This window comes from Staurois parvus, unplaced genomic scaffold (assembly GCF_062004578.1).
Source record: "Staurois parvus isolate SC_StPar_1 unplaced genomic scaffold, SC_StPar_1.0 ptg000105l, whole genome shotgun sequence".
NCBI lineage: Eukaryota > Metazoa > Chordata > Amphibia > Anura > Ranidae > Staurois > Staurois parvus.
This window is the reverse complement of record NW_028317901.1, coordinates 3769323-3841411: the sequence shown is the minus strand read 5'-3', so window position 1 is coordinate 3841411 and position 72089 is coordinate 3769323. Positions and strand designations below refer to the sequence as shown.

General features: G+C 41.7%; 1 protein-coding gene and 1 pseudogene across 1 annotated transcript; both read left to right on the top strand.

The window, feature by feature from the left end:
• Positions 1 to 15310: 15310 nt before the first annotated feature.
• BBS4 (Bardet-Biedl syndrome 4) lies at positions 15311 to 69398 on the top strand. Its single transcript, XM_089671402.1, has 16 exons — positions 15311 to 15392; positions 27612 to 27651; positions 32514 to 32593; positions 34158 to 34221; positions 40368 to 40479; positions 45704 to 45776; positions 46226 to 46279; positions 46496 to 46623; positions 47097 to 47151; positions 48029 to 48097; positions 53760 to 53912; positions 57765 to 57936; positions 58043 to 58112; positions 60661 to 60799; positions 66757 to 66961; positions 67042 to 69398. Exons 1-16 carry the CDS (start codon positions 15369 to 15371, stop codon positions 67140 to 67142), a joined length of 1539 nt encoding a protein of 512 aa, XP_089527528.1. The 5' UTR covers positions 15311 to 15368; the 3' UTR covers positions 67143 to 69398.
• LOC149467617 (uncharacterized) lies at positions 62509 to 66741 on the top strand (annotated as a pseudogene).
• Positions 69399 to 72089: the final 2691 nt, after the last annotated feature.

The following is a 72089-nucleotide window of genomic DNA, read 5'->3' as shown; positions in this document are numbered from 1 at the left end:
CTTTCTCCCCAGTGCTATCAGGGAGCACTCCCTTGCAGTTTTGCTCTGGTCTGCTCTTCTGAGCTGTCATCTTTGTATTCCACGTGGCTGCAGATCTGTTGTAAGTCTTTGGGGTGCATGGCCAGGGGGGACTTCTATACATGTGGCAATGATTTATGTTATCTGGACCATTGCTGATCCCTGCAGTGTATTTGTGCAAGTACACTGCAGGTCTCTTCCGGGAGCCAAAGACTTGTTGAAATCTGCCCACATGCAGAATTCTGCAGTGCACATGTGTTTCTTAAAAAAAAAAAAAAAACTGTGGTCACCCTTTTGTAATGAGACTGTCTACTAGGTGCCTAGATTTAGACATGTCAGCGATGTAACAAAGGTTAGGGTCTAAGGCAAGTCCTCAGCTGCTCACAAAAACGTAGACAGCGGTAGCTTACGGGCAAGAGCAATGGACCAGAGTTCCACATAGCTCTTTGCAAAGCAAGAGTAGCTGTGGGTGGGGGGAGATATGTCTTAATGCACTCAGTGATTCTGACAAAGTAGCACCTGCTGCTAAGCCCATTACTGTACTCTCTGAAAAAGGTTTCAGACACAGGGCAAGTGCAGGGGAAAGGCTAACAGCTCTGCACCTGTAATGTGTTTCCAACTAACTTTTTTAATAGAAGAGGGTCTGGAAAGCACCTTTTATGAATTCCAGTACCTGAATGTAAGTTTTTCAGGCTAGCTCCACAATGTCCAACCCAGTGGTGTTTGGTTATGGCACGCCAAAGCTATGATGAAAAGCCATGGCAAACTACTGTATATTATTATACAGGATTTATATAGCGCTTTACAAAATGAAGGTAGGCATAACAATTACAATACACTTTGGTACAAGAGGAAATAGCGTATAGACTTTAGCATGCAGATCTGAGAAACAGGTATGCTGGAAATGGCTGGGGTAGCCTACAGATTTTTTTTTTTGTGTTTGCTAGTGTCCAAACTTTCTGCAGGGGACATTATTACGTCACAGTATACAAATTCTTCTGTCCTTTAGAAATTCCTTGTGTCATTTAAATTGTGTAATTTTGTGTCTGGAGAAGAGGAGTGATGCAGACGCTGATCAGCATGGGGACAGCATGATGACTGATTGAAAAGTCTGAGCAGATGAACTTTCATTCAAGCAGACCCAGCAAGGAAAAATATGGGGTCAAGTAGGAGTCAAGAAACATACAAAAAATAAATACGTAAATAAAGGTGCACAATCATCTATTAAAGATGTACAATGCTCTAATAATAAAGTATAGCCCCAGTCTGCAATGCTGGCTGAGAGGAGCAGCCACTACTTGGACCTTACTGCCTGTTTCCTGTGTACAAAGCTGCTTTTACTTATCCTTGGGGGGGGGGGGGAGATTCAGAGACAGATTACAGGTATGGCAGTGGAACTGGCTGCTGTCACAGAACACAGTAGCTATTGTTAAGCCATTAAAACTCAGTAAAACATATCCAGTAAAACTGTTAGAGACTCTGAGGAGAGGTGTGAAGGACTATGGGAAATGCAGTGCAAAAAAAAAAAAAGATACTTGACCTGCAATATAGTTTGTTTTTGAAGTTTCCCCACACCACAGTGTAACTGGGAGTTGAAGTGGAGTGTTTCTAAGTATTTTCCTGGGCTGAAAAGAGGAAGAAGGGAAATTATGTAAGGAAACTGACCTGGCAAGAGAGGAGAGTCCGTGATAGGCACTGAAAGAGACACCTTTAAGTACCCAATCTGACACTCCAAAAAGACAACTGGAGATGCCAGTTTCTCTATCAAGTTACATTGTTCAAGTCAGAACCATAAATCTCCATAACCCAATCAAAAGCATCACTTTTGGCACTGGAAGAAGGAAACAAATCCAGTTTACTAGACCTGCTATATCAATTGATACTACCGGAGTCCCTGATGATTTGATAGACTCTTCACCCATACTGCCAGTGCTAGTGGAAGGAATTTAGATGAGCTCCCGAATCAGGAGCTCAAATGACTTTGCTGACTCAAAACTTCTACAACAAACACTTGAAATATACGCTTCAAATTGGGAGACTTACAGGTTTAAGGCATCAGAGCAGAGAAGCACCCCTATGATGGTTATTTACAAATCAAGTTGTCATTTAATCTGTTAGCTGTTGGACAGCCTGGGACCTTTGGCCAACATATGTCAGCCACTAGGATTCATGAGAAGTTTCTTGATCGTTTGGACGAACACAATTTTGGTGTGGCAACTGTTGGACCCTGTTGCCTCCAGAAATGATCCTTTGGCAGAGAGAATGCACACCTTTTTGTGGTCAGTGGACAAGTGTCTGATGCAAGAGACAGAAATATAGGAGGAGACTTCCATTCCATCAGGTAAGGGAGTCCCCTTAAAGAAGGTCCATCAGAATCCAAGGTGCAGAGAACCAAGAGATCAATACACCCTGCAAAACTACTAACCTATGATTCCCTAGGCCAAAGTGCAGAAGAGACTATGGCCAAAGCCAGAAGGTCTTGAGATGCCAGGACTTTTCACTACCTCTTTGGTGGAAAGTGACTCTAGCCCACTTCCTGAGATACCTTGGTAGGAGTTTTCAATGCTTGCTCCCTGTGCAAGGCAATGTCACAACATTAGCTTGACTTCCAGGTTCAATTGCACATAATGTAAATGTGTTAATTTAACGTCCTGTTTATTGTTCTCTGGTTATGTTATCCTTTACCATAATACTTTGCTTCTTTCACCAGGTCCTGCTGTTTCTTAGGAGACCAAAGACTTTTGGTAGGGAGAATGTGTAGCTCCAGTCTGTAATGCTGGCAGAGAGAGAAGCAGCTACTTGGACCTAACTTAGTTTTCCTGTGTACAGTGCTGCTTTTGCTTATCTGTGGGGGAAGAATTCAGAGACGTTTATAGCCATAGCTGCAGGACTGGAAGCTGTCACAGAACACAGAGCAGCTAGTGTTAAGCTGTCGTCCTTCCACTAGGAGGCAAACTGAGGACATGAACTGTTGGAGACTGAGGGGAGGGGAGAAGCTCGGTGGAACATATTGTGCAAGAAAGGAGACTTCACCCAAAAGGGGAAGTTCCGCTGTTCCTCCTCCTCCCCTGTTGTATTTGGCACATATTTTTTTGGGAGGGGAGCAGGTATCTGGTTTGACATCCTAGGTGATCCGAGCAGAAGTTCCCCCCTCCCTGCCAGCAGCTTTCTTGGACATTTCACAAGTCCCAGAAAGCTGTGGAACCATTCAGAAAGTGCAGTGCAGATTGCGCAGTGAGCAGCCGGCCCTGGGGACCGAAGACCAGTGAAGAAACCAGCTTGAGTGAGGATAGCATTGGATACTTGGACAGAGGAGGTGTTCATTAACACCCGGTCACAATGGGTGTGATTTGGCATGCAATTTGAATGCCATGCAACTTGCAAATCGTATGCCAATTTGCACCCTATTGTCCACAATTACGGCGGTCAAATCTGTGCGGTTCCAACTTGGTCGGAGCCGCACCAATTTCTAAAGTAGTACATGCACTAATTTTTGTGCGATTTGCATAGACATCTGTGTCAGATGTTTTGCAAATCGCACTTTAAATCAGCATATCCCCCAACTTTGAAATCTCAATTTCAAAGTCGGGCTTGATGTGCCTGGGGGGTAAAAGTCAATAGCTACAGTCTTTGTAGCTGCTGACTTATAATTTTTACACGGGTGACTGAAAAACCTCTTTAAGCTGTTATTCCAGCATGGTAGTTTACGTTTTTGGGGTTGTATTCGGTATGTTCAAATAAAGGTCACACAAATACTTGTAAGCATAACATTTAACTAAGCAATGAGAAATACAGCTAACAAATATTAGAAAATATAGCAGTAATAGCGAAAGATGCTGTTTCTGCCATGGGTCCCTCCATGATGACGTGGCCAGTAATAAGAACAGATACATGCATAATGCAGCTCTTCCATGATATCATTATTACAAGCTGTGTGTGTGTTATATAGAGAACTTGAAAGTAAGGAAATGGCCAACCCATCCCTCTTGGAGCAGTTCAACCTACTAAGGAAAATGTCACATTCCTGAAGGGAGATTAGTGGGCTGGCTTGTCCATATAGTCAGTTTACAATAACTTTCCTTTGGTATGAGTTGGCTAAGGTAACCAGACTAACCAGGATGTTAGAAGCTGTATTAGATATTTGTGAGGCCAACATTAATAAGGAAATATGTAATATGCAATTTCCCCATCAGCTGTATTATAGTTTGTTCTTGGACTTCAACTCTCAGTTACACTGTGATGTGGAGGATGGGGAGTATTTTGAAAGGATAACTCCACTTTTGTGGGGAAAATAAAAAATTGCAAATAAAAAAAATAATACAATTTACATTTGCAGTAACAATCCAGGCAGACATAATAAACTCCTTTCCTGTGGCCCACATTTAGAACTAGTCTTTGGATGTGAATAGGCACAAGGACCTGCTCAGTGCTCATAAGTGGCTGCATCCTGGTTGGGAGTCCTGCATCTGGGTTGCGTTATGTAGGAAAGACTCGAGAAAGAGGATATTTTCCTTGAAGCACCCAGATTATCAGGCTTACTGAGTGCATTATTTACCTTTATTATTTGGACACAGTGTGTCTTTAATGCAGAAGGGTGCTTTGCACCTTTTTTTTTTTTTCTCTATTGTTTCAGTTATGGAGCTGGAAGACCTTGTTGCCCTCACTGACTGGAATTGGACTTGTATAAATTACATTTTATTAGGTTGTGCTAAAGACTGTTTTTTTTTCTAAATTGGTGCCCATATACACTCACCAGCCACTTTATTAGGTACACCTTGCTAATGTCAAGAAACTATCCCCCTCCAATTACACCACCAGCCTGATGCATTGATACAAGGCAGAATGGATCCATGCTTTCATGCTGTTTACACCAATTTCTGACACTACCATTTGAATGTCATAGCAACCAGTCTGACCATTCTCCTCTGACATCAACAAGGTATTTTTGTTCAAACAACTGCCACTCACTGCATATTTTCTCGTTTTCAGACCATTCTCTGTAAACCATAGAGATGGTTGTTCATGAAAATCCCCATAGACCAGCCCATCTGGCATTAACAACCATGCCACGTTCAAAGTCACTTAAATCCCCTTTCATCCCCATTCTGATGCTCAAGTTGAACTTCAGCAAGTCGTCTTCATTGAGTTGCTGCCATGTGATTAGCAATTTGTGTTACCAAGCAATTGTACAGGTGTACCTAATAAAGTAGCAGGTGAGTGTATACCTTTTCTTGTTTGCCAACAATCATACATCTGCTCAATGTCCTTTAACTAATGCTAATTTAGACATGATAATAGTATGTTACTAAAAATAAAGTCCTTATTTTAGCGGGCCATTTTCTTTTTTTGCTCTGCAAAAAGACTGAAAAAAATGGATCCTCCATCCACACAAGCAAGGTAGATGGAGGTATAATGGAGTGGCATACAATAAATAAAAAAACAATGTGCGCTATCAAACTAGTGAATAAGCTAATAACATAGTGCCGCTGCAATAACACTTAAAAGGTGATCCCACACTTAAAACATACAGAAATATTGTTGCGCTAACTCATATAGACATTATAGTCCATAAACAGATTCAAATGTGATAGTTCAATCAAAATATGAAATATAAAATGCTTGAATGGTGAAAATCAAATAAGGTGCTTGAATGGTGAAGAATCACTACGATGTGCTCTGAATAAATAAAGTCTATTTGAAAAACACGGTGCTCCACCTTAATTCAATGTTCCTCCACCTAAAAATATATATGGATGGCCGCTCACCTCCTACTGTGGACCTATAAATTAATACAGGTCAACCAAGCATGGTAATTCCAAAACGATGCTCTAGATGGCAGCAGAGCGCTAATGACGGGCACCCCTTCAATGACAGTATACAAGGGACTCTTCTCAGCCTAACTCCACATATAGAAAGAACAGAGGACATCTCCCATAGCGTAATACTGCTTTAATTCCACATAAAATAATTCCAGAGTGTCACTCACAAGATAGAAGCAATAAAATAGCGATTTGCGATTCAAAACTCCCACTCTGTAATAAGCAGGCAATGACGTCACTAGGCTCCACCCCCATGTCTTACGCCACCAACTAACGTGGCTTTGTCGGGAAAAAAAAAGATGAAGCCACGTGGTTGGTTGTGTAATGTGTGGGGGCGGAGCCTAGTGACGTCATTGCTGGCTTTTTACAGAGCAGTAGTTTTGAATTGCAAATCGCTATTTTATTGCTTCTATCATGTGAGTGACACTCTGGAATTATTTTATGTGGAATTAAAACAGTATTACACTATGGGAGATGTCCTCTGTTCTTTCTATATGTGGAGTTAAGCTGAGAAGAGTCCCGTTTTATACTGTCATTGACCCCAGTCAATGTCAATGACTACTATGTGGATTCTGAAAGAGTGGAAAATTATACCAACGTGATGCTGATCTTCACATGATAGTTCAAGATTTTAAACAGCTCTGAAAAGATAAAGGTTTACGGGAAATTGTAATATCAATGAAACTGGTAGGACTGAATTATAAAGACACAAATGGAAAGTATGTATAGGGCATACAGTCAAATTTACAGAAGATAATATATGTACTGTACTGTTAAACTTCACGATAGAGAATGGCTGTGAACAGAGCTCTGATTAGATTACTCTGTTCACAGACACTGTGAAGTGAGCGACTCTGTACCATATGATCACTGTGATGGCTAATCACAGCAATAACAAGCACAAACACACTGCTGTTTACATTGGAGATCCCTCCCCTTCCTCTTAAAACAGAGGAAGGAGGAGAAGTAATAATTATCAATAAAGTTTTATGAATGATCAGTCCCATCACAATAATAATGAGGGATTTTCACTGATCATTTTTATTAACCCTTCCCCCTCCTCTCCTGTACATCAGATCCCCATTCTGTCTTTGTATGTGACCTGTATATTAACCATTCACCTTCTTTATCCTGCACATTAACCCCCTCATCTCCATCTGCCACCGTATGTCAGCATAAATTGACTCCTTCACCTCCTCCCTCTGTGTGTGACTTGTACATTAATGTATCTAGTGCACCATTACCAAGCTCCTTGGGGCGTCTACTTCCCAAAGAGGGATCATTTCGGGAGCGTCTATACTGTCCTGGCATTTTTATTCATTCTGTTTTATAACAAGGAAAATTTATTTTGTCTTTTTTCCTTTATGTAGTAAAAAAACCGATTATTAATATTGTGATTATTAATATCCCAAAAACTACTCTGTCTGAAAAAAATATGTTATAAAATTCATTTGCGTATAGTGTTGTGTGACTGAGTAATTGTCAGTCAAACTTTCACAGCACTGAAACCTGAAAAATAGCCTGGTAATGTAGAGGTGTTAATGGCAAGTACTCAAGTAGTCCAAGAGGAAATTCTTTCACCCCCCCCCCTTTAAAACACCTCCTACCTGTTCTGCTGGTATGTCTTTGATTCACATGCACACCTATCCGGCATTGTACTGCTGTGATCCACCAATCTGCCACACCCATTGTTGCCATCTTGGTTCTCCTCGGTCATCAACTTTTCAGGCAGTTGATGAAAAGTTCAAGCAGCCAGCCCTCCAATGATGCACACCAGTGCGGTTTAAAAAAGAGTCGTACGATTTCTGAGCAGTGTGGTCTGGTTCAGATGAGGATTACAAGCTATTGACTTCTAGGGGAACCATTTCCAAACCTGACATGTGTGAACAGGATAATATCCTGAGCTAATCCTGTCCTGAGCTTGATGTAAACCTGACCTGAATAAGTGAACCGCTATGTAACATGTTATGAAAGGCGAACTTATCCTTTCTTGTAGATTCCTACCTGTTTCTGCTCTGAAGTAATAGCAGTTTGTTTGTCCTGTGCAGAAGAATACTGTGTGGGAGGGTCTGGTTCATTATAATCAGCTAATGCACCCTCAGTATTCTGAAAAACAAAAAATTGCAGTGTCTTCAACCCTTTAGAAGTAATTAACCCTTAGGGAGTATATAATCAAAAATAACATTTTTGTTGCAGAGGGTGCCTAAAACCTGGCTTGTATCAGAGTTCTTGGAAAAACAGTCAGCCAATAACACAAGCAGGAAATGACGTTTTTGGAGGCATTCTGCTCCAGCTTGCCATAGTGCAGTGAATTTAACCACTTCCCTCCAGAGGATTTACCCCCCTTCCTGACCAGACCATTGTTTGTGTTACGGCGCTGCGTTACTTTAATGGACAATTGCGTGGTCATGCAACACTGCACCCAAATTAAATTTATGTCCTTTTTTCCCCATGAACAGAGCTTTCTTTTGGTGGTATTTGATCGCCTGTACGTTTTTAATTTTTTTGCACTATAAAAAAAAAAGACCTACAGTTTTGAGAAAGAAAACTGTATTTTTGACTTTTTGCTATTAAACATGTCCAGTCAAACAAATTAAAAAAACAAATTTCGTCATAAATTTACGCCAAAATGTATTCTGCTATATCTTTGCAAAAAAAAAAAAGATCCCAATACGTGCAAAATGACGGTATATATACTGGGCTTTTTTATTTTTTATTTTTACTAGTAATGGTGGCGATCAGCAAATTATAGCGGGACTGTGGCAGACATTCTGACACTGGGGGGAACTGACTTGGTGTTACTGACATCCCCAGTGACACCAATAAAGTGATCAGTGCTAATAAAAAGCAATGGCACTGGGCAGGAAGGGGTTAACATGTGGGGCGATCAAAAGGTTACCTGTGTGCTGTGTTAGTGCTTCACTGTAAGCACTCTGCTTTGCATGACTGTGCTATGCACAGCCATGAAAAGCAGTGTGCAGGAGCTGACAAAGGAGAGAACTGTTTTAATATACAAAATATGCAGCACAATATTGTATAAACAAATACTAATAATATGTACATATACCTTGCTATGTAAAGGGTAAAGGGAAAGGAGCGCTTTTTGACCCAATGGTTTGGGCCCACCTCTAAGTGATGCGTTGTGGAGTTTGGAGGTGCAGGAGGAGTTGGAGATTGTCATACCATTATACCCGCCCGGGTTAAAGGGAAAGGCGAGGTTTGACCTGACGGTTTGGGTCAAACCATAAGGTGAGCGCATAAGTGTGTCGGAGGTGGAGGATACACGAATGCACTGGATGGCTATATATATGGCGATTGCACATTAGATCGTGGCGCACAGAGCCTTAAAGGGACGGTTCACTAATAATTAATTTGTCATATTGGGACACTGTTTATATTTAAACGCACAGTGGATAAGATTTGTTAAACGCATGATTAATATGGGCATCAAAATTAAATAGAGTGCATTAGTGGTTATATAAGGTATTGGAAGCACGGAATATGCACTTTAAGGTATTTTAACATTGTCACATAGCAAGGTATACAGTCAGGTCCATAAATATTGGGACATCGACACAATTCTAACATTTTTGTCTCTATACACCACCACAATGGATTTGAAATGAAACGAACAATATATACTTTAACTGCAGACTGTCAGCTTTAATTTGAGGGTATTTACATCCAAATCAGGTGAACGGTGTAGGAATTACAACAGTTTGAATTTGTGCCTCCCACTTGTTAAGGGACCAAAAGTAATGGGACAGAATAATAATCATAAATCAAACTTTCACTTTTTAATACTTGGCTGCAAATCCTTTGCAGTCAATTACAGCCTGAAATATGAAAAGAAGGGGATGAAGACTCTGATGTGAAAAGGCGGAGAGGGGGAATGAAGACTCTGATGACAAGGTGAGGACTGAGGACTCTGATGCGAAAGGAGGGGATGGATGAGAATTCTAATATGAAAAAAGGGGAGCTAAGAACTGTAATGTGAAGGGGAAGGGGATTAAGGACTCTGATGTGACAGGGGAGCACTGAAGACTCTGATGTGATGGGGGGGAGCTGAGAACTGTAATATGAAGGGGAAGTGGATTGAGGACTCTGATGTGTCAGGGGAGCACTGAAGACTCTGATGTGATGGGGAGCTGAGGACTCTAATGTGAAGGGGATTGAGGACTCTGATGTGACAGGGGAGCACTGAAGACTCTGAAGAGATGGGGGGAGCTGAGAACTGTAATATGAAGGGGAAGGGGATTAAGGACTCTGATGTGAAAGGGGAGCACTGAAGACTGATGTGATGGGGGGGGAGCTGAGAACTGTAATATGAAGGGGAAGGGGATTGAGGACTCTGATGTGACAAGGGAGCACTGAAGACTCTGATGCTATGGGGGGAGCTGAGAACTGTAATATGAAGGGGAAGGGGATTGAGGACTCTGATGTGACAAGGGAGCACTGAAGACTCTGATGTGATGGGGAAAGCTGAGGACTCTAATGTGAAGGGGAAGGGAATTGAGGACTCTGATGTGATGGGGGAGCACTGAAGACTCTGTTGTGTTTGGGGGATCTGAGAACTGTAATATGAAGGGGACTGAGGACTCTGATGTGACAGGGGAGCACTGAAGACTCTGATGTGATGGGGAGCTGAGGACTCTAATGTGAAGGGGAAGGGGATTGAGGACTCTGATGTGACAGGGGAGCACTGAAGACTCTGATGTGATGGGGGGAGCTGAGAACTGTAATATGAAGGGGAAGGGGATTGAGGACTCTGATGTGACAAGGGAGCACTGAAGACTCTGATGTGATGGGGGGAGCTGAAGTGAATGAAGGGGAACTGGGGGCTCTTATGTGATATGGGACCCCATTTAGACTGGGCTGTCTCAAGATTTTGTTCTCAAAGGGTGCCAAGAATGAAATAAGGTTAAAAAAAACCCTGGTCTAGGGGAACAGAAAATGAAATGGGAAAATGTAATTACCCCGTCCTCCGCTCCTCTGGGCCGTGCAGCCTCTTCTCCCTTGCGCTCTAGCAGTCTAAGGTCCAGACGTCATAAAGACCAAGCCAGGGTTCAGAGCCCTGCATTGGACATGTTGACACCAAGGAACAGTCCACCATCAGAACATGGGGAAGCACCATCTGCCGGGGAGAGAAGGATTGGGTAAGTAAAACTGTTTCTCCTCTCACCTATACAGCGCCACTGCTAGAGATCCTTTTAGTTGCCATTTAATGTAGTCCTAGAGGCATAACTTGATTCACTTTGGATAGATGAAGGGAGGGTTATAACCCGTCAGATTTATTTTTGCCATGTTTCACTCAAAGTGGATATTTCCTTTCACTTCCTGTCCTATAGCCAAAAGTAAGAGGAAATCCCTCCAAAGTGAGGGGATCCCTGGTTGTCCCGAGGGTCAGTAACGCTAGTGTCCCCTTTGGAAGATTTCTCCTCTATTACTGTTCTGGGGACACCCCACAATTTGGGATATTCTTTCACTTTTCTTTTATTGATAACAGAAAACAGGACAAATGGAGAGGGCGAATCTCCCTAATGGGGGCACAGGCAATAAAAACTGACAGGGGATCTAATCCATCTCCATTCTATCCAAAACCAATAAAAAAAAGTGTTACCTTCAGTTATACTTTAACCACTTCCCATCTGGCCCATGTATATAAATGGCCGGACGGGAGCATTGCAGGAGCGGGTTGCCGTTTATAAACGTCCTCCCCTCTTCCCTGCCTTTGCACGCTCCTTAGGACACCAATCACTGTACGGGACCTCTATGTCTCAATCATGTGATCACTGATTGGCCAATCAGTGATCATATGAATAGTAGTAAGCAAGATGTCACTTCTGACATCATTGCTTACTACTTGTGAAATCTGTGAATTATCACAGAGATCACATGGTACAAGGCTATTCACAACAGCCTTGTACCATGTGACAAGCTGTGACCAATCAGAGCTCTCATAGTATTTCTCAATGGCTGCAAGTATGCAGCCAGAGGAGAAATGATTGTTGTTACAGCCTTTTTGGGTGTAAAAGCAGTCAGTGTAAAAAAAAAAAATCTTCATTACGCCACACAAGTATAAAACTCCTCAATAAATGCAGCGCTATAATTCTATACAAATATTAAATATGCAAGGTATGTAGTAAAAATTCTGAACATGTGCCGTAGAGCGCTCAAATACATAAATGTGAGGAAAACGTCTAAAGAATGACGTTTAAAGTGCAAAAGTGACATAAATGGTTAATAACCAGTAAATAATCTTTTATAAGTCCAAAATAAAGAATTCAGTGAATTCCATGACTCCAGTGATTATGAATAAGTATAACCAGACTAACCAGACAGCGCAATATGATGCACATTTGAGTAATCAGACCATTCCTGGTCATCTGGATCTGGAAAGTTGAGAATCAAGGGATCATCTGGCAAACCACCGAAAGACAGGTAATCTGCATGTCATCACTCTCCAGGTATCAGGGATACTCATCCATTCATCAGGAGGATCACACTCCAGGTATCAGAGATACACATCCATCCAGCAAGGGGATCACTCCCAATGGTAAGCACAGAGCACAAAGGAATCCACCTTGAAGGGGGATTAATGCACATCAAAGTAAAAAATTGCACGCACATCTGTTCTAAACAGTAGTAAAGATGGCCTCCTGGTTGGTGACGTCACGCCACACAGGCCATGAGGAAGGTTGGCGGCCATCTTTTCTACTGTCTAGAATAGATGTGAGCGCAATTTTTTACTTTGATGTGCATTATTCTCAATAAAAACACTACACTATCAGAGTTTTCTGCTTGGGCTCGGTTTATTGCGAGCCCCCCCCCCCCCTTCAAGGTGGATTCCTTTGTGCTCCGTGCTTACCATTGGGAGTGATCTCCCTGCTGGATGGATGTGTATCTCTGATACCTGGAGTGTGGTCTCCCTGCTGGATGGATGTGTATCTCTGATACCTGGAGTGGGATCCCCCTGCTGGATGGATGAGTATCTCTGATACCTGGAGTGGGATCCCCCTGCTGGATGGATGTGTATCTCTGATACCTGGAGTGGGATCCCCCTGCTGGATGGATGTGTATCTCTGATACCTGGAGTGTGATCCCCCTGCTGGATGGATGAGTATCCCTGATACCTGGAGTGTGATCCCCCTGCTGGATGGATGTGTATCCCTGATACCTGGAGTGTGATCCCCCTGCTGGATGGATGTGTATCTCTGATACCTGGAGTGTGATCCCCCTGCTGGATGGATGTGTATCTCTGATACCTGGAGAGTGATCCCCCTGCTGGATGGATGTGTATCTCTGATACCTGGAGTGAGATCCCCCTGCTGGATGGATGAGTATCTCTGATACCTGGAGTGTGATCCCCCTGCTGGATGGATGAGTAATACTGATACCTGGAGAGTGATGACATGCTGATTACCTGTCTTTCGGTGGTTTGCCAGACGATCCCTTGATTCTCACCTTTCCAGATGACCAGGAATGTGGTCTGATTACTCAAATGCGCATCATATTGCGCTGTCTGGTTAGTGCAATGTATACTCATTCATAATCACTGGAGTCACGGAATTCACTGAATTATTTATTTGGACTTATAAAAGATTATTTACTGGTTATTAACCATTTATGTCACTTTTGCACTTTAAACGTCATTCTTTAGACGTTTTCCTCACATTTATGTGTTTGAGCGCTCTACAGCGTATGTTCGGAATTTTTACTACATACCTTGCATATTTAATATTTGTATAGAATTATAGCGCTGCATTTACTGAGGAGTTTTATACAGAAGGTTCAGAGGTTTTGCCTTTATGCCAGCTGCTTATAACTGAAACTACCTAGCGCTCATATACCCATTTATATTTACCCCCCACAAGTAGTACAGTGTCACTATGGTGGCACTGTACTGCTAGGGTGACAGTATGTTAAAAAAAAAAATAATATAAAACTTCTCCGTCACATCCAACAACGCCACCATCAAACCCGCCCTGCAGGCCAGAGTACTTGGTGTCATTCTGGACTCCAACCTATCCTTCCAGCCCCAAGTCCAATCTTTAACAAACTCATGCAGACTCCACCTCCGCAAAATCGCCAAAATCCGCACATTCCTAACCCCAGAAACCACTAAACAGCTCATCCACTCCCTCATCATATCACGACTCGACTACTGCAACTCCCTCCTCACTGGCCTGCCTCGCCACAGGCTATCCCCGCTTCAGTCGATCCTGAATACGACTGCCAGACTCATTCACCTTTCCAACCGCTCCATCTCCGCCACCCCCCTCTGCCAATCCCTCCATTGGCTTCCGATTGCACAACGGATCAAATTCAAAATCCTAACACTGACGTACAAAGCTGTCCACCATACTGCCCCGAACTACATCACTGACCTAATATCCAAGTACCACCCAGCACGCACACTCCGCTCCTCACAAGACCTCCTTCTCTCTAGTTCCCTGGTCTCCTCCTCCCATGCCCGCCTGCAGGACTTCTCCAGGGTGTCACCCATCCTCTGGAACTCCCTGCCCCAACCCATCAGACTATCACCTACTCTCCTCTCCTTTAGGCGCACCCTGAAAACCCACCTCTTCAGGGAAGCCTACCCCACCCCCTGCTAATTCCCAACCTCCGCCACTCTTCCTACCATTCCATCCCCCACAGCTATCTCCTCCTGTGCCACCACCCCCTCCCTCCTAGATTGTAAGCTCGAAAGAGCAGGGCCCTCGATCCCCTCATGTTTTGCATTGTATTGGTATTGTTCTGTCACATGTTCTGTCCCCCTTTGTAATGTACAGCGCTGAGCGAACTATTGGCGCTTTATAAATACTGTATAATAATATTAATAATAATAATATAAAACATGAAAATAAAAATGTAAAAAAAATTAAAAAAATTATAATTTTTGGTTATAAACTAATTTAGGTTATTTATTTGTTTTAGAAAAAATATAGATGAATACATTTTGGCCAAGATTTATAAAGTAAGATTATTTATTTGCAAAAATTTTATAAGAAAAACACTTTTTTTCCCAAATGTTTGGACTTTTTCATTTATACAGCAAAAAAAATTTAAATCCCAGTGGTGTATAAATACCACTAAAATAAAGTTTTATCTGTCTCAAAAAAATGCTACAAAATTCATATGGCTACAGTGTTGCATGACCGCGCAATTGTCATTGAAAGTGTGACAGCACTGAAAGCTGAAAAGTGGACTGGGCAGGAAGGGGGTGAAAGTGCCCGGACTTGAAGTGAAGAAGAAATAAAGCTCGGCAATGGCAGCCCCCATGTTTTCTCCTTGTAGGTTTCCCTCCATTCTACATACAAGCCCACTTTGTAAACACTTTTGCTATCATGGTAAAACAATGAGACGTGTCAGGAAGAAGCTTGCCTATGCTGAGCCCTGGGAAGAACAGAATGCTATGGAACGTCTCCACCGCAGGCTGTGTTCCCGGAGGAGTCTCATCACACATGCACACCGGAAGTGATCTGCCTACAGTTACCTTGGAGACTAAGCCGCTACCTTATCCTGATAGTGATGGCGGAGGATTCGCTAAAGACGGTAATCCTGATGGCTCTTCTGTATCCCTGTTTGTTGGGAGCGAGGTGTAGGCTGGCTCCTGCAGAGATCTCTGGAATATAGAACAGTCCGGGAGTGCTGGAGAAGTCGGGCTGTTGTGTGTAGTGGGGAGGAGATGGAGAAGAAGGAATGATGTGATTAGGAGCGTGTTGTGATGTCTGCTGAAATCTAGTATATTTCACATGCAGGCAATGACTAATAGGAGGTATATGGTCGGTATACAGTGTGTGGATTATGTCGAGGTCAGCTCTTATGACACTAATCCCTACTTAGATCCCTGAGGACATGCTGACTGAGGATTTGGGGAGCGTTCCATAGACGCAGGCTGCCGTCCCTCCATACGCCATGTTAAACAGAGTAGTATCACCAATGCTGTTGTGGCCATATTTCTCTTGTGGGTCAAGGAGTACACTTACTTGTGCTTTCCCGTGACCCAGAATCAACTGACCATGGACTAAAGTTCGCTGCCAGCTGATGCCACTCGAGGCTCTGGAAGGATCCCGACCAAATTGTCAGGATCCACCCCGCTGTCTGATTGACAGATGGCTCAGCGCTAGTACCAAAGCTAGCTGTGCCCGCTCCTTTTCCTACCCAGAGCGGCAGAGCGTAGAGCGGTGACTGACAGGCCCCACTTTCCGCTCTGAGCAGACCGAGAACTGAGAGATCAGTGGTCATGTGATCAGTCTTCAGCCCCTTTCACACGTTCTCTTTGTCCGTATTTCATCTGTCCGTTTACAGATGAAAATTGGATATCCATGTATTTCATTGGACTAGCAGATGTAAACGGATGATCATCTGTTTACATCTGTTAACGTCCGCAGAAAAAACGGAACAGATGAAAAACAGATGTAAACAGACAAAAACGGATGTAAAGGGACATACGACCCGTTTTTACATTGGTAAAGGATGTAAAAAATGGATGTAAACTGATGAAAAACTGCCATAAACTGATGAAAAACTGACGTGAACTGATAAAAAACTGCCATAAACTGTTGAAAAACTGATGTAAACTGATGAAAAACTGACGTGAACTGATGAAAAACTGTCATAAACTGATGAAAAACAGATGTAAACTGATGAAAAACTATCATAAAATGATGAAAAACTGATGTGAACTGATGAGAAACTGCCATAAACTGCTGAAAAACTGACGTGAACTGATGAGAAACTGCCATAAACTGCTGAAAAACTGACATGAACTGATGAAAAACGGATGTAAACTGATGAAAAACTGCCGTGAACTGATGATAAACTGATGAAAAACGGATGTGAACTGATGAAAAACTGCCATAAACTGATGAAAAACTGACGTGAACTGATTGGAAACTGCCATAAACTGCTGAAAAATTGACATGAACTGATGAAAAACTGCCGTGAACTGATGAAAAACGGATGTAAACTGATGAAAAACTGAAGTAAACTGATGAAACCCTGACATGAACTGGTGAAAAACTTCCATAAACTGATGAAAAACTGATGCGAATTGATCCGTTTGTTCTTGGGAAAAACGTGACTGAACTGCTGAAAAAAATGGGACGCCTGTGTGAAAGGACCCTTAGGGCCATATCACACGTATGTTCCAATCGGGTCCACCTGCCCATTTTGCAGGTGGACCTGATCGGAACCTCCATTCTCCTCTATGGAGTGGTGGGTGTAAACGGACATGTCTGTTTACACCCACAGACATCCGATCCACCAAAAAGGTATGGATGGGGATCCAATTCCCCTTCCGTCCATCAGATTGGATCAGATGAAAATAGACAGGCGGTCCGTTTTCATCCAACCGCCCACTGAGGAGGGCGAGCAGCTCTGTGTCTGTTCTGCAGCAGCGGAGGGGACACAGAGCTGTCATCCGCTTGCTCAGCGGGGATCAGCGGAGAAATCCTTTGCTGAGCAAGCGGATCGACTAAATGGGTCTGCCCCGTGTGAAAGAGCCCTTAGAGCTGAAGGGGGAACAGATGCAGCATCACAGCGATGTTACAGCACAGAGGAGAGTGTGTCTTTTTTTTCAGTAACCCCTAACCTTTTCTTTAGGGCCTGTTCACACCACAAAAACTGGCTTAAGATGCATTTCTGTTTGTGCCTTTTTTATGTGTTTTCAATGCGTTACAGTGCATTTTTTTCCCCTCCTTTTTTTCCCCAAGGTTTCCTGTTTTTTTTCTTATGATGCATTCTGGTGCATTTTTGATGCGTATTGCCACATTCCAGTACAGTTCTGTGCAGAAAAAGTGCTGCATCTTCTACTTTTTTTTTCTGCACTGGAACGCACTGAAACTGACTGCACTGGTGTGAACTATGCCACTGGAACCCATATAATCTACTGTCCATGCGTTTTTGGTGTGAACTAGCCCTTAAAGTTTATGTTCAGCCAAAACCTTCTTTTTTCTTCTTTTTGGTTAAAATTAAAACCCCTGTCAGGTTTTACTCCTATCCCAGGTCCTATAGGGTAACCATACCCAATGATTGTACAATCTCCTTTAGGGCCCATTCACTACACAAAAACGCACTCCAGATCCATTCCGGATGCATTTCTGCATGCACATTTTTAGCTTATTTTTGATGCGTTTTTTGCCTGTTTTTTCTTCCCACTGTACTAGGGTCCAGTACATGTTTTTATGCATGTGTGTTTTTTATGCGTTTTACCGCATTCCAGTACAGTTCTCTGCGGGAAAAATGTGGCATGTTCTACTTTTTTTTTAACTGGAACGCACTGGCACTGCAAGCACTGGTGTGCCATGGAAAACCATGTAACCTATTTTCTATGTGTTCTATGTGTTTCTGATGCAGAAAAAAAAGTACTGGAATGCATGTGGTGTGAAAACCCTAACTATAAATATTCTTAGGAATGTTCCCCGCTACCTAACCTGTATAAAATAAGATGTGTGTACGGACCCATTTTTAGATCTGACCACATGATCCTGCAGCTCTGGCTTCCCGTGTGAGAGAGCAGCACCTGCAGGGGAATGGAGGGAGCACCAACAACGGCTGGGTCACCAGGGCGTATGGGTGACATCACGGCTCCCAGATTTCACAGCTGCTGTTGAGCGATCCCTTACACCGAGCTGCAGGATCACACGACTGGATCAGAGCAGACTGAAAATAGGAAGTACACATACAGTTGTGTCCAAAATTATTCAACCCCCACTGAAATTGAGTGTTTTGGCCAGTTTGACATTGCTTTTGATCATTCAGTCATCTTGCTTACATTTACATTAAAGAGGCACTTGTAGGTCAGACAAATATAACATAACAGTTATAATGAAATAACCACAAATGTCTTTTCTGTGCTCACAGCATTATCAGTTTTATTCAACCCCCAAGTGACATTCACTCTTAGTACTTAGTACAGCATCCTTTTACAGTTATAACAGCTTTTAAACGTGAAGCATAGCTTGACACAAGTGTCTTGCAGCGATCTACGGGTATCTTCGCCCATTCTTCATGGGCAAAGGCCTCCAGTTCAGTCACATTCTTAGGCTTGCGCACTGCAACTGCTTTCTTTAAGTCCCACCAGAGGTTCTCAATCGGATTTAAGTCTGGTGACTGCGATGGCCACTCCAAAATGTTCCAGCCTTTCCTCTGCAACCATGCTCTAGTGGACTTGGAGGTATGCTTGGGATCATTGTCCTGTTGAAAGGTCCAACGTCTCCCAAGCCTCAGGTGTGTGACGGACTGCATCACGTTTCCATCCAATATCTCCTGGTACTGAAGAGAATTCATGGTACCTTGCACACGCTGAAGCTTCCCTGTACCTGCAGAAGCAAAACAGCCCCAAAGCATGATTGACCCTCCACCATGCTTCACAGTAGGCAAGGTGTTCTTTTCATCATAGGCCTTGTTCTTCCTCCTCCAAACATAGCGTTGATCCATGGGCCCAAACAGTTCTAATTTTGTTTCATCAGTCCACAGAACACTATCCCACAACTTTTGTGGTTTGTCCACATGGCTTTTGGCATACTGCAGTCGACTCTTCTTATTCTTTGGAGACAGCAAGGGGGTACGCCTGGGAGTTCTGGCACGGAGGCCTTCATTACGCAGTGTGCGTCTTATTGTCTGGGCTGAAACTTCTGTACCCACATCTGACAAATCTTTTCTCAGTTCCTCAGCAGTCACACGGGGACTTCTCTCCACTCTACGCTTCAGGTAGCGCACAGCAGTCGAAGTCAGCATCTTCTTTCTGCCACGACCAGGTAGCGTTTCAACAGTGCCCTTTGCCTTGAATTTGCGAATGATGCTTCCTAAGGTGTCTCTTGGTATGTTTAACATCTTTGCAATCTTCTTATAGCCATTGCCCTTCCTGTGAAGAGAAATCACCTCTTCTCTTGTCTTCCTGGACCATTCTCTTGCCTTCACCATGTTTGTAACCACACCAGTAAATGTCTAGAAGGAGCTGAGTATCACAGTCATTTTAAAGCTGCCTAATTGGTGCTTATTATGCTTGATTGCTGCTCGGTGACATCCACAGGTGTTTTCAATACCTGATGGAAAGCACCTGTATGAACCTCTGTTCTTCAGAGTGGTAGTCTTTAAGGGGTTGAATAATTGTGGCAATGAAGAAACCACATAAGAACCATTTACTACTGTATTACATAAACAATTGATGTCATTTTAGTTGCATTTGGGTAGTTACAACGTCCTTGTAGGATTTGATTCTGAATACAATTCCAAATGTACACTATAGTCCCTAAACCCCTTTACAGCATTGGGGGTTGAATAATTTTGGACACAACTGTATCTGTTTTCTTATATACAGGTTAGGCAGAACAGGTAGAAGGAGGAGTGGGGGGTGTTTTTAGGAGTAGGTATAGTTACAGTTTTCTTCTATTTTAAACTTACGCAAACTAAACAAACCATAAAAGTCATCAAATCAAACAGGATCTTGCATTACACTGCTGACGGTAAGTCTAAAGAAGATTATACAATCAGGTTGTATAGTGTATGGTCAGTAATGATGAGCTCAGGCATGATCGGACCACAGTGCAAACCCACATGAGCAAGCCCACCAGGAAGCTGTTATTTGTACTGGGCAAATCATCTGCGACCAGGGCATTACCTGCCCCACAGCCACACTCTCCACAATCCCCATTTTATACATTTATACATGTGGCTGCATGGCAGGGAATACCCCAATCGCAATCAAATGACAGCTTTCTGGTGGGTTCACTCACATGGGTTCAGATTAGGATCTGATCACATCTAAGCTCATCGATTCTGACCATACACTATACAATCTGATCGATTCTTTAGATCTATTAACAACTATCCAGTGTAAGGGCCTGCCTGATTCAAACTGATTGGATAGCTTAGGTAGAGGCTCACGTTACATAGTTTTGGTAATTCTAAAGTCTGTATAAACATTGTATTGTCAGTAACGTGTATGGGGAATCTAAGGGAGATTGTACAGAGACTGTCAGATTATACAGAGTATGTACAGATTTAGAGAGGTTATCCCTCATTTGTTGTCACTGGACAAGAGTCTGAGCCCCCCCCCCCCCACAGCTGCACATATACACACCCCTTGCATGCATATGTCTGTGGGAGGAGGAATGCCTCCACCACCTATGATTGTTGTCAACTTTGACAGCTTCTCAGCTCAGGCTCATCCCTTGTTGTCACAGTGGCAACCCAGACAGGAAGTGAGGGAAAATCTGCAACAGAGACACAGACAGGAATATACATCTCACCGGGGTTGTAGTCTTCTACTCTGCTAAAGAAAAGTTATTTCTCACTGTTTTGCTGTTGATTTTCCCTCACTACCTGTCTGATAAAACTGGTATCATAGGGTGGGGGGAAATCTTTTAAATAGAGACCTGGATAACAGTAAAGGCTCCTTCAGACGGACACAGAGAGCCATACACTGTAAACAAACAAGCATATTTGTGCACTCAAGTGTGATAGATGTGGTACAAATCAATGACAGGCTGCTGCGGTACACGGGTAATCTCACGTCTGAGTGTTTACTTGCATGTAGGAACAGGTGTGTGCCCCTGGAGGCAGGCAGCTATGCACGTTAACTCTAGATTCACACCTAAGCGTTTCCTGCAGCATTTATCGTTTTGCAGAAATGCAGAACAATCCATTTAACTTGATTTCCTATGGGACACATCTCTGCGTTTTTACCCGGTGCGTTTTTTGGAAAGGGTCAAGGCCTTTTTTGAACGCAAAACGTTGTTTGTTTGGTTCTATAGACTTTAACCTCTTCCCGCCCGCCATATAAGGAAATGACAGACGCAAGGTGGTTCTCTCGTTCTGGGAGGACGGCATATGACGTCCTCCCACTCTAACCGCGTGTCACCGATCAACAGAAAGAGCCGATGACGTTGGCTCTGTTATGTGATCAGCTGTGTCCAATCACAGCTGATCGCATGTAAATATGGAAATGGCGGTTACCAGCATTTCTCTCCTCACAAGCTGTCACGCTGACAGCTTGTGAGGAGAGCCGATAATCGGCATTACTCAGAGGGGACATCTACACTGATCATCAGGGCACTGATGATCAGTGTGCCCTGATGATCACTGTAGCCCTATCAATGCCCTTTTGAGCTGCCTTTCAGTGCCACCTATCAGTGCCAGTCAGTGCCACCTAACAGTGCCACCTAACAGTGCCAGTCAGTGCAACCAATCAGTGCCAACTATCAGTGCCATATATGAGTGCTGCCTTTCAGTGCCCATCAGTGATACCAGTCAATGCCCATCAGTGCCACCTACCAGTGCCGCCTCATCGGTACCGCCTATCAGTGCCAAACAGTGCAGCCTATCAGTGCCCATCACTGCAGCCTCATTAGCACACATCAGTGAAGGAGAAAAATCACTTATTTACAAAATTTTATAACAGGAATTAAGAAAAAAACATTTTTTTCTACAATTTTCAGTTGTGATTAAATACCACCAAAAGAAAGCTCTATGTGTCTCAAAAAAATGATAAAAATGTCATATGAGTACAATGTTGCATAACCGCGCAATTGTCATTCAAAGTGCGACAGCGCTGAAAATTGGCCTGGGCAGGAAGGGGGTATAAGTGCCGGTAGGCAAGTGGTTAATGGGAACGCTGCATAAAAGCATGTATTGCATTTTTGCTACGGTTTTGATGCGTTTTGCATTTAAAATCTGCCTAGCAACAAGAAAAATAAAAAAAAAATTGCAAAGCACATCAAAAACGCACGTGCAAGAACGCAAAACGCAAATCAGAAACGCATCAAACGCATAGTAGTGAACCTAGACTAAAGCTTGGATGTGCATTCACCACTGTTCAGCCGCAGCCATCCATTGCTTTACAAAGGGAGCTGTACACAAACACTTGTCACTCCCAGCTGCAGAAACAAAGGCTTTTTTTCTCCACACTGTAGGACACTCTGTGCCTGTTTGAATGAGGCCTAAAATCTCAACAGGGGATCTAATGTTTCCCTGATCCACCCAAAGCTAAAAGTAAAAAATGTTTTAACTGTACATATAATTAAAGATGAAGTCTGGCCAAACATAAAGAGTATATATACGCTAGGGCTGAAACTAATAATTAGTTGGCCGATTTATTGTTTTGATTAATCGGATAAAATCCTCTAAGACAGTTTGGTGTATAATTTAGTTAATACAGTATATAAAGTAGTTCATTCTTGATTATCTATATGCATTGGTAAATCTAAATAACCAGCTATATGGTTGGGGAACAAAATATCTAATCCACTCTGAGAATAATAGACAGACGAGATGTATATACTATTAGGAGGCTGAATCTGGTACATACCATCAGACTCAGAGATTTAAAGAAAAATTCAAATAAAAAAATACCGGTACCTAAAAGACAGTTTTTCATATTTTCAGACAGGACTGTGATATAATATTATGCATGACAGACACCCTTGGCATAGGCAGGTAACTTGATACAAGCTACCTGCGCCTGCTATCACTTATACACGAACACATTTTTTTATTCAAAAATTTTTGTTTTAAGAACGTTCGTTCAATTTTCTAATCGTTAGCGGGGTCAAAGCGATATTCATTTTCAATTACAGTGACAGGAAAATGTGAAGGAGCAGAATAGAAAACTTTAATTGTAATGCCTTATATTCTATATCAAATATTGGTGAAGTGCTTTGAATTTAACATAAATCAAATATCACATAGCCTCTTACCATAACCCAGGGCTTAAAATTTCAAGTCCTGATCTACTAGCCAGGCCTTAAGAGATACTCGCCACCAACAAACACACACAAACAGAGACACCTGTACATACACACAGAAACATCTACACACACGCACAGACACATGTACACACACACATACAGACACATGTATACACACACAGGCACGTACAGACATGCATACACACAGATACATGTACATACACAGAAATACACACGCACAGACACATGTACATACATACACATGTACATACATACACATGTACATACATACACATGTACATACATACACATGTATGTACATACACGCACACACACAGACACATGAACACACACACATGTACAGATACACTCATGTACATACACACAGACACATGTACATGCATACACAGACATGTACATGCATACACAGACACACACACACACACACACACGTACATATATACACACACACACCTATAAAAAGTTGCAGTACTTTGTTGTTCACTCACAGAGCTGGGTACTGCACTCTAGGGGGAGGCAGAGAGGCAGGAGGCAGCACACACTCCTTCCTTAGTTTTCACTGCGCTTAGTTATTGAGCTGTCTGACTGCTCCCAGTGCCAATGATAGATCCGGCCTGAGCTCCGAGCCTGCTCAGCAAAACGGCCCTGTGGGACACACTCACCCCAACCATAAGTTCCACTCGCCATTGGCGAGCAGGTGAGTGGAAATTTCAAGGCCTGCCATAACCCTTTATCAGAAACAGATCCCCCCAGTATTCAGTATCATTTTGTGAATGTGCCTTTATAATAATAATATAATGTCTTATATTACCTCCATTCTATCAACCTTCCTGGGTTCAAATGCTGATCTTCTCTGTACAGAGCCCTGCACTGAGCTGTGTATGTGCTGCACTGTGTATACTGACATGTATGGACGGTGTACTGAGCTGCACTGTATTTTCTGATAATTTATTTTTATTATTATTGTTATACAGTATTTATATAGCGCTAAAAGGTTTGCTCAGCACTGGTGATTATAGTGGGGGACAGAACATGAGACAATGCAGTAACAAAACAAAAAACAAATAATGCATTCTCTATGCATGCCAACTAATCAGCTGACTAAATAATAAACTATGAAAATAGTTGACAACTACAGTGCCTTGAAAAAGTATTCATACCCCTTGAAATTTTACACATTTTGTCATGTTGCAACCAAAAACGTAAATGTATTTTATTGGGATTTTATGTGATAAAACAACACAAAGTGGAAGGAAAATGATAAATAGCTTTCCAGACTTTTTACAAATAAATATCTGAAAAGTATGGCATGAATTTGTATTCAGCCCTGATACCCCTAACTAAAATCTAGTAGAATTAATTGCCTTCAGAAGTCAACCATGTGTAATTTAATCTCAGTATAAATACAGCTGTTCTGTGAAGCCCTCAGAGGTTTGTTAGAGAACATTAGTGAACAAACAGCATCATAAAAGCCAAGGAACACACCAGACAGGTCAGGGATAAAGTTGTGGATAAGTTTAAAGCAGGATTAGGTTATAAAAAAATATCCCAAACATTGAACATCTTACAGAGCACTGTTCAATCCATCATCCGAAAATGGAAAGAGTATGGCACAACTTCAAACCTACCAAGACATGGTCATCCACCTAAACTGACAGGCTGGGCAAGGAGAGCATTAATCAGAGAAGCAGCCAAGAGGCCCATGGTAACTCTGGAGGAGCTGCAGAGATCCACAGCTCAGGTGGGAGAATCTGTCTACAGGACAACTATTAGCCATGCACTCCACAAATCTGACCTTTCTGGAAGAGTGGCAAGAAGAAAGCCATTGTTGAAAGAAGGTCATAAGAAGTCCTGTTTGCAGTTTGGGAGAAGCCATGTGGGGGAAACAGCAAACGTGCAAGAAGGTGCTCTGGTCAGAAAGAACTTTTTCACCAAAAAGTTCTGCTATGTGTGGCGGTAAATGAACACTGCATACCATCCCCACTGTGAAACATGTTGGTGGCAGCATGTTGTGGGGATGCTTTTCTTCAGCAGGGACAGGGAATAGACATGTGCAAAATGTAATAAAATTTTTTAATTTGTTTTGTTTCGATTTGTTGACTACTTTCATTTTATTTGATTAGTTACATTTGTTTTAATTTTTCGGAATTTGTTTTGTTTCTTCAAATTCAAGCAAATTCTAAATTCCAACGGTTTCGAAAAAATTCTAACGTTACAATCCATAATCCACAATCAATATGTTTTTGATGGTAGATGGGCTGTATGAGGAGTTGCGTTACCATATTGGTAATTTCTATTTCAGCAAAATTTTCACAGTGCCTTTGTTGATCACTACTGACGTCACCATAGCGCAGCTCACAATTTTTTTGGAAAGTATTTGTCTTTTCTATTCTTTTTTATTACTTTATATTCTATTCTAATGTATTCTGTTTGAATTCAAATTCATTCTATTAAAAATTTTAATTTTGGAAGGCAGTTATATTTTTTCAATTTTATTCTATTCTATTGGTTTTCTATACTATTCTATTCTTTGATTCTCTATTCTAATCTTTTCTATTCCTTTCTATTCTATTCTTTGATTTTCTATTCTATTCTAATTGATTCTGTTCTATTCCTTTATTTTCTGTTCTATTTTGCTCTGTTTTACTCTATTATTTTCTATTCTATACTTTGATTTTCTATTCTAATTTATTCTATTAATTTCTATTCTATTCTTCTCTCTTCCTTTATTTTCTATTCTAATGGATTCTATAATTTTCTATTCCTTTATTTTCTATTCTGTTTTGTTCTGTTTTACGCTTATAAGTTTCTACTGTATTCTGTTCTATTCTTTTATTTTCTATTCTGTTCTTGTTTCCTGTATTCTTTTCTCTTCTATTTTTATTTTCTATTTCTTTATTTTCTGTTCTATTTTATTCTATTCTTGTTTTCAAATTGGTTTTTGAATTAGTTTTCGAATTTGAATTTGTCTTCGAATTCAAATCGATTCCAATTTCGGTCGAATTTAACTTTGCTATTTCAGATTCATTTAAATTCATTACTCTTGCAATTAGAAATTCGAATACATCCAAATCTCTTAACAGAAAATTTGGCTGAATTTCGATTCGGAACGAAACAAACTGCACATGTCTAACAGGGAAGCTGGTCAGAGTTGATGGGAAGATGGATGAAGCCAAATACAGGGCAATCTTAGAAGAAAACCTGTTGGAGTCTGCAAAAGACTTGTCCTGCTGGAAGGTGAACCTCTTCCAGTCTCAACGACCCTAAACATACATCCAGAGCTACAATGGAATGGTTTAGATCAAAGTTATTGTACGTCCCTTGAGGGCAGGGACTGATGTGAATGTGCAATATATATGTAAAGTGCTGCGTAAACTGGCGGCGCTATATAAGTACCTGAAATAAATAAATAAATAAATTTAAAAGTAAATCCATGTTAGAATGGCCCAGTCAAAGTCCAGACCTAAATCCAATTGAGGATCTATAGCAAGACTTAAATATTGCTGTTCACAGATGCTCTCCATCCAATCTGACAGAGCTTGAGCTATTTTGCAAAGAAGAATGGGCAAAATTTTCACTCTCTAGATATGCAAAGCTGGTAGAGACATCCCCAAAAAGACTTGCAGCTGTAATTGCAGCAAAAGGCAGTTATACAAATTATTGACTCAGGGGGACTGAATACAAATGGACGCCACAGTTTTCACATATTTGTTTGTAACACCTTTTGAAAACCATTTAACATTTTCCTTCCTCTTCACAATTATGTGCCACTTTGTGTTGGTCTACCACATCAAATCCCAATAAAATACATTTACGTTTTTGGTTGTAACATGACAAAATGTGGAAAATTTCAAGGCATTGTATTTTCATAATCGATTATGTTGATTAGTTGTTTCAGCCCTAATATACGCATATCCAATATCTATGTAAAGCGCTATGTAAAGTGACGGCGTTATATATAAGTATATCTGAGGTTGTGCCATTGACTTTTATGAGTTCCATTTAAATGTGTGAAATGCTGTTGTGCTGTCTGTTTAACTTCTTCCTTCTTTTCTTTAAGCTCCCAACAGAATCATCACGAAAACCTCGTGCTAAAAAAGGTATTGTATCATAATATTGATACTATTAGTCAGAGGTATACCAATACTGGCAAATCTCAGGCCATGTGTGAGAATTTGAAACAATTATTTTAAAAGTGTATGCAAAGCCAAAAGGTTTATTATTACTTTGGGACAGAGCAGGGAAAGGTCTGTTAGGTTTTTATTTATTTAAACTTGTCAGGTTTTTATTGTCATCTGGACTGAAAATTAGGGAAAATCCAACAGTTGTCAGTAAGCCTGGGTTCACACTTGTGCGGTGCGGTATATCGCATATGATTCTCACAGGAACTGCACCGCATTCCTGTGCAAATCAAATACGAATTCTGTGCAGTGCAATTTGAGCTGTATATTTTGTATGGCTGTAATCGCACCACATCCTCACCAAAAATGTGCAGGACCCTTTTTTCTTGTGCGCACTAGAATCGGATCACAAGGGTATTCACACCCATGTGATCCAATTCTGCACATTGCACCGCATTTTGCGAAGCAGTTTCAGGGGTGTTGTCAACTTAAAATACACACTCGCAGTGGTTCGCAGGAACGGGGTGCGATTTTGATGCGGTGCGGAATTCTCACAGAAATCTGTGCGAATTCTGCACCGCATCTGTGTGAACCCAGGCTCAAACTGGAATAGAGGTGAAATCTTCCAATGGGGACACCTGAGAGTACATTTCCCTCACTTTGGAGTATATTCATCTATCTTCCTGGTGTGTTAATAGGACAAGGAAGTGAAGGGTTGTCTCCCCAATGGGAGTCAGAGGACAAAAAAAAAAAAACCTGACGGGTTTTCTCCTTTCCCTACTCATACAAAATTTAAAAAATGGCTTTAGATACACTTTAAATGAAAAATGCTCTGAAGTCATCCCTTGTTTGCTGTACACATGCTTACACATTATCTACCATTAGAACAGGGGACATGAGTGCATAGAAATTTCCGCTCCCTTCCTGTCTTAGTGACAGGGCCATAGATGTATATGGAATTCCCCCTACCAGGCTAAATCCTAATAGCTTCCACACTGCATCTAAATTAGGGATTTACCTGGAGATGGTCTTCTAGTGTATCTATGGTAAAAATATAAAATCATATATTCATTTCTACATTGCATTTCATTTCCATACAGTCCATGCCATGCAAGATAAAAGGATTGAAGTCATTGGATCGACATGAAAGCCAGACTGCTATCACGTTTAGATGCAAGGTTCATCCGTGGTAGTATATATGATTTAGTACAGGTTTTCTTTAAAATTGTAAGGAGAAGAAAAAACCTGTGATAGTTTAGCTTTTGACATTTTAATTCTAGATTTGCCTATATTTTGTGGAAAACTGCTTATGTTGCCAACTCTTGCTTTTGAGTTAAAAAGAAAACATTAGAAATGTTCCACTCAAGGCATTTAGTCAGGAGGTGCGATTTTCCAAGATATGCAAGAACTGCAGGATCCAAGGGAAATACGCTAACAATCTGTCTTAGAGGTAGGCAGAATGCTTCTATTTCCAGAAGTCATGCCTGTGGCTGTCAGTCATGCAATGCTTCCTTGGACTTGTAGTTCCACAACAGCTGCAGTGTAGAGGTTGCCTAGCCCTGGTCTAGTGCACAGAAAAAAAATGTGTTTGTGTAATTTTATTTGAAATGATAAAACTACAAAATGTCTTTATTGAGCTCAACCAGTTTACAACCGCCTGACCCTGATGTAGTGAGGACAGGCCTCTACTGTAGGAAAAGCAACGTCACTGCCTACTTCAGGGTTTTGGTCCTGCGTGCTCCCCCTCCCCTGCCGGAACCTGCTATGATTGTGCACAGTGGGAGCCTGTCAGCAAGTCCTGGCAAATGATGTATGTACAGTACTGTGTGATAGTGTACTGTACAGAGCCCAGGATGTCCAGAAGATAGAGGAAAAGCAGTGGTGATGTGGAGGGGACTGCTAGGAAGGGCAAAGCAATAACCATGGAAACAAAAGTGAAAATAATTGAGAAACTAGACTGAGGCGAAAAGTTGGTAGACATCGCTCGTTCTTATAACATGAATTGTTCAACCATTGTCACAATTCTAAAGAACAAGGTCAAGATCATGGAACATGTGAAGGCTGCTGTGCCTATGAAGTCAACAATAATATCCAAAAAGCATGGTAAAGTGATAGAGGAGATGGAGAAACTTCTCAGTGTGTGGATGCAGGATCGGCATCAGTGTCGAGTCCCATGCAGCTTAATGCTTATTCAAGAAAAAGCTAAAAGCCTGTTTGAAGACTTGAAGAAAAAACGGGGTGAACAGTGTGCATCTTTTACTGCCAGCCATGGATGGTTTAACAGATTCAAGGCTAGAGCCAACCTTCACAACATAAAAGTTAGTGGTGAGGCTGCAAGTGCAGACACCATAGGTGCCCAAAAATTTCCAGCAAAACTTAGAGAAATTATTGACAAAGGTGCTTATTTACCCCAACAGGTTTTTACCATCGATGAGACAGGACTGTACTGGAAGAGGATGCCAGAACAAAGTTACATCAGTAAAGAGGAAAAGGTGATGCCAGTCTTCAAAGCAGCAAAGGACAGACTTACTCTGTTGTTTGGTGGCAATGCTTCCGGTGATATGAAACTAAAGGCTCTCTTAGTTTACCATTCAGAGAACCCAAGAGTCTTTAAAAACATAGCCAAGGGCTCTCTACCTGTTGTGTGGAAAAGTAACTCCAAAGCCTGGGTTACATAGGCCATTTTCCAGGACTGGTTTTTCCACCATTTTATTCCAGAGATAGAGAAATATTGTTTGGAGAAAGATATCCCATTCAACATTCTTTTGCTGCTTGATAATGCACCAGGTCACCCCCAATTCATGGATGACTTTCATCCCAACATCAAAGTAGTGCATCTGCCATTGAATACTATGGTGCTCATCCAAGCTATGGACCAAGGAGTTATTGTGACTTTCAAGAAATATTATTTATGTTACACTTTTTGTCAGGCAGTGAAGGCTATTGATGAAACAGGAACAACCTTGCAACAATTTTGGAAGGACTATAACATCTACAAGGCCATAGAAAACATCAACTTTGCTTGGCGTGAGGTTTCGGCTGTCACCATGAATGGGGTTTGAAAGAACCTTTGCCTACAGTTTGTTCATGAAGTTCATGGACTTAAGATGGGTAAGGAGTCCAAAGAGGTCTTCAACAACTTAGTGACCCTTAGCACAAAGCTGGAGCTAGATCTGCAAGAGGACGACTTCATTGAACTCCTTCCTGTGCAGCATGAGGAGCTTACTAATGAGGACCTGATGTAACTAGAGAGCCAAGAGGAAGATGTAACTGAAGAACCAAAGAGATTCACAACACAGGAAATAGAAAGGGGAATTTCTTTACTTGAAGAGGCACTGTTAGTTTTTGAGGCACAGGCCCCCAACGTAGAATGATACACAAAGGTTGCAGCAGCTGTTCAGAATACCATCCGGAGCTACAGAGTCATCTATGATGAGAAAAAAAGAGCCGCTACTCAGACATCACTGGATAATTTTTTCCAGAGGGTAGACAGAATTGAATCCATCAAAACACCTGTGCCATCAACATCAGGTGTGAGTGAAATTCCACCTTGCCCTCCATCTCCTATTGCTGATGATCCTTCAGCTTCGTCAACATCAGGTGTGGGCCAAATTCCATCTTGCCCTCCATCTCCTATTGTTGATGATCCTTAACTTCCCTAACGGTATTCCCGAGTGTAGCTCGGGGTAAAATGTCTGTACCAAAAGCGGTAACCCCGAGCTACACTCGGGCTTACCATGCGGCGCTGCATAGGGAGTCCCTGCAGTATTTACCTTGTCCTTGGCTCCCACGATGTATCCCCTGCAGTGTCCCCGGCCATCTCCTCCGGCGGATGCCGGCATCCGCCTCCTGTGTTCCGGTCCCTGTGACGTCGGGACGTACGGGCGCCGCCGGCGGGAAATATGAAAATTTTAAAAAAATGTCATTTTTTTCAAAACGATTTTACATAGTAAAACATTACTGTTTCAACCCATTTCACATACATTTTGTCCCTAGTGCTTTGTCCTGTCTCCTGTCTGCATTTTGATTGTTCTTTCTGCCTGGAAACTTAGAAAAGTCCATGGCATCCAAAAAGTGTCCCTTTAGGTCAAAAGCGGGTTTAGATCAGCTAGAGAACAGCGATAGTAAATCAGAACCACTTGCAGAATTGAATGATAATGATTCGTGGAGAAATTCGTCATCAGACACTGAAAACGATTTTGCGACTTTGCTCAGTGATGTGCGAACTTGGCGCTATATTTCAAATTTCAGTGTTTTTGGTTTGATTATATTATTGAATTAAATGTATGATTTAGAATCTTGTTCAGACAGATTTCAGTGAGTTATTCCTAAAAATTACAGCCTACAATAAAAAAACTACATATTTCCATGCAAAATAATGGTACCGCTTTCAGCACCAAAAATATAAAATAATCATACCGCTAGGGAGGTTAAGCTTCGTCAGCATCAGGTGTGGGCCAAATTCCATCTTGCCCTCCATCTCCTATTGCTAATGATCCTTCAGCTCCACCATCTCCCACCTACCCTCTCTCCTCCAGTTAGTAACTCTCTTCTACTATATGCCAGTTTTGGTACTGTACTGTACCACCATTTTAAGGTAACTGTTAACTCCTTCCTGAGTCGGTTTTTGTGAAGCCTTTTCTAAAAAGAACCACCCTATTAGTGATCACATAATCACTGTATGGGTTCAAATTAGACTTAGAGCCCGCAAAAGTTTTTTTATTTTTATTTTTTGGTTGGTAGGTGGGGCATTTCCTTGCCCAGGAATAATCTATCAGAGCCTTATTGATTGCTCTCCTCTCTCATTTATAATATAATTAACTGTAAATGTTTCTTCTTAGCTCCAGAACTTCCTATCTTAGAAAGACGAAACTGGCTTATCCACCTACACTATGTCCGGAAGGATTATGAGGCCTGCAAGGTGAGGGATAAAAGGTGTAGGTCATTACTGGCGTGAAGTGTATAAGATTAATTCTACATAATTATACAATGTACCTGTATGTATTTACTGCAAATGTGATTTATTTTCAGTTAGTTAATTGGTGACTGTTGTCTGATTATGGTTGTGGTTTATACACACACACACACACACTATCTCACAGAAGTGAGTACACCCCTCACATTTTTGTAAATATTTTATTCTATCTTTTCATGTGACAACACTGAAGAAATGGCACTTTGCTACAATGTAAAGTAGTGAGTGTACAGCTTGTATAACAGTGTAAATTTGCTGCCCCCTCAAAATAACTCACACAGCCATTAATGTCTAAACTGCCGACAACAAAAGTGAGTACGCTACTAAGTGAAAATGTCCAAATTAGGCTCAATTAGCCATTTTCCCTCCCGGGTGTCATGTGACTCGTTAGTGTTACAAGGTTTCAGGTGTGAATGGGGAGTGGGGAGCAGGTATGTTAAATTTTGTGTTATCGCTCTCAATTTCTCATACTGGTCACTGGAAGTTCAGCATGGCACCTCATGGCAAAGAACTCTCTGAGGATCTGAAAAAAAGAATTGTTTCTCTACATAAAGATGGTCTAGGCTATAAGAAGATTGCCAAGACCCTGAAACTGAGCTGCAGCACGGTGGCCAAGATCATACAGTGGTTTAACAGGACAGGTTCCACTCAGAACAGGCCTCGCCATGGTCGACAAAAGGAGTTGAGTACACGTGCTCAGCGTCATATCTAGAGGTTGTCTTTGGGAAATAGACGCATGAGTGCTGCAGAGGTTGAAGGGGTGGGGGGTCAGCCTGTCAGTGCTCAGACCATACGCCGCACACTGCATAACATTGGTCTGCATGGCTGTCATCCCAGAAAGAAGCCTTTTCTAAAGATGATGCACAAGAAAACCCGCAAACAGTTTGCTGAAGACAAGCAGACTAAGGGCATGGATTGCTGGAACCACCAAGACAACCACTACCTTGCTAAAGAAGCCGAGGGTGATGGACTGGCCAAGCATGTCTCCAGACCTAAACCCTATTGAGCATCTGTGGGGCATCCTCAAACAGGAGGTGGAGGATTGCAAGGTCTCTAACATCCACCAGCTCCGTGATGTCATCATGGAGGAGTGGAAGAGGACTCCAGTGGCAACCTGTGAAGCTCTGGTGAACTCCATATCCAAGAGGGTTAAGGCAGTGCTGGAAAATGGTGGCCACACAAAATATTGACACTTTGGGCCCAATTTGGACATTTTCACTTAGAGGTGTACTCACGTTTGTTGCCAGCGATTTAGACATTAATGGCTGTGTTTTGAGTTAGTTTGAGGGAACAGCAAATTTACACTGTTATACAAGCTGTACACTCACTACTTTACATTGTAGCAAAGTGTCATTTCTTCAGTGTTGTCACATGAAAAGATAGAATAAAATATTTACAAAAATGTGAGGGGTGTACTCACTTCTGTGAGATACTGTATATAACCATTTCATCAACATCACATTGTTATAAAGCACTATAGCTGTGTATTATTTATATTGTATTTCTCTAGGTTGTGATCAAAGAGCAGCTACAGGCAACAGAGGGCGTGTGTGAATATGCTGTATATGTACAAGGTGAGAATTACTTATAAACCATACTCCATATTTTTTTATATGGAAATTTAAAAGGAAAGTTCAGGATTAAAAGAAAACAAAGATTTATACCTAGATCAGTGATGGCGAACCCGTGGCACGCGTGCCACAGCCGGCACGCCGAGCCTTATCTGTGGGCACGCCAGGAGAATACCGTATTTTTCGCTCCATAAGACGCACTTTTTTTCCCCCAAAAAAGGGGGGAAAATGTCAGTGCGTCTTATGGAGCGAATATAGAGCGGCCGGTCCGGTATTTCCACCGCCGCCGTGTCAGAATACCGGGCCGGCCGCTCAGCTCTGCAGTGGGACCGTACCTGTCCCTCTATCCACGGGCGCGCTGTCTTCCCGGCTTCTGTAGTGTGTGTGACAGCCGGGTCCCAAGTGCGCATGCGCAAGAAGCTGTGCTCTTTGTGAATGGTAAGGCGGTACCTGGGACACATGACAGATCCCACAAGCCGCCGGACCAATCACAAAGCGCAGTGCTTCTCGCGCATGCGCACTGGGCATCCGGCTGTCCGACGAGCGCCCACACTACAGAAGCCGGGAAGACAGCGCGCGGCTGGATAAAGGAACAGGTAAGATAAAAAAAAAACTCTGCGGAAGTAAGAGCGGGTACCTGTCAAATTCAGGTACCCGCTCCCCCTCCCTCCCCAAAGGTCAGCAGTCATCTGTACTGTCCGCAGTCTCTGGTCATCCCTGTGATTTCCGCAGTCTCTGGTCATCTCCTGTACTGTCCGCAGTCTCTGGTCATCCCTGTGCTTTCCGCAGTCTCTGGTCATCCCTGTACTGTCCGCAGTCTCTGGTCATCCCTGTACTGTCCGCAGTCTCTGGTCATCCCTGTACTGTCCGCAGTCTCTGGTCATCCCTGTACTGTCCGCAGTCTCTGGTCATCCCCTGTACTGTCCGCAGTCTCTGGTCATCTCCTGTACTGTGTCTGCAGTCTCTGGTCATCTCCTGCACTGTGTCTGCAGTCTCTGGTCATCTCCTGTACTGTGTCTGCAGTCTCTGGTCATCTCCTGTACTGTGTCTGCAGTCTCTGGTCATCTCCTGTACTGTGTCTGCAGTCTCTGGTCATCTCCTGTACTGTGTCCGCAGTCTCTGGTCATCTCCTGTACTGTGTCCGCAGTCTCTGGTCATCCCTGTACTGTGTCCGCAGTCTCTGGTCATCCCTGTACTGTGTCCGCAGTCTCTGGTCATCCCTGTACTGTGTCCGCAGTCTCTGGTCATCCCCGTACTGTGTCTGCAGTCTCTGGTCATCCCCTGTACTGTGTCTGCAGTCTCTGGTCATCCCTGTACTGTGTCTGCAGTCTCTGGTCATCCCTGTACTGTGTCTGCAGTCTCTGGTCATCCCTGTACCGTGTCCGCAGTCTCTGGTCATCTCCTGTACTGTGTCCGCAGTCTCTGGTCATCTCCTGTACTGTGTCCGCAGTCTCTGGTCATCCCTGTACTGTGTCCGCAGTCTCTGGTCATCCCTGTACTGTGTCCGCAGTCTCTGGTCATCCCTGTACTGTGTCTGCAGTCTCTGGTCATCCCTGTACTGTGTCTGCAGTCTCTGGTCATCCCTGTACTGTGTCTGCAGTCTCTGGTCATCCCTGTACTGTTCGCAGTCTCTGGTCATCCCTGTACTGGTAATTAGTTTGCACTACTGTACGAGTTGTTTTTTCTAAACCAAAAGCTCGATATTTAGGTTTCATTGCAGTGTTGGCACTTTGAAAGAAATAAGTTTGTTTTGGGTTGCAGTTTGGGCACTCGGGCTCAAAAAGGTTCGCCATCACTGACCTAGATGGATGCAGCATCCATCCTATGCTGCATATGTCCCCCGCCGCCTCTGCAACTGAGCGATTAAAAACCAAAGACTTGGTCTTCAGTGAGAAGAGTCAATCACAAGCTCTCTACTGTGCCGAGAAACTGTGCCAGCTGCAGGTCTAGGCATCTGGGTTTATCCCGACCGGCTGAGGGATGTCAATTGACAGAGGGTGTTCGCCCGCAGTTGGCTGAATATTGGTCACAGGAGTGCAGAACAAAGTGCAAGCCTGTGTCTCCAGGAGAGGTATATCCAAAAGAGCTTTGACCCTACTTCTCCTTTAACTGTTTACAGCCTTATTTTCGCATTATTTTACTACACGTGGACTCAAATGAAAAGCTGGTTTAAAGATTCTCATTTTCAGAAAAGTCCAAAGAGATTTGGAATTTATATTCACCTGGCTGAAAATAAAATTCCTTATCCTTGTGTAAAGCTTCATGGTTTGTGCCTAAAGCAATACTTTTATCACCACCTTAGTTACTTTTCTTGCCTTACGTTACAACACAAATCATCCAGCATGCTGCAGAAAAATGCAGCCTGTCTGCAATTTTTCATGCCACACATCACACTAGAGTTATGGTATGAACATGATATTTAGAAATCAGTTGTTTTCCACAGTGGGTATATAAAAGTATTACCCTCTTTAAATTCACATTTTGTTGCTTTGCAGCCTCAAATGAAGACAGATACAGTTTTTGTTTTGTCCAGCTGTATTTATTCAGTGCAATTTATAACATCCTAGTGAAAGATATAACACCAAAATCTCAGAAAAAAAATGTAAAAATCAAAAACAGAATCACTGAGTTGGAAAAAGGATCACCACCTTTGTTTCAGTATTTTTTTGTTGAAACACCTTTTGCTTTAATTATAGCCTTTAGTCTGTTGAGATAGGTCTCCACTAACTTTGCACATTTAGACTTTACAATATTACACTCTTCTTTGCAGAAGTGCTCAAGTTCAGTTAAATTTGATGGTGACCGTTTGTGGCCTGCAGTCTTCAAGTAATTCCTCGGATTTTCTATGGGGTTTAAGTCAGGGGTCTGGCTATGCCATGGAAGGACATTCACCAATTTCTCCTTCAACCACTGTGTGGTCATTTTTGCTGTGTGCTCTGGGGCATTATCATGTTGGAAGGTAAACTTTCTACCTCCATGCTTGACTGTAGGAATGGTGTTATTTGGATGATGAGCTGTATGGGATTTCCACCAGACATATCATTTAATGTTGAGGCCAAATAAATCAATTTTAACCTCATCTGACCATAACACCTTTTCCATGTGACCTCAAAATCTTCAAGGTGCATTTCGGCAAAGCTCTGTCGTGACTGCATGTGGCGTTTCTTGAGGAGTGGCTTTTTTTCTTGCAACCCTTCCATACAAGCCACATTTGTGGAGAATTTGAGATATTGTTGTCACATGCACACAATGACCACTCTTTGTCATAAATTCCTAGTTTCCTCCTGACTCTTTCATCCAGTTTGGAACGACATCCTGATTCAGGGAGGGTCTGTTGTAGCAAATATCTTCCACTTCTTACTAATAGACTTCACTGTGATTCTAGGCATAGATGAAGTGTTTTAATTTTATTTGTATCCATCTCCTGACTTGTGCCTGTCCACAACTTTATCCCAGAGATCTTTTGACAGTGCCTTGTTGCCCATAGTTGATTTTTGTTTCAGTTGCACTATCAGGGACTGAAATTCTCCAGGTAATCTCTTTTCATGCTGGGTTAATCAAAATGACCACAACTGATCACAGTTGACAGTCAAATGACTGTGTGTCACTGAGTAGGTGATTAGCTACACCTGATTGAGTGTAAAAGTCGTTTTTAGGAGAGGGGGTGACATGTAGGTGTTACATTTTTTTACGTGGATGTTATAAGCTGCAGTGAGTAAATACAGCTGGATAAATTAAAATCTGTGTCTGTCTTCATTTCAGGCTGCAAAGCAACAGAATGTGATTATTTTAAAGGGAAGCGGGGGTGGTGATTCTTTTCTATACCCACTGTATGTGCCCTAGTCAGGACATAAAATGCAAGTTACTGCAGTATGTGTGAACGAGCCCTAAAACCTACAGTTTTTTCCTGTCTAAAGTTAGCAGTATTTGAAGGGGTGACAACTCATGCAATAATCTTTGTACATGGACTTTTAAAGTTCAGATACCTGAAAGAAAAAAAAAATCGATAAAATATCAGGTGTGCAGAAAATGCAACCAGACTGTGCAGTAATGCCTTTAATAGATTGAAAAAATCAGTTTTCAGTCATACAAAATAGAGTGATGAAAATACTGCATGCCTTATGCTTTTGTGAACAATTTGTGTGTTTTTTCTCCTGATACAGTAGAAGGAAATTATTGAACAATATACATTGTATTCATAAAGTATTCAGAACCCCTTCACTTTTTTCAATTGTGTTATGTTGCAGCCTGATACTAGTCGTTTACATTCTTTTTTTTTTTTCATTAATCTACACTCAGTACCTCATAATGACAGTGAGAAAACAATTTTAGAAATGTTTGCAAATGTATGAAAAAGGAAAGACTGAAAATATCACATTGGCATAAATATTCAGATCCTTTGCAACAACACTTGAACTTAGCTCAGGTGCCTCCCATTTCTCTTGATCGTCATTGAAGTATTTCTACACCTTGATTGGAGTCCGCCTGTGGTAAATTAAATTGATTGGACATGATTTTGAAAGGCACACACCTCTTTATAAAAGGCTTCAGAGCTGACAATGCATATTGTATCAGAGCAAAAGGCATGAGGTCAAAGGAACTGCCTGCAGAGCTCACAGACAGGACTTTTGGATGGCTACAGAAAATGTTCTGCTGCACTGAAGGTTCTCAAGAACAAAGTGGCCTCATAATTCTCAAATTGAAGATGTTTGGCACACCAAGGACTCTTCTAAGAGCTGGTCGCCCAGCCAAACTGAGCAATTGGGGAAGAAGGGCCTTAGTAAGACCAGTGACCAAGAACCCGATAGTCACTCTGACTGAGCTACAGAGATCCTCCGTGGAGATGGGAGATTCTGAGTTCCAGAAGGACAACCATCACTGAAGCCCTTCAACAATCTGGGCTTTATGGCAGAGTGGCTAGACAGAAGCCTCTTTTCAGTGCAAAGCACATGTAAACCTGCTTAGAGTTTGCTAAAAAAAAAAAAAAGCACCTGAAGGACTCTTAGACTGTGAGGAACAAGATTCTCTGGTCAGATGAAACCAAAATTGAACTGTTTGGCATCAGTTCTAAATGATATGTCTGGAGGAAACCAGGCACCGCTCATCACCTGCCCAATACCATCCCAACAGTTAAGCATGGTGGTGGCAGCATCATGCTGTGGGGTTATTTTTTTCAGCAGCAGAGACTGGGAGACTGATCAAAGGATAGAAAGCTGAATGGAGCAAAGTACAGAGATATCCTCGATGAAAACCTGATCTACAGTGCTCAGGACTTAAGACTGGGCCGAAGGTTCACCTTCCAACATGACAACGATCCGAGACAACACAGGAGTGGCTTAGGGACAACTCTGTGAATGTCCTAGAGTGGCCCAGCCAGTTCCCTGAATGGAACCCTACTGGACATCTCTGAAGAGACCTGAAAATGGCTGTCCACCGATGGTTCCTATCCAACCTGACTGAGCTTGAGAGGATTTGCAAAGAATGGCAGAAAATCCCTCAATCCAGGTATGCGAATCTTGTCTCATTATACTCAAAAATCTTTGAAGCTGTAGTTGCTGCCAAAGGTGCTTCAACAAAGTACTGAGTAAAGAGTCTGAATACTTAAGTATACTTTAAAGACATTATTTTCTTTTTAGTAAATTCACAGATATTTCTAAAATTCTTTTTTCACTTTGTCATGATGAGGTACTGAGTGTAGATTAATGAGAAAAAAAAAATGAATTTAAACATCTGTAGTATCAGGCTGCAACATAACAACATTGAAAAAATTGAAGGAGGTCAGAATATTTTATGAATGCACTGTATATTCTATATTTTTGGAGAATATTATCATATATGGATAGACATTTAACCGTTAGAAAATTATCAGAAATTAGGGTATTATGCCAATATTTCAGATCCATAGGCCCATGAAAGGAAACTGCTGTCTAAGGATAAACCTCATTTTGCCTAAAATGACTGATAACATGGCACACTAAGGTTTACAGTGAATTTATAGAAAATGTGATTGATAAAAAGTGTTTGTGGGTTTGGCTATATTAACAAATGTTGTTAGTAACTTTAAAAGAAAGTATTTGTATTTTGGGTTTTCTGCTCTTGAGTCTTCTTTTAGGATTGTTTTTGTAATATGTGTAATATTTTCTTTCTAGCACTGATCCTTAGATTGGAAGGGAAGATCCAGGAATCCCTCGAACTTTTCCAGACATGTGCAATCTTGAATCCGACTAGTCAGGATAACCTGAAACAAGTAGCTCGATCCCTGTAAGACTGCCTTAAATGATTTTTGCCATCATTCTTGTCTTTCCCTTCTTAAAATCACTTCATGTTCACCTGTATTGACAATTCAGCTCTGCAATGAAAATTAAGTATTGACTAGAATCTGTGGGAATTTTTATTCACATTTTTAAATAATCGACTTTGGCTGCCCCATAAACAGCACTTCCATGCCATACTCCTTGCTGCAGCCTTCTCTGTCATGTTACTCAGAATTATAATTATATAGTTACAATATAAATAATGAATCTGGCAATATTGATGTCTACAGTTACGGAAAGAGCACAAAGTATATAATTTCCCATTTAAATGTGAAGCAGCCCCAAAGTCAACTGGACGTCTAATAAGAGCAGGAAAATACATGCTTGAAATAGTGTTTCCACACCAGATCTAGCTGATACCTTGATTCCCACTGCACCTAGCTTTTCACAACAGCTAGGGGCAGGCTGCTGGGTAATCTTCACCACATATGTTAAAATTTGACTGTACAATCACCAATAAGCTGGCAATACATTATACAATCCAAATGTGAAATCTCCTTTAGATATACCCTCAAGTATGTAGTATTGGGCCTGCCTGATTTGATAATGAATTAATTGTTTAGTTTGTCCTCATATTACATCGTTTTGGTAAAGCTAAAGGTGATACAGGTGTACAGGGATTGTACAATCAGATCGTATAGTGTATGGCCATCTTTAGATCTAATAACAACAATATAGTGCAATGACCTGCCTGATTAAATAGTTAAGGTAAGTCCTCATATGACACAGTTTTGATAAATCTAAATTGTACTGTACAGTAAAATTGTAACATTTAAAACAAACTAAGGCAAATACACTGATTGGCTGTTTATAAAAATGCTAACAATTGGCGCCTCTGCCTTGCGCAAAACCAACCTTTAAACAAAGTGTAGAGTAGGGAATACGTTCACTGTTCTGACCCAGAGGTGGAAAACTACAGGGAACAGCTAGGTGTTTCAGCACTCCTATTAGTTTGTCAAGTTAGGGATCAGGATAGGGAAGGAGGGAGTGTACACATACCTAAAGCTGTCATATTTGACTAGCCTCAAATTGCAGGGACAAAAATTACTTCCATATTCATCTAACCTCAGCCCCTGAAGTTGTGTGTCTTCAGATACTTAGACATCAGTGTGCAGCCAGTGCTCATGAAGAATGAAATTACTGAAATAACACATGACATGACCAGCATGGCAGGAAGGCCGTAGGATCATTTTCATAGCAATGATTAGATGAGTCACAACATGCAATGGGTGAGACAGATACAGTGCTCAGCATAAATGAGTACACCCTTTTGAAAAGTAAGATTTTAATCAACATCTCAAGACAAGAAAATTTTCCAAAATTTTTACAAAACCGAGATTTCTAAAACATTTGTTAAGCTTTTCTTTAGCTCACTAAAGGAAAGTAAGGTTAATCATATAACTTAGATTACAAAATCTTCATTTTTACTCAGATTAGTTGATGCAAAAATGTATGACCTCCATGATTTGTAAGGACAGCACCAAGTCTTCTAGGCATGGAATTAACAAGTTGGTGACATATTGCAACATCTATCTTTGTCCATTCTTCAAGAAAAAACTCTTTTTAGAGCCTGGATGCTGGATGGAGAGTGATGCTCAGCTTTAGAATTCCACATAGGTGTTTGATTGGGTTCAGATCAGGAGACATACTTGGCCACTGATTCACTTTCACCTGTTCTGCTTCAGAAATGCAACAGTGGCCTTAGATGTATGTTTTGGATCATTGTCATGTTGGAAAAGTGCACGACTGTCAAGGGCACGGAGTGATGGTAGCATCTTCTCTTTAAATATAGAGCAGTACATCTGTGAATTCATGATACCATCAACAACAACTCAGCCATGAAGTGGTAGGCCACCTAAAATGACAGAGCGGCGTTGGTGTATGCTGAAGCGCACAGTGTGCAGAAGTCACCAACTGTCTGTAGAGTCAATAGTTAAAGACCTCCAAACGTTGTGTGGCCTTCAGATTAGCACAGTAACAGTGTGTAGAGAGCTTCATGGAATGGGTTTCCATGGCCGAGCAGCTGCATCCAATTCTTACATCACCAAGTGCAATGCAAAGTGTAGGATGCAGTGGTGTAAAGCACGCTGCCACTGGACTCTAGAGCAGTGGAGGTGTGTTCTCTGGAGTGACCAGTCATGCTGTATGGCAATCCGATAGACATGTCTGGGTTTGGCAGTTGCCAGGAAAGCGGTACTTGCCTGACTGCATTGTGCCAAGTGTAAAGTTTGGTGGAGGGGGGATTATGGTGTGGGGTTGTTTTTCAGGGGTTGGACTTGGCCCCTTAGTTCCAGTGACGGGAACCCTTAAGGTGTCCGAATAACAAGACATTTTGGAAAATTTAATGCTCCCAACTTTGTGGGAACAGTTTGGGGATGGCCCCTTCCTGTTCCAACATGACTGCGCACCAGTGCACAAAGCAAGGTCTATAAAGACACGGTTGAGCGAGTTTGGGGTGGAGGAACTTGACTGATCTGAACAGAGTCCTGACCTCAGCCTGATAGAACACCTTTGGGATGAATTAGAGTGGAGACTGCAAGCCAGGCCTTCTCGTCCAACATCAGTGCCTGTCTGCACAAATGCGCTTCTGGAAGAATGGTCAAACATTCCCATAGACACACTCCTAAACCTTGTGGACAGCCTTCCCAGAAGAGTTGAAGCTGTTCTAGCTGCAAAGGGTGGGCCAACTCAATATTGAACCCAACAGACTAAGACTGGGATGCCATTAACGTTCATGTGCATTAAAGGCAGGTGTCCCAATACATTTAGCAATATAGTATATGTATATACAGTTGTGTTCAAAATAATAGCAGTGTGTTGAAAAAAGTGAATAAAGCTCAATATCCTTCTAATAGCTTTTATTTCCATACACACAAATGCATTGGGAACACTACACATTCTATTCCAAATCAAAACATGAAGAAAAATATATCAAATTTGTGTTGTTCCTCTAAAAAAAATTGAAGAAAAGTGAATACTAGACTGTTCAAAAAAATAGCAGTGTTTGTATTCTTCTTTACAAACTCAAACATTCACTATATAAACTGAAAAATGTTTGAAGATTTTGCTTTCCTTTGAATCACTTAATTAATATTTAGTTGTATAAGCTCTGTTTCTGAGAACTGCTGTACATCTGTGTTGCATGGAGTCAACCAACTTCTGGCACCTGTGAACAGGTATTCCAGCCCAGGATGATTGGACTACATTCCACAGTTCTTCTCTATTTCTTGGTTTTGCCTCAGAAACTGCATTTTTGATGTCACCCCACAAGTTTTCTATTAGATTAAGATCCGGGGATTGGGCTGGCCACTCCATAACGTCAATCTTGTTGGCCTGGAACCAAGATGTTGCACGTTTACTGGTGTGTTTGGGGTCGTTGTCTTGTTGGAACACCCATTTCAAGGGCATTTCCTCTTCAGCATAAGGCAGCATGACCTCTTCAAGTATTCTGATGTATTCAAACTGATCCATGATCCCTGGTATGCGATAAATAGGCCCAACACCGTAGTAAGAGAAACATCCCCATATCATGATGCTTGCACAACCATGCTTCACTGTCTTCACAGTGTACTGTGGCTTAAATTCAGTGTTTGGGGGTCGTCTGACAAACTGTCTCCGGCCACTAGACCCAAAAAGAACAATCTTACTTTCATCAGTCCACAAAATGTTGCGCCATTTCTCTTTAGGCCAGTCAATGTGCTCTTTGACAAATTGTAACCTCTTCAGCACATGTCTTTTTTTCAACAGTGGGACTTTGCGGGGGCTTCTTGCAGATAGCTTGGCTTCACATAGGCGTCTTCTAATTGTTACAGTACTCACAGGGAACTTTAGACCTTCTTTGATCTTCCTGGAGCTGATTGTTGGCTGAGTCCTTGCCATCTTGGCTATTCTTCTATCCATTCGAATGGTAGTTTTTCACTTTCTTCCACGTCTTTCAGGTTTTGGTTGCCATTTTAAAGCATTTGCGATCATTTTAGCTGAGCAGCCTATCATTTTCTGCACTTCTTTATATGTTTTCCCCTCTCCAATCAACTTTTTAATCAAGGTAAGCTGTTCTTCTGAACAATGTCTTGAACGACCCATTTTCCTCAGAATTTCAGAGAGAAATGCACTGTAACCAGCATGTACAACATTTGCTGCCTTCCTTCCTTAAATAAGGGCAATAATTGCCACCTGTTTTTCAAAGAATGAATGACCTCACTAATAGAACTCCACACTGCTATTATTTTGAACATACCCCTTTCAATTAGTGATTCAATTACACAGAATCAGCAGCATGCATGTCATGACTGTTGGGTCTGTTGGATTTCTATTACTCTACTACACCTGCTCGTAAATTATTTGCCATGTAGAAATATCATTTGTACCAAAAACAGTCATTGATCAGGTTAGTGTTGTCTGACTGCTATTATTTTGAACACAACTGTGTGTGTGTGTGTGTGTGTGTGTGTGTGTATGTATGTATATATATATATAATATATATATATATTATTTTTTTTTTTTTGGTTTTATTTTAATGTTATATAACAGAAATACAATATAAGGAAAGTTTTACAAATCTCCCTTCCTTTTAAGGTGCAGAGTATGAAAAACTGATTATAACATTACATTACCATTTTTTCCCATACAAGGTTTCCTTTAAGAATTCATACCACTAAAATTGTTAAATGTTTTTTCTCTTATGCTCGTGCAATTTTTTAAATGCATATTAGTCACTCTTACATCCTTCTTCTCAACATGCCTCCTTGCCTATTTGTATACAAGTGTGCTTTTTTTTGTGAGAGCTTTCCGGTGTGGGGGAGCAAATGAACTCTCCATGTGACAGTTCTTTGGCCTGAGCTGCCAGTCATCAGATCCAAGCACTGTCAGGGGCTGTTCTGACACCAGCCGGAGCTGGGAGTTGGGGAGGCAGCAAAGGTGCAAGACTGTGTAAATATACATGTCTGAAGGGTGGGCTATATGCAGACACTGTTGATTTGCCCAGGATTGGCAAAGTGTCAGTGTCTTTATAATGATATGTAATTATGTGCAAGTTCATTGTGTAGCCACAGGTTCACTTTAAGGCTCTGCAGGAATAAAGGTGATATCTGTGGTGATCCTATATTTCTGTGGCAATTTTTGCATGTGTGAATCTTTGTGATCTGTATATCTTCTAATTAATTTAATTTAGGTTCTTACTTGGGAAGCACAGAGCAGCAGTTGAAGTTTACAATGAGGCGGCAAGGCTCAATAATAAGGACTGGGTATGCCCTTAAACCTTAAAATGTCTCTTTGAAGCCACCTAAACTCTGTTCCATTGCTGTTTTAATTATTTTACAGTAGCATGTTATTTTTATTAAGTGGTGCAACCTTAGTTTTGTGGAAGTGTCTAGATATGTAGTTAGGGACATTTATGTGTAAACTTTACACAATATCCATATTAACCAATCACGCACTTTTAGCTGGAAACTTTGACTAATCTGATAACAGTTTACTTATTGGTTGCTACAACTGAAGTGCATTACAAAAATGAAAATCAGAAGCACTGAAATGTTACATGTATCTGCAGTAATGGAAAAGTAGGTGATAAAACCAACCTAAATCAAGCTTGTGCACTAAGATATATATATTTATTAGTTGTATTAATTGTTGTATTTTTATTTTAATTTCCACAGCCTTCTCTGATTTTCTGTTTTTCACATTATTTCTATAGGAGATATGCCACAATTTGGGAGTATGTTACCTATATTTGAAAGACTTCGCCAAGGTACTTTATTCAGAGTGCCGTTTCATGTAATGAAAATTGATGTTAATAACAACCATTCAAGAGTCAGCTTATATGTCTTTCCTGTTGATTGAAAAATTAATATTTTTGCACTGTTCTGTTTTTAAATGTGAGCCAGTGCAGTTTGTTAGGTGGATTACTTCTGTGAAACTAGTACACACTTTTAATCATAATGATGTTTTTTTTTTTTCTCTGCAGAGTAAGGAGCAGCTGAATCTTGCCCTTCAAATGCACAGACAAGAGCTCAGCTCAATGGTCCTTGGAAAGATCCAGTTAATGGAGGGAGAAACAGATAGCGCTATTCAGACCTATTTGCAGGCACTTCAGTAAGTATGTACTTGAAATTTAATGTCAAATTGGATTCAGTCTATAATGCCTCACTCCAATAGATTGAAAGTGCAAAACATTTTGCTTGATGCACACATAACAATAAATGATCCATCATAAATTCAGTTGTTTCAGTAAGACCTTTCAGTCTAAAGTGATCGCTTGACACAGCAATACGATTGATCTTATATTTGATCCAAATTTTTTATATGGTCATTCCAGTTGTTCTTTTTTTGGAGGCAAACAGTTTATCAATCAAGGTGTCTGTTTAGAGCAATGCATTTCTTCATGTTACAATTATATTATTTAAATGATTATTACATTAAACAATTTCATGGTTAGCATAGCACAGCATGGTAGGCCGCAAACATAACCTGTACCAGGAAATCATATGCTTGGGAGTGGTGCTTTTTTTGGTGAAAATGGCTTTTGCATAACTTATAATACCAGAGTCTCTTGTTTATTTTCATAGTTTATCTCCAGAAAGTACAGAGCTGTTAACCACATTAGGATTGCTGTATTTACAGGTGAGTCCAGCTATATCATCCACCCAATAATTTCCAGAATTGATTTTGTTTGTCATGATAACACTTTTCAATGAACTCTGCTACTAATCCTAATGTTTTTTTATTAATACGTTTTAAAGTGTATCTATAGCCAGCATGGTTTTTGTTACTTTGGATGGCGTAGGGAGTAGTTTATACCTCTGTCAGTTTTTTAATCTCCTGTTGAGGATATTTCTTTTCAATTTCTGTTCTGAAAATGCAACAGGAAATGAGAGGTAATCTCTCCAAAGTAAGTGCAAATTTCCTATTAGTTGTTACTGGAACAGTTATCCCTTTTGAAGGTTTTCCATCAATATTCCTGTTATGGTGACAACTGAAAAAGTTTGGAAAACAAATAAAGAGCATTAATCTCCCCATCAGGGACATGGAAAATTCTGACTATAGATGCACAATAAACTTGCTCCACATATAAAGCCCAGTCTTTCTGACACATTTCATGCTTAGTAGTCTCAACACATTTGGATTTATATACAATTTCTAAATCTGGTTGTTAGACACGGCAGCCAAAGCTTTTGTTCTTTCAGGATTAAAGAAAAAAAAATGCCATGTTCACAACGTGATGTTTCTGCGATCTGCAGCAGGTGTTAAAAAATAAAACCACATGTACTGTATATGGCTTTCATGCTATCGACTGTTTACATCTCCCTGAAACATACAAGGGAAAACGGTGAGATGATTACGGCAAGTTATGGACATTTCATACACAGCAGTTAGCTAGCTTAGTGCTGTGTAATTGGAGTCTCTGTGGTCGACTTTACAATGTCTCCAAGACTGGATATTAATGTATTTTCATGTACTAAAGCCCAGCTACTCATCTTGTTCCCCTTTTTTACTACAGAATGGTTTTTATCAGAAAGCATTTGAATACCTTGGGAATGCTTTGACATATGACCCCACCAACTATAAGGTAATGAAAAGTAATCAATTAAAAGAGAAGTATGGGCTAAAAAAACCAAACATTTATACTAACTTAGGTGGATGCACCATCGAACCGATGCTGCATCTGTCCCCCGCTGGCTCTGCACTGATAATTGAGCGAAACTGCTAATCTCTCAGTTCTCCCATGTGCTGAGCAAAGAGCTGTGACTGTCATTCTTTGGCTCTCTGGAGTGCTGGGCTGTTGAGGGGGCAGGAGGGGCTGGCTCAGGCTGTCAGCAGATCGCTGAGAGGCTGAACCAGGTGTCAGTCTAGGCTTCTGGGTGGATCCCAACTATATGGTCAGGATCTTTTCAGAGCCTGTACTGGCACTGTGATGTCAGCTGACAGCAGACTTTATTCCGCTGTTGGCTGAAAATGGGTCACAGGAGTGCAGATCGAACTGCACTCCTGTGATCCATAGGAGAAGTACAGCCAAAAAAACTTTGGCTATACAGGCATACCTCGGTTTGCTAATTTAATTTGTTCTGTGGGACTTTTCATAGTGAAAAATTTGTAAACCGAAACGCCGTTTCCATTGGAATGCACTGAAAACCAATTAATCCGTTCCGGAGGTCAGAAAAAAGTAAACGCTACTAAAATACCACATGAATTATTTTATCAAGTCGTGCGGTATTTTAGTAGTGACAACCATGTGTTAATGTTTCAACTGTCAGCGGGGTTCCCCACTGACAGCTGAATGTTAAAGAGAGAATTGCCGGCAATTAAAAAAAGAATTTAAAAAACGGCCTGGGGTCCCCCCTCCCATCCGTAACAAGCCCTTAGGGTCTGGTACGGATTTTGAGGGGAACTCCCATGCCAAAGTTTAAAAAAAAAATGGTGTGGGGTTCCCCCCCAAAATCCATACCAGACCCTTATCCGAGCATGCAGCCCGGCAGGTCAGGAAAGGGGGGGGGGACAAGCGATCGCTCCCCCCCATCCCCCCGAACCATGCCAGGCCACATGCCCTCGACATGGGGGGGTGCTTTGGGGCAGGTGGGTTCCCCCCCAAAGCACCTTGTCCCCATATTGATGGGGACAAGGGCCTCTTACCCACAACCTTGGCTGGGGGCCCCCAGATCCCACCCCCCCATGTTAATGAATATGGGTACATGGAAACAACTAAAAGAATGTCCCTCGCAGCAGATCCAATGTCAATCACGATGTCCTCCCCATGTGGCCTGGTATGGTTCAGGAGGGGGGAAGGGCCACTCGCTTGTCTTCCCCCCCTTTCATTTTTTTTTTCAATTTTGGCATAGGGGTTCCCCTAAAAACCCATACCAGACCCGAAGGGCTTGGTATGAATGGAGGGGGGACCCCACAACATTGTTTTATTTATTATGGTGCCATTTTTTAAATGTAATTACCCCTTTTGTTTTTCTTCACTATAGCTCAGAGAATCAGCTGTCACTTTCCCCCAGCTAAAAAAAAGAAAGTTTACTTTTAGTTTATATCCAGAGTCAAAAGAAACAATGTTTCCTTTTAGTTTCTTAAAAGAAACAAAGTTTCCTTTAACTACAGGGAAAGTGACAACTAATTCTGTGAGCTATAGTGAAGAAAAAAAAAGCTGGCAATTGCATTTAAAGATCAGCACCAACATACACTTCGTATTGCGGAAAAAATTTGTAAAAAAAATTCGTAAACCGAGGAATTATTTTCAATGGATTTTCATTTGTAAACCAAAAAGTATGTTAACCAAGGCTTTAGTAAACCGAGGTACACCTGTACTTCTCCTTTAAAGGCACAGTTCAGTTTTGCCAAAAAACTACCTATGCAGGTAAGGGGCGCCTCTAGACAAAAAACTGTGCAGCTTTGACCACAGTTGAATTAGCCTTTGCTTTTGGTGAAATGAAAGGGCATGCAAGAGGCGCTGGAACTTTGATATGAGTTTATACAAAGTAGTGAGTGGGCAAAACCATTTGAAGGGCCCACTGGCTCAGGTAAGGCACCTCTAGTGGGTACTCCAGCAGGTTACCAGAAAAAAAAACCTGCAAAAATGAAAGGAGCGCCAGATCAAAAGATAAGAATCCAAATTAATTTATTGATGTGCTAAATGAAAGGCAACCCAACAATGCCCTAAAATGGTGGTCTCCTCTAGAGATAAACTGATACAGACTAAATTCCTACATCGCATATACTTTTACCCTTATGAGACTACATAAAACATACCCAGACAGGGACCCACATTGCCCTCGATGCCAAATGCGTTTAGGCTCTAATTTTGGGAGTGTCCTAGGGTTAATGGTTTTTTGTCTGAAGTTTTCGACCTTATTAACCTTAGGCGTCCGCTGTCAATCTCTAAATCCCCAGAGCTGGCTCTATTTGAGGATTCCTGATGACGCTTAACATCCCCATCATAGTAAATTATTGATTTCTTATCTTTTATTTTACTCTAAGAAAGAGCTTCTTTATAAATGGACGTCTACTGCTTCCCCAGATGTGTCATCCTGGGAAATCATGATTAACACTGCTCTGCTCCTGTACAAGCTGACCTATATCAATCATGGTTGTCCCTGGACGTATGACAAGGTTTGACAGCCATGGACGTCTGGGTAGACCCTCCCCTATCCAACTGGAAGGTCTGGTGATGTGTCTAAGCCCTTTAGTTCTCACTGATATCTCTCATACATCCCCATCCTCAGTGTCCCTGCCCTCCTATATTTGACCCTCCTTCTGCCCCCCCCCCTCCCTTTTTTCCTTCCTTCCCCTGCTCCATTCCTTCACCCTCCACTCTTCCCTGAGAAGTTAGTGTTGATTTTCATATTTTGTTTGTTTGTGGTCAGACCCATAAATGATATAGTACATCTTGTCTGTATTTATGTGACGATGCTGCACTTTTTTAATATTGTACTTGGTACTTTAAATTACTATGTTATGATATGTCAACAGTTTTATTTTCAACTGTAATGTGTCATGCTTTTCTTCAATAAAAGCACTTATGATTGTTAAAAAAAAAAAAGCCAACTCTTTTTCAGGGTCAAATGGAACTCTCCCTTCATCACGGTTACAACAGAATATAATGTAAATATAATTGTGACTGATAAAATCACGAGCCTAACAATTATAAATGATTATGGATAACATACATACTAGTGTATACACATTCTTGCTTCCATAAAATTGGATTTTTTCTATGTACTTACCTGTAAAATCCATTTCTTGGAGTATATCACGGGACACAGAACAAGCCATAATAATGACTATGTGGGTTATATGCCACCTATAGTTGAATGGACAATGGCCAAGCAATCAAACAGTAAGTCCTCCCCCATTTAACCCCCTCCTCCAACAAGTTTTAGTAGAAAGCAATGGAAATCCAGAAAGATGGGCGGGACCTCTGTGTTTCCCTGAAGTACTCCAAGAACTGGATTTTACAGGTAAGTATGTAGAATCTGCCAGCACTCAGTGCAATTGCATACAGATTAACAATGAACTTAAACAGAGCATATAGACATTACAATACAATCTCTCCAGGGATATGAGCCCTATTTAGTACACAGAATTAATTTTATGATTTAATATCCCAAAAGTGGGCACTGCATAAAGTATGTACTGAGAAAAAAAGAGTTACAGAAAAGACAAAAAGACATGCACAATTGGCTATTCACTGTGAAATAAAAAGGGAATAAAAACAGAAATAAAACTTTTACCAAGATTTATCCTGTAACTGGAGCAAGTCAAAAGAAAGTCTGGGATTCGCCAGTCAGATGGAACCAGCTCTGTACGAATCACACTGTCCATTTCTCAGGGTCCTCAATTTATTGAAATATGGATGTGGGCTGGACTTTAGGCCTTGGCCAATCAACGCTGCAGAATGTTCCCCTCCCAGCCCACAGGACGTTCTGTGTTCTAAAGTGCCCAGAACTGAATGGGCCAGAAAACACAGCAAACACAATAGACCTGTTTAAAAGTGAAGCCACACACTCCAATGCAGTGCACAGAAAAAACCGGGGTAACAACACATCCCTCCTGCCTGACTGTCCGACCCTCCCAGGGGAGTACTCACATGTCCTTTAGCATAACCTGCCCTGTGTCCTGGCCATCCCTCCAGGGTCCAGCAGCGGTAACAGCAGAGGTAGCGGTGGCTGCAGCAGCTCACATGTAACAGGCAGGGTGCTATGTAAACAATATGGCCGACTTCCTCTTCCTGCTGCTACTGCGCATTTATTCCCCTGCCTTCTGCGCTTGCAAGCTCGAGCGCCCGTGTGGTAACAGACTCCCTTAAGTGGCCACAAGTAGGTATTACAGGCAAGAAAAAAAGAAGTACTCCCCTGGAGGCCTTCCAAGTCAACCATAGCAGACTCCACCGCATATAAAGGAGATAGATAGACATATATATATATATATATATAAAACACCCATCCCGCCACAGGCCCCTGAACTCATAATCGGGGACCAACCTTTGCCCATTATGGTGGGCCTTGTCCTAAAGACCTTCAAGGACTTGGTCCTCCTTTTAAAATGGGTGCCACTGCCTTGGACCCGTATAGCACCCTACTGGAAGCTCCTTGGTCAAATCAAACTGCACAGGGTTCCGAAAACACAGGGTCCAGCGCCGTAAACCTGGATTACAGCCAAAACCCTGAGGATTCTTCTCCTTATCCAGCAAGGATCGGGTACCATCCATTTTGGCTAACAGCTTTTGAATGGATCAGATTGAGGTCCTTGACTCTCAGTAGAATCGTTCCAGACCTCCCAGTATGCTTCACAGAGCATATGCAACACATGTTCAGTAAACATCCACCTTACAGACACTGGTGAGTACTTCCTGTGTCGGAGGGGTTATATGGGGGTACTTCCTGTTTGATTGGTTGGCCAGTGTCCATTCACCTATAGGTGGCATATAACCCACATAGTCATTATTATGGCCTGCTCTGTGTCCCGTGATGTATGATAAAGCAATACCTGCATGTAGAATGATGTTAGGAATAGGATTGTTAGGTTCATGACTTTATCAATCACAATTATATTTACATTATGTTATGTTTTGTTGTATCCCTGATGAAAGGGGAGTTCCTTTGACTCCAGAAACGCATCTTTTAGCAACATATCAATAAATACATTTGGACTTGCTATAGGTGTTGGCCATATACATACCTCCTGAAGATTGACTGAAAAACTCCCAGAAATCGCATCATCCCATCCTGCCTTGTTGCTAGGACGTTGCTAAGGTGGCAGGATAAGATGATGCCATCTCTGGGAGTTTTTCAGTCAGGCTTCAGAAGGTATGTAAATGCCCTACACCTATAACAAGGGCATTATTCAACTTTGGTCAAATCTGCACAGTTTTTTTTTTAATCTACAGGCGCCCCTTCCTGCATAGACAGTTTGTAAAAAGAAAGATGAACTATGTCTTTAAGCTTCTGTAGTTATTGTATATTTGGCATCAATATTTGTACCTTTATTCTCTATCTATATAGTATACAGTAGTTGGTTTGTTGCTATTCTGTCGCATTCCATATGTCCCCTACACTTTGTGTGCATGTCAATATAACTTTGTTTTCTGAAATCCCAATGGCAAGTTTGAAATTCATATAATTAAAATGACATGCGGTCACAGGAAGTGCCCATGGTTTAGTCTGCAGTATTAACTATTAGAAAAAATATTTTTTTTAATGTGTGAGACAGAAAAACTTTACTTTTTTAATTTAAAGGGCATATTAGCAGCTGGCTGTATGATGCAGTCCCACGGTGATTATGATGTGGCTCTTAGCAAGTATCGTGTAGCTGCTGCCAGTGTCCCAGAGAGCTCCCCCTTGTGGAACAATATTGGCATGTGTTTTTATGGCAAGAAGAAGTATGTGGCGGTAAGACTGCTTTCCTATACTTATGCAAGGTTTTCATAGTTTTGTTAATATTACTTCCTATTATTGGATCACAAAACTAGTAAAAAAAAAAGATACGCTCCCTAAATAACTTTAGGCATACAAAATAATCTTAATTATGACTTGTTGAAATAAAAAAATGTGCCATTTTGAATGCTATTTGGATTACAATAAGGGCCGGTTCACACCAGAACGCGGTGCAGGAAAACCACGTTCCATGCGCATTTCCCATGCCACATTCAAAATGTGCTGTGTCTGCAATCTGCAGCAGGTGTCAATAATAAGTTAATGACATCCCAAATGCATGTCGCAAACGCAATGGATCACATGGTACAGAACTAGTGTTTTTTCACTGAGTACATATTTTGAGTTATAAATGTAATATTTACAATAATTTATTGTGACTTGAACATATTATATGCTTCTTTTTGCATGTAATTTTGTTTTGTCTACTGCATGCATGGTGTAGATTAGTACGTAGTTATGAAAAATGGCAGGGATGCCTGAAGTTGCTATTTTAAGTTTTGATAAAGCTATACATTTCTGTTCAGTGCGCTGTACCCCTATTGTATTATGTATGGATTATTATGGTCATGTGCTTGGACAACTACTTTTACGTGCTGGTGAGGCCTGTAACGTAAATGTAAGAGTAGAATAATTTTATCAGTAGTAGATATAGTTTAATCCCGTGTTATTAGAAATACAGTATTCCTTAATCATTCAGGGATATATGTTTTTTAATTGGCATTTGAAAGGACAGAGCAAGCTTCTAGCCTAGTGGGGACACCTAGATGCCAATAAAACTTTCCCATCAATGTAGCCAGAGATAGCCACCTTCTTGAACCTAAAAGAAGAATCCAAGCCATTTCGGCTACACAAATCAGCAGGAGACAGGCAGAAGGCTCCAAAATGCCTGTCAGTTTTGACTTATACAAACAGATCAGAGAAATCTATTTAATCTTTCATAAAACCTAAAATATTAGTTTCAGAGAGATGAAAATAATTTCTTCTGATTGGACACATTTTAGGCTAAATGTACATGTAAAGCTGTATTTGTAACCTATGTAGAATGCAGAGAAACGCAGAAAATGGTTATATGGTGCCTGATTGCGACAGCTGAACAGGGATTGGTACTGTCGCAATTGGACTGACGCGCTGGTGTTGGAAATCCTATCCCTGACCAGTGATTCGAACCATTCCTGGCCCATTCAGTTATGGGCACTTCAGAACACAGAAAGTCCTGTGGGCTGGGAGGGGAACATTCCCCAGGGTGATTGACCAAGGCCTAAAGTCCAGCCCACATCCATATTTCAATAAATTGAGGACCCTGAGAAATGGACGGTGTCATTCGTACAGAGCCGGTTCCATCTGACTGGTGAATCGCAGACTTTCTTTTGGCTTGCTCCAGTCACAGGATAAATCTTGGTAAAAGTTTTATTTCTGTTTTTATTCCCTTTTTACTTCACAGTGAATAGCCAATTGTGCATGTCTTTTTGTCTTTTCTGTAACTCTTTTTTTTTTCTTTATACATATTTTATGCAGTGCCCACTTTTGGGATATTAAATCATAAAATTAATTCTGTGTACTAAATAGGGGCTCATATTCCTGGAGAGATTGTATTGTAATGTCTATATGCTCTGTCTAAGTTCATTGTCAATCTCTATGCAATTGCACTGCGTGTTGGCAGATTGTAAAGGTTTGTGTGTGTGGACAAACTGTTGGGTGGTGCAAGCTACCGTTTGTGGACAGTGGAAGAGTGATTAACACCGGGGTTCTAGCTTGTAGGATAGCTGGAGGAATCCTAGAAGGATGCACTAATTGCTAGTGTGCACCAGATTGTATATAAGAATCATACCTGCCTGTGTGTGGTCAGACAGCTAGATTGGAGTGGAGTCTCCCTCTAGTGGTGGCCAGAGGTAGTGCGGGCTGTGAAAGGGTATCATGGCCAGTCTTGTATGCTCAATATAAGCCCTTTCTTTACCCTAAATCACAGACCACTCCCCAGTTAGTTAGTCGCCGTGGGCTTGCATTATTGTGACATGGTCCACTCTCCTAAATTTTAAAGATATAGATCAATAGATTCCTCCATCCTCACAAACAAGGTCAATGGGCAATTCAATGGAGTAATCTTACCCTTTGAAATCCACTGCTGCCAGCGGCAGATGCAGCTGCTGATCGGCAAATGTTTTCCAACACATGGATCAAAGTTTGGCTGGTCCGCGCTGAGCCAGTCAAATTTCGCTCTATCTATTATAAGCTTAACTAAAGGCTGGAAAAAAAATTGCACAGGCAGGTTCTTTATTGCAGAAGAGACATGTAATTACCTTCCTGTTTGCAGCTCTCTGCAAATTATACCCAAAGCTGTGCATGTGCTGCTCTGTTTACATTGTGAACAATGCCAGCATGCTGGGATGAATGACTCCTACATATGCGCAGAAATGACATTCTGTATCGGCCAATCAAGATCACCGTAGACTAGCTCCCAGACAAAGCCGCTGAGGAGATGCCAACGAGGGTCTTCACAAGCATTGGACTATTGGAGAATAGGTGAGTATCCTTGACTTTAGTTCTGCTTTAATAAGTCCAATTATCCAGAATCTGTGTTCTTACAATTTTCCACTGTTGTGCAATGCAAAACCCTTGTGTTCTCTTATTTCAAAGATCTCTTTGCCACTGTGTAGTCTAAATACATTAATTACATAAATCCCACACCCTATGCAAACAGAAAAACTCAACGGCACACACCTGTTCCTAGAAAGGTCATTTTCATATGCTCAAATCCTCTTCTCAATGTTGTGCAAGCAAATAAGTAATAAGTAATGGGCAGCACAGTGGCTAAATGGTTAGCACTTCCGCCTGGCAGTACTAGGGTCATTGGTTCGAATCCCAGCCACGGCACCACCTGCCTGAAGTTTGCATGTTCTCCCTGTGCCTGCGTGGGTTTCCTCCAGGTACTCCGGTTTCCTCCCACACTCCAAAGACATGCTGGTAGGTTAATTGGATCCTGTCTAAATTGGCCCTAGTATGTGTATGAATGTAAGTTAGGGACTTTAGATTGTACATCCTTTGAGGGTTAGGGACTGATGTGAATGTACAATATATATGTAAAGCGCTGCGTAAATTGACGGCGCTATATAAGTACCTATAATAAATAAGTAATTTAGACACTGTAAAATCTTCGTAAAACATTTGTTAACCATCATTTTATTACATAGCGATATACAAAATCTAGAATTGGTCAAGTAAGAGTTTCAGCAACGGTCTTCCTTTATAAGGAGATTGTCTAGCTGATAGTGCAGAGGAAATGTGCAAGTATTTCCGAGATTATCACCAACTGTAGTTTAAGTTGAGTAAGCACGTTGGAACACAGGATTTCTAGAACCAGAAAAAAGGGGCTTGGGTAACTGATAAAACCTAAGGTGCTTGGAAAGTATTGTTGTTCATGGTAGCCAATAAATATGTTGCTTCTATTTTCTTGCCTTCTGTTAGCTGCATTGTAACACTGACAGGGAAATTCTTCACCTTTATTTATTTTTTTGTTTTTTCAGATAAGTAGGCCTCCAAAAGATTTTTTTTTTTCTTTTCTGGGTCAAAGAAAAAAAGTTGCTGGGGCCACCAGTTTCAGTAAGATATCATGCTAAATTTTGATTGGTTGACTAAGAACATCAAACCCTGTGTTTCCTTTACTCAATAGCCATCCGCAGAGAAGCAAAACCTTGCTTGCAGCTCAGTGTATGAAGATTAATTCAATGTGATGCAGTGAGGGAGTTTAGTTGATGCAGCTTTCCGCTACTGATTTTTCACTCATCTGTGATTTTGATGTTGCTATTTTAGGCAATCAGCTGTCTGAAGCGCGCACTTTACTTTTCCCCATTTGATTGGCGAGTACTCTATAACCTGGGGCTGGTTCATCTGAGTATGCAGCAATATGCCTCAGCCTTTCACTTCCTTAGTGCAGCTATATCCTTACATCATGGGAATGCCACACTTTACATGTTGTTGGCAGGTGAGCAACAACTCTTGTTCAATCAGTATGTCGCCCTTTGTACCACTGTGGTACCGAGGTCAGTATCTGCTTTTATGCTTACTCTTTATATCTTCTCTGTTTTAAGTGGCACTCACATACCTTGATGATACAGAGAATGCCAAGAACTCATATCAGCAGGCTGCCAGTCTGGATCAGTGAGTGAACATTATGTCACATGTCTTGTGAAAGGATCTTAGATCTAAGATTTAATTTTTTACTGATAAGTAGAATTTATAATGGTGTTTGTTTTCATCCTGCATGGGGGTAAACTATGCCATTTACAACTGTATTTGTAAATTTTCCATTTCAGAGCATTTATAATTGTTCTTTCACTCCAAACCACCACCTTCAAAGCAAGTTAGCACCTATGCCATTTTCAGGTCTCATTCGCAACGGCACCGTCAAACTTGAATTTATATGCATTTAGAGGACATTTGGAAACACATATAAATGCACATAATGATTTTTCAATGGTGCCATTCGCACTATATATTTACCTGCATTTAGTTTAGATACGTTTAGAGAAAATAGAATTCTGTGCATCCAGGATCCAGTTAAACATTCCTAAATGCAGCTAAAAAGGCTAAACCTGCTTTAAAGCAAAACTGTCCGAACACAGGAAAAAGTGATCTGGGAGGCATAAAAGTTGTTTATGCTTTTCAGATAACTTATTATAATTTATACATTAATAAAGGACTATAGTCTCTTTTCTGTAAGGCTTCATGCTCACTTGACATTTAGCATGAGATCCCTGGGCTTTGGTGCAGATGGAAGGCACAGGGGCACCATCCAGCTCTGCTCCCTGCAACCTGTAATACTCTGAGAAGCTTCTGATACTTCTACAGACCACTCCACGTGGTGTTTACATAGAGAGTATAGTGAAATCAAACATGTTGTGATCGCAAAACAACATTTTTTGGTAACTTTTTTGTCTTGTGGTCATGTTTCCAAACGTAAAGGGCCATTGTTAAACAACCACATGCAAAAGTGCACAGTGTGGGGCCACTGATTTCCTCTGGTTCAGGATCTGAACTGCATCTTGTGCCTTCTTTGCCACCCCCTCTGCCATCTCTCACCTTCTTTTAACTTTATTCTCCTCTTCATAACATTTTCAGCCTGCCCCAAACTGGGACCTCCAGCTTTCATGCTGTCACTAGCTGCTAAGTACACTGAAGACTATGAGCAAGGTGACAGGGAGCACTTGATTGATTTTTTTTCTTTCATAGGATTATAATTTTTTTTTATGCAAACCATGGCATTATTTGCAACCATGCTGTTATTATCATTTTGACAGATATGTCTAGTTTAAATGCCATGATTTATTTAAACTGCTGTGCAACCTTTCCCCAATTTTGCATATTAAAAACTGCAAATTTTAGTGGTAGTTCATTAAAAGGACAATAGTTTTGAAGCTTCTTCTTTAAATGGATCCTTATTTGAGGAAATTAATATTGAACTTGCAACTTCCAGTTAAAGGAAAACTTCCATGAAAAAAATATTCTAACAGTATGATGTACAGAGAATGTAAAATTGTTAACACAGTCAATTTTTAGCAGAAATCCTGCTCTCTTGGTTGGGAGATATTTGACATCACCAGTCTCTGTCAACCCCAGTAAATGTAGTATAGGTCAGTGTGAGGATAAAGCTTCATACAGGCGAATACACATAAAACATAAAACTCTCCTGTGCAAATCTAGACATTTATAACAGTAGGTACAGTCTAAAAGTGTAAAGAAAGCGTGGAGAATGGCACTAGCAGCTGTGATGGGTAATTCTGATGAATTGAAAGTGGATATTATTTACTGAAAGAGTATTCAATATAAGACTCCCTTTACACATCCAATACCAAAAATAGGACATGTACCTTTTGTAAATGCACTTCATGTGTATTGGGGGTGCATTTGCATGGCGCATTAGGGTGGCATTCAGAATGAGGGTGGGGGGTAATTTTAATGGATGTGGTCGCCACTTTCCCTGCAGTCAACATGAATGGCACTGTAACACGCTGATCATGTGTTGTAGTAACATGCAGTAAAATGTATGTTTTACCATGTGTTACTGCCACACACAGATGGCAAGCTAGTCTAAAACTAAATATAAAGCTAATCTCCATATTTTTAGTGATGTTTAAAAGTTCTTTTGGATCCAGCTTGTCTAAACAAAGTATTTACTTGACTAACACATGCAGTAGCTTTCAGTGCTACAGTATCTGACCTCTGTGCATCCTCAGCCACTTATAGTATACAGTGCTGTGTTCTGGCAGCGAGATGGGGACTTCCCGTCCTGCTCCCAGATCAAAATTGAGACAGGCTGGATGCTCCTTACAAGGAGATTAGTATTCTATGAATGACGGCTGAGGTTAAATACAGTTCATACTTCTGACAGCTACTGCATTTGTTGGTAAGTAAATCGTTTGTTTGGACCAGCTTGGTCCAAATGAACTATTTAATCTTCACTAAAACATGGAGATCAACTTTAACCAAAATAAAGCAACATTAATGGCATTTACAGACTTGTCTGCGCAAAAAAGAAATCTCTCAATGTAAAACTTGCCTTTGCATGAAACTAAACTCCTGCCTACAAATAGTTTTATTTTTGCATTATCTAGACATCCGCCAGTTGCTTGATTTCTGCCATTTCTTTATATCGTGTTAATACAGCAGCACACTTCCTCTGTTTGTGAAATGGTTTTCCTTCTCTCAGGACAGACCCTCTCGTAAATCTGAACTTTTCAGTTTTGCTGTACAATCAAGGGGATAAGAAGGGGGCACTGAGCCAATACCAGGAACTAGAGCGCAAAGTCAACTGTTTGAGAGACACTGGGACAGAGTTTGATCCAGAGGTAAAAATAAAAACCTACAACATTACAATTGTGGCATAATTAGACACTAGAACCTGTTATATGACAGTAGTGGGATCTAAATATATGATGTCAGAATTAAGATGTTGGGGTTGATTTACTAAAGGCAAAAAGCTTGTAGCCTGCAGTTGCTCTAGATCTGAGGGGAAGCTCTGCTGATTTCTATCATTCAATCATGTGCAAGCAAAAATGCTTTTTTTTTATTTTCCTTACATATTTTTGGGTATTCTTCGCAAAATGAAGCTTTACCTCATTTACTAAGCACTGTAGCAACTGCCTGTAGTAAATCAACCCCATTGCTGGCTTTTTGGTCTTAAAAAGCAGATAGAATATTCAGTTTTTGTTAGGTATTTTTAATAAAACTTTTTATCTTCAGTAAAACTCATTCCCTGTTCAGTTCTGTAGCTAATCTTGTACCCACGATTGATATAAATTAATTGTTTATGTAAATGTACAGTTGAGAAAAGGTTTGTAAGAACTTTGGATGTTTCTGAATTTCTGAATGAAAGGCTCCTACATGAAGTCTAATCTTTATGAAAATCTTATTAATAAATGTTTTTGTTTCATTTTGGATTCAGTGGTAAAGGGTTAGAACCTTTGTCAGGTTTTTATTACTGTCTCTGCACCTACTGGGGATATTTCCTCTAATTTCCTGGAAAATACATTTAGTAGACTAGGGAAAAATTTGAGATTCTGACAATAATTTTTATTATCCTGCTGAGTCATGAATTAACATCACTATTTCTGATTTCTATTTCTGCAGCTTCATAGGTTCGTGTACACTCGCTGCCACAATTTAAAAAAAAATGCAGCCGTGCAGAGCTCCACCCACTCGGCCGCATCATTCATTCACAGAGTTCTGTGAATGGGAAAACTACAAGTACAGACAGCCTTTGCCACTGTCAGCTTGTGGTTCTCAATGAACTAACAGGGCACTGTTGAGCACACTAGTTAGTTCCTTGATGCTTCTTGTTAGTGTGTAACTGTATGCTCATCTGTTAGACCCTTGCATTGCACCTGCGATCTGCTGATCCAGGGTGCAATGGTTTGCAGGTTCCTAGCAAAAAAAAAAAAATAAATGCACATTTTTTTACCTGGAAAAAGAGTTTAAATTCCCCGCCCTTCCCTCCACTCCTCAGTTTTTGATTGTGTTTCCCTGCAGCAAAACATTTGGGGTTTTTTTGCAGACCTAAGGCCTGGGTCTGGAGGTCCCCCCAGGGGGGTACACAACTGAGCTGGAGAAGGCAGGCTGTAACTCACCCACTCCAAGGGTCCCAGCTGATATTGAAGCTTCCTGGGCACAGGGGAGGTGTGCCTGGCATTCCAGGTATGGGCGCCATTCCTCCCTCTTCCGGGGCAGTGGGGAAGCATGTCCAGGAGAGGACCGGGCCGCGAGGTGGCTTCTCGTGGATATGGGGACCACCGGCCAGGATGTTGAATAGCGCGGTGTGCCTCTGTAGGATGAGCAGGGCTGCAGGGGTGGAGTCCGCTGCTGGTTCTGCCAGATGTAGGTAGGAGAGCCCAGGGTGCAGGACCGGAAGTGGGTGTGAGGCTGCGGGCAAAGCCTCGCTCTCAATAGGACTTCCAGTGAGGGCGGGACTGCCACCTTAAAGATGTCGGCGCTTCCTTCCTTGTGAGGACACCCCGGGAATTACCCCTGGGAGAGTGGACCCAGCAGCCCGGCGAAGGTGATGCAGTCCCGAGGAGCCCTCCTAAGGATGAAAGGCGAGGCTGCAGCCAGTGAGAAGACCACTGGCAGTGAGTCTGACTCGGCTGATGGGGGAGAGGAGGGGGGTAAAGACCTTACCCACTCCCCTACAGGTTTACTCAGGGGGAAGGAATACATGTTAACCTGGGCCCCTGTTTATCTCTCCTTAGAGCCGTGTGTAGCTGCCCAGGAGAGAGCCCACAAGACACCTAGAGCCGCCCCTCCCCCCCCCCCCTGCTTCGAACGGTGTGGTTGTAATGATAAAATACCGCAAGACCATGCCAAACCCTTTTGCTACAAGTGTATCCACAAGTTGTCAGGGAAAGAAACCAGCAGTTATTAAGGATTTTTTTATCGGTGCAAACGGATATGTTATCCACCTTACAATCCTTCAAGACAGCCCTGATATCCAGTGAGGTGGATGCCAGGTCCTCTAGGGAATGGTCTTCTTCCCAGGAAGGAACTTGGACGGGGAAGCAGGAGGAAGAGCTAGAGGAGGCAGATGTTTTTTGTCCAAACCTCCCTGGAATTGGGGGAAGATTTGGAAGGTGCTAGTCAGGCTAGCAAGGAATCTAAACCAGGTAGACACCTTTTTGCTGTGGAAGATATGGATGGGCTCCTAAGGGCTATCTGTGCCTCGGAGGACATCCCAGAACCACCAACGCAGGTCTCAGCCCAGGGCAAGATGTATAGAGGGTTGGTGAGGCCGCAAGCTAGGGTGCTATCCGTGCAGCAAACTTTCAAACATATTGTCTTAAGAGAGTGGAAGGATCCTGAGAGAAAGGTCCTAAAATTGAAGACCTGTAAGAGGCAATACGTTTATGGGGAAGAGAGAAATTCCTGAAAAATCCCAAATTAGACGCCGTGTTATTGCAAAGTATCTAAAAAGACTGGCCTGTCCTTTGAGGACTCAGGTAACATCAGAGATCAGATAGACCGTAGGTCCGAGACGCTGTTGCGTAGACCCTGGGATGCCAGTGCTGCTACTATGGCCCCAGCCCTGGCGTTCGCCTGCATCTCTAGAAATACTGACACATAGATGCGTGATTGACCACGTCTCTCGGGGTACCAAGAAAAAAGGGGAAGCTTAGTTAGAAGAGGTGTTGGATTCCCTGGAGGTAGTTGGTAAGGCAGTAGCCTACCTAGCAGATGCTGTGGTGGAGATGGTCAGAACACCGGCTAAGACTGCAGCTCTTCTTAACTCAGCCCGGAGGGCAGTATGGGCTAAAACCTGGGAGGATGATCAGACGACAAGAGTTTGCGGTTTTCCCTTTTTTAGGGTCCTTTTCTTTTCGGCCTAGGGCTGGACCAGGTATTATCGAGGTCCACCGAAAAGGGGAAGAATTTCCCTGTCAAGGCCAAAAAGGATAAGGGGAAGAAGTTTTTTGTGCCCCCCTTAATCAGGCCCAGCAAAGATTTAGGAAGGACTCACCCAAGAAATAGGCCAACAAAGGAAGCTTCCTTTGTTCTGGCTCCAAACCCCACCAATAAGGACCCCAAATGTCATAGACCTCTAGGTGGGAGGAAGGCACATCATGAGAGTTCTAGGTCTCATGTAGCCTGTAGCCGGCCGTGGAGTGGGCACATTTTCATTCCAGGGAGCTTAAATTCTTCCTTCTATCCTCTTGAAACAGGAAAGTGGAGTCGCTGGACAAGAGGGTTTCAATCCCGGTGAGTGTAAAAACCTCGCTGGGATGGTGGCTCAAGCCCCAAAATTTGGGGTAAGGCAGACCATGAGCGCAGTGGGACACAGTTCGGGTAACCACAAACGCAAGCAAGTGGGGCTAGGGGGCTCATTTAGAGGACCAACAAGCCCGAGGCCCGTGGGAGCTACACCAAAAAGGAACCTCCTCCAATTGCAGAGAGCTGTTGGCAGTGGGTCGGGCCTTGAAGGCCTTTGCAGACAGGATCGGAGGAAAAGAAGTCCAAATTCTGTCAGACAATATGTCGAGAGTGGCATACCTGAATCACCAGGGGGGCACCAGATCCCAGAATCTCCTGAACCTAGCTCAGGAGATTCTAGGATGGGCAGAGTTCTTTCAGTGTCGGCGGTCCACATAAAGGGGTCGGTCAACATGAAAGCAGATTTTCTCAGTCAACTGTTCACCAGGGAGAGTGGGAACTCGATCACGAGGTCTTTTTTTTAGATAAGGCAGGTTTTTTGGAGCCTAGAGATAGACCTTTTTGCCTGCAGGAAAAACAGGAAGGTGAGATGGTATTTCTCACTGGCTTGGGAGCAGGGATCTGAAGGCCTGGACGCGTTAGCACAGGATTGGGATTTCGAGCTGGCATATGCATTTCCCCCTCTGCCATTGATCCCACGGATACTTCGGAAGCTGGGCTGATAAGGCTGCATACAGATCTTGCGGGTGGCCAAGAAGAGTCTGGTTTGCCACTTTGAAGAGGTGGGCTGTGGCTCCCCTGCAGCGTCTCCCAGTCAGGTGGGCTCTTCTCTCACAGGGGCCAACTCAGCACCCCAATTCGGAGTTTTTTCGGTAACGGCTTGGCTCTTGAAATGGAGATCCTTAGAAAAAGGGGGTGTTCTGAGAGTGATAGACACTCTTTTCCTCAGTAAAAAAAAAAAAGGTAACTAGAAAAATATACGCCAAGGTGTGGAAAGTGTTTTTCAGCTGGTGTCAGAAAAAAGGGGCTTCCCTTCCCACGGTTTCAGTGATCCTAGACCTTATCCAAGCTGGGGTGAATAAAGGTATTGCAGAAAGCACCCTAAAGGTGCATATGGAGGCTTGCGTCAGAATCCCTGGTTAAGAGGTTTCTGGGGGCCAGGGAGTGAGTGACCCCTGTTAAATTACATAATTTTCCAGCTTGGGATCTGACCTTAGTGTTAGAGGCTTTATCCAAGCCACCGTTTGAGCGAGTAGCACAGGTTTCTGTTAAGATTTTCCTTTTAAGTTTGCCTTCCTTTTAGCCATCACAACGGCAAGGAAAATAGGTGACCTTCAGAACCTGTCTATCAAGGAACCCTTCCTGGTGGTATTAGAGGACAAGGTAGTACTTAGACAGAATCCCTTTTATTTGCCCAAAGTGGCCTCATAGTTTCATAGGACACAGGATAAATTTCTGTCTTTCTGTCAAAACCCTAGGAATGAGAGGGAAAAGAGTTTTAATTTTTCAGATGTCAGACGGTGTTTACTGACATATTTCCATAGAATAAGTGACTTCAGGATGTCGAGTCATCTTTTGATTTTTGTTGAATGGCCCGAGGAAGGGACAGCAAGCATCTAAGCCAACTATAGCTTGATGGATCAGACAAGCCATCTCCTTAGCTTATGAGCAATCAGGGGTTTCAGTTTCCTCACACCTTAAGGCTCACTCTGTTAGAGTATTGGCGACCTCTTGGGTGGAGAGGGCCAGAGCATCAATTGACCAGATCTGCTGAGCAGCCACATGGACAAGCCAGGACACCTTTGTGAGACACTACAGGGTAGAGTTGATGTCACCTCAAGACCCGATGTTTAGCAAGAAAGTATTACAGGCAGTAGTCCCACCTTAAGGTAGGCCTGAGTTCCTTGCTTATCGTCTCAGGTGTGCCGTCCTGGAAGATGAATAGTGAAAAGTACCAGTTACACTTAGCGGTAACGGTATTTCTGGGAAATCTTCCAGGACGGCAGCCCTACTTCCAACCCATAACTGGTGTTGGTTAATTCAAGACAGATTACCTTTTGTGCACCAGGGTGCAGGGATACTCTTATATAACTGAGGAGTGGAGGGAAGGGTGGGGAATTTAAACTCTGTAAATTTTTGATTAAGTTTCCTGTCAGGTGGAGCTAGTTATCTGGAAAATTTCCCAGAAATACTGTTAATGGTAAGTGTAACTGGTACTTTTTTATTACAAAGTTGAACTTATCCTTTAAGATTATGTAACTTCTTGAATGTCCATAGCTTGGATACAAAGTTCCTCCATTGATTTTCTTCCCTGGCTGTTCACTTTTGTCTGGGTTATGAGTTGGCCCCAGTGACTTCAGCTGAAATCTTGTAATATGAAAAAAGCATTTGGGTTGATGGCTAGAGGAGCATGGCTACCACTTATCCAAATAGCTGAACTAAAAAAAAAAAAAAGCTAATACGTTTTAATTATTAAAATTATCTAGTCAACCATTTAGGGATACATGCAATATTGGTTTGGAAAGTCCCTGTTTGACCTTCAAAAACAGAGAGAAAAAAAGAATCTTGGCATACTTAAGTTTTTTGTTGCCTTTTTGTGACTCTTTAGATGGTGGACATGGCTCAGAAATTAGGGGCAGCCCTGCAGGTTGGTGAGAGTCTTGTGTGGACAAAACAGAATAAAGACCAAAAAGCTAAGCAGAAAGCAGGAGTGAAAGGACCAGGAACAGAACAGACTCCACTGGGGTCGAATCAGGCTCTGGGTAGAGCAATGTCTTCTGCTGCTGGATACAGTAAGGCAGCCCTCCCAGCAGGTGAGACAATAAAAAAATGATCTGAACCTATTATTTTCCACACCGCTAAAATCAAAATCCATAACTTACCTTTCTTTTAGGATCCAGTGCACCTGTCTCCAAACCTCCATCTCTACCATTGGAGCCCGAGGACCCTTCAAGCTCAGGTTCTGCAACAGAATTCAAGAGGGGTGCCAGCTAATTGTAATATATTTATATTTCTGCTTAGATTAGCTAAATAAGATCTCTCTATGCTTTTATAAGACAAAGCTGAGTGTAATTGATTTTAGATCTGTTACAATGTTGAATATATATATATATACAGTTGTGTCCAAAATTATTCAACCCCCACTGAAATTGAGTGTTTTGGCCAGTTTGACATTGCTTTTGATCATTCAGTCATCTTGCTTACATTTACATTAAAGAGGCACTTGTAGGTCAGACAAATATAACATAACAGTTATAATGAAATAACCACAAATGTCTTTTCTGTGCTCACAGCATTATCAGTTTTATTCAACCCCCAAGTGACATTCAATCTTAGTACTTAGTACAGCATCCTTTTACAGTTATAACAGCTTTTAAACGTGAAGCATAGCTTGACACAAGTGTCTTGCAGCGATCTACGGGTATCTTCGCCCATTCTTCATGGGCAAAGGCCTCCAGTTCAGTCACATTCTTAGGCTTGCGCACTGCAACTGCTTTCTTTAAGTCCCACCAGAGGTTCTCAATCGGATTTAAGTCTGGTGACTGCGATGGCCACTCCAAAATGTTCCAGCCTTTCCTCTGCAACCATGCTCTAGTGGACTTGGAGGTATGCTTGGGATCATTGTCCTGTTGAAAGGTCCAACGTCTCCCAAGCCTCAGGTGTGTGACGGACTGCATCACGTTTCCATCCAATATCTCCTGGTACTGAAGAGAATTCATGGTACCTTGCACACGCTGAAGCTTCCCTGTACCTGCAGAAGCAAAACAGCCCCAAAACATGATTGACCCTCCACCATGCTTCACAGTAGGCAAGGTGTTCTTTTCATCATAGGCCTTGTTCTTCCTCCTCCAAACATAGCGTTGATCCATGGGCCCAAACAGTTCTAATTTTGTTTCATCAGTCCACAGAACACTATCCCACAACTTTTGTGGTTTGTCCACATGGCTTTTGGCATACTGCAGTCGACTCTTCTTATTCTTTGGAGACAGCAAGGGGGTACGCCTGGGAGTTCTGGCACGGAGGCCTTCATTACGCAGTGTGCGTCTTATTGTCTGGGCTGAAACTTCTGTACCCACATCTGACAAATCTTTTCTCAGTTCCTCAGCAGTCACACGGGGACTTCTCTCCACTCTACGCTTCAGGTAGCGCACAGCAGTCGAAGTCAGCATCTTCTTTCTGCCACGACCAGGTAGCGTTTCAACAGTGCCCTTTGCCTTGAATTTGCGAATGATGCTTCCTAAGGTGTCTCTTGGTATGTTTAACATCTTTGCAATCTTCTTATAGCCATTGCCCTTCCTGTGAAGAGAAATCACCTCTTCTCTTGTCTTCCTGGACCATTCTCTTGCCTTCACCATGTTTGTAACCACACCAGTAAATGTCTAGAAGGAGCTGAGTATCACAGTCATTTTAAAGCTGCCTAATTGGTGCTTATTATGCTTGATTGCTGCTCGGTGACATCCACAGGTGTTTTCAATACCTGATGGAAAGCACCTGTATGAACCTCTGTTCTTCAGAGTGGTAGTCTTTAAGGGGTTGAATAATTGTGGCAATGAAGAAACCACATAAGAACCATTTACTACTGTATTACATAAACAATTGATGTCATTTTAGTTGCATTTGGGTAGTTACAACGTCCTTGTAGGATTTGATTCTGAATACAATTCCAAATGTACACTATAGTCCCTAAACCCCTTTACAGCATTGGGGGTTGAATAATTTTGGACACAACTGTATATATATATATATATATATACACACACACATACATACATGATTACACAACCTTTATAGAAGGTAGTGAGATATACATTGTATATATAAATGCAAACAATCGTTTACGTGGTATTTATGTAATTTAATAAGCATCATCAAAGCCGACCTTCTATGCCAAATGTTTTTTTGCCAGCCCCCTGCTCACAACCCCCCCCCTCCCCCCAACACAAGAGCAAGTTTTTTTTTGGGGGGGGGGGGAGGGGCAAACTGTTTACAAATAACCTCTTAAAGCCATGAGGAAAAAGGACATGGGAGGAGGAGGGGGCTGTCCAAAAGCAGACCTTCTGTTTGGCATGGAAGATCTGCTTTAAATGAATCTACTGTGTGTTGTATTAGTGGTGGCGATAATAGTTTGCCTTGCAACACCCACAATCTGTGCAGATTATATACCCAGATACAACAGAGCTTTTTAACCTGTTCTCAATATATTTATAGTAAAAAAATTAGGAAGCAAATAAACGGATTTCTTTTATTTTACATTCCGATCATTTCTACACCCTTGATTGTGTTAAAGAGAAATTGAAATGTGGAAACCGTGCCCATAAAAAGGTAGCACAGAGCAAATGGCTAGTTACCAGTGTTGACTGATCTCCCTGCAGCTGATCTTTCCCCACTACAGACTTGCCATGTCTGACTTACCTGCATTGTTTCTCTGTGTAGAGGCAGTCATCTTGGTAGAGGCAGGGCTTTGCTTCCTCATGTCAACCTCTAGCAAAGAGAACAGTGAGTAGCACAAAAGGAGCAGTGCCTTAATCTCATACAGATGATATGCAGGTATGAGGCTGTAGGCACAGAAGCACCTAAACAATCTCACATCTCAGGAAACACACTGCTATTTTTTAGCAATGCCAGACCAAAGGTACCATTTTCAGACTTCTGATTATGCGCAAACAACATTTTTATATTTTCCATATAACATACCAAATCTTCACTTTTTGCATTAAGTTCCACTTTAAGCAGATTTGTTTCGTGGCTTCCACAGTATAGGCATGCCCTAGACTTCCAGTCAGAGTTCAGTAGGTGTGGGTATAATTGTTTTCTGCCATGATGACAATGCAAACATGGATATTTTGTGTAAAGGTTGTTGTAGGTTGCTATGTTTGTCATCACTTTCCTAACAAATCCCTAACACTTTGTGAATTACCAGTTTGTAAATGCATGACCATTTTTCCTGTTGTGTATGGTTGCTGCAGCTGAGCAGTATGGGGACTGCTAATGTTTGCTTAACTCTCCTTAAGCCTTTGGCGAACACGTCTCCTTACAGAAAGCTAAGCCAAGTCAGGACTCATGTCTGAAGGAAAAGCAAACACAAAGAAGGAAAGAGCAGATCATGTGTACTTTTTAACATGTGATATACAAGAGGTGGACAAAATTATAGAAACACCAGGTAAAATAACAAAATTGTTACTGGTGGATAATGGAATCTGATACCACTCTTTATGCAAAAATTGTTCCAGTTCTTGCAGAGTTGCTAGAGGCAGAAAACGAGCCTGAACCTTGTTCTCCAAAATCAACCATAATGGCTCTATGATATTTAGGCCTGGCGACTGCGGCGCCCAGGGAAGGTGCGAGACTTCATCTGCATGCTTGTCAAACCACGATTTGACAACATCAGCTGTGTGAATCTGAACATTATTGTCTTGGTAAATGGCGCGGTCTTCATGAAACAATGTCTGCACCAAGGTGTGTACATGGTTGTCCAAAATTTGTACATAGTCACTGGCAGTGACTCTACTTTTTTAAGGTGATGAAGAATACCAAGATTTGACTGCCCAAACCATTGCGCCACCACCATGCATTACCGTTGACACAAGACAGTCCTGGTCATAAGCTTCAAGCCGTGTTTGCCACGCGTAAACACGTCCGGTGGTCGGGAATCGTGTGGAGCTTGAGTCATCGGACTATTTTTCAGTCTTCCATTGATCAATAGTCCACAATTTATGAGTGTTGCACCACTCTCTCCTCTTCTCAGTATTAATATCAGTTTTGCAGTTGCAGTTCGCACATGAATGTTTTGCTTATGGAGATCTTTCTGTACAGTTTTTGTGGACATGGGCTTTGGAAAACTGAGACTGAGCTCTGCAATCACTTTTGCAGCAGTTTTTTTTTCCTGGGTCACGTTCCTGCGCAGTGTCCTTTTGTCTTTCGATCTGTTGAGCTCTAACTTGACTCTGTATTACTAGCAGTGCACACAGTGAATGATTAAAGTGAGACTTCCCACCTGTTAGCTAGGTGTCTCATCACACAGTGAAAGCAAAAGAATGTTACATCATGTCTGCTTTCAACGCAAAACATGTCGCCACTTTCACACCTGCAAATTATGTAGTGTTTCCATATTTTTGTCAAACCCCTGTATTGTTTACACTGCACACAAATAGCAGTGTAATTGTAGCTGCTTTGCATTTCATCATCTTCCTTCTGATTAGTATCTTTCCTCTTCGCTAATGTCAGTTAATAAGTTCTGCTTGGGGAGCTGAAGGTAGCCAGCTATAGCTTGTGCAGGCAAAATACTTTCCTAAAAAACTGTATAGCATGTGTGATGAAAATATTCATAGTGCGACTGTGTACAAATTTTGGCTGACCATGTGCACACCATGGTGCATACAATGTTTCCTGAAGACAGCGTCATTTACCAAGACAATAGTGCTCTAATTCACACAACTGGTGTTGTCAAATCATGATTTGATGAACATGCAGCCAAAGTCTTGCACCTTCCCTGGGAACCGCAGTTGCCAGACCTCAATTTCATAGGGCCACTATGGTTAATTTTGAGAACAAGGTTCGGGCTTATTTTTCACCTCTGGCATCTCTGCGAGAACTGTTCTTTTACCTGGTGTTTCCATATTTTTGTCCAACCCCTGTATGTATAGCACGTTTTTGCAGAGCTTTCAGCAAGCTTTGTTGAAGCTCAGTTTGTGAATGTTGAATACAGAGAAGGCAAGTATAAACCTGTTTTTTTTTTTAAATGACAAAGTTTACAATCACTTTAACCACTTGCCCTACAGAGGATCCCCCCCTTCCTGACCAGGCCATTTTTTGCATTATGGTGGTGCGTTACTTTAACTGGCAATTGCGCGGTCATGCATCGCTGCACACAAATAATATTTATGTCCTTTTTTTTCCCCACAAATAGAGCTTTCTTTCGGTGGTATGTGATCACCTGTGCGG

Bases quoted from the DNA above. Each gene is read 5' to 3' on its own strand.
- BBS4 (XM_089671402.1), top strand. From the start codon at position 15,369: ATGGCGGAGGATTCGCTAAAGACG. The intron at 46,624-47,096 runs GTAAGTATGTAC...TTATTTTCATAG, and splicing joins ACCTATTTGCAGGCACTTCA to TTTATCTCCAGAAAGTACAG. The intron at 57,937-58,042 runs GTGAGCAACAAC...CTCTGTTTTAAG, and splicing joins ACTTTACATGTTGTTGGCAG to TGGCACTCACATACCTTGAT.